The sequence below is a fragment of the Gossypium raimondii genome, chromosome 11, assembly GCF_025698545.1.
Source record: "Gossypium raimondii isolate GPD5lz chromosome 11, ASM2569854v1, whole genome shotgun sequence".
Taxonomy (NCBI): Eukaryota; Viridiplantae; Streptophyta; class Magnoliopsida; order Malvales; family Malvaceae; genus Gossypium; species Gossypium raimondii.
Genome location: NC_068575.1, coordinates 19,189,577 through 19,261,665, shown reverse-complemented (window position 1 = coordinate 19,261,665; position 72,089 = coordinate 19,189,577). Strand labels below are relative to the sequence as shown.

The 72,089-nt window shown below is 35.3% G+C and overlaps 2 protein-coding genes across 3 annotated transcripts; one reads left to right on the top strand and one right to left on the bottom strand.

Annotated features, from left to right (window-relative positions):
• Nucleotides 1-43,174: 43,174 nt before the first annotated feature.
• LOC105804373 (protein DETOXIFICATION 24) lies at nt 43,175-51,364 on the top strand. 2 transcript variants are annotated; one of them, XM_012636964.2, is made up of 7 exons: nt 43,175-43,560; nt 43,676-44,214; nt 44,297-44,383; nt 44,453-44,509; nt 44,615-44,853; nt 50,512-50,630; nt 50,941-51,364. In XM_012636964.2, exons 1-7 carry the CDS (start codon nt 43,312-43,314, stop codon nt 51,139-51,141), a joined length of 1,491 nt encoding a protein of 496 aa, XP_012492418.1. In that variant the 5' UTR covers nt 43,175-43,311; the 3' UTR covers nt 51,142-51,364. The 2 variants fall into 2 exon arrangements, with proteins under 2 accessions (XP_012492418.1, XP_052480456.1); XM_052624496.1 differs by having other exon boundaries at nt 43,414-43,560; nt 43,658-44,214.
• A 14,776-nt stretch (nt 51,365-66,140) lies between these two features.
• LOC105784855 (uncharacterized) lies at nt 66,141-66,973 on the bottom strand. The gene is made up of 2 exons (XM_012610776.1): nt 66,683-66,973; nt 66,141-66,554 (listed from the first exon to the last, which is right to left on the bottom strand). The coding sequence occupies exons 1-2, from the start codon at nt 66,971-66,973 to the stop codon at nt 66,141-66,143; spliced, it is 705 nt and encodes a 234-aa protein (XP_012466230.1).
• Between the last annotated feature and the right edge of the window lie 5,116 nt (nt 66,974-72,089).

Below are 72,089 nucleotides of genomic sequence, written 5' to 3'. Positions count from 1 at the left end.
ACTACCTACATTTTCCTAATTATTTATTGCTTTTTTTTACACTCTAACATTTTCTAGCAACAATCAATAACATATACCAACAAAGCAAACAATAACTAAAGCAAACACTTTCTACACCACAAGCTTTAGGGACCTCAGTGACACTTCGAAAAGGTCACACATATAACAACAAAAATGATTACAATAAAATTCACCAACTGAATTGCAAGAAGACAAAATAGTGTATATACTGCCTTTACTCTTTCAACACCCTACAAACAATACCTTTTAAATTCTAAGCAATATATTATATAAATACTAACTCAATTCAATTCAAAATGACTAAATTTATTTATCAATCTCTAAATATATGCACTTTACCATATTTTCTAGTCAACATATATATATTACTTAGTAAACTCAAAATTTAAGGAAAAAATAATTATCTAATTATTAGTCTCACTCAATATTATATAAAGAACATAGAACCTTTAACTTGTACATTTTTTCACAATTAATTTGCACAAACCCTAAACAATAAATTATAAAAATACTAGAATATAAGCCTTAAACCTATTTGAATATTTGAAACACTAATTAGTGGAATATACCAAGCTCAAACAACATTTTTAATACCACTTTTTAACAAAAAATCAAGTTTTGTTAGAGTATATCAAGAAGTAAATTAATTAGGTAGTTCAGTTGTTAGTAGGTTGTTAACATTTAGTTAGTAGTAGTTGAGTCTCTATAGCTGAGTATAAATATGTGTAAATATGTGTAAATATTTATACTCAGCTATAGAGACTCAACTGTTACTAACTAAATGTTAACAACTTACTAACAATCTAAACTACCTAATTAATTTATGACTTATTGATATACTCTAACAAGTTCAAACAGCAAACCCAGTCACATTCATCAAATTTTTAATGTAAACTCATCAAAATTTAATCTGAAATCCAAAATATAGAGATAAAAATCTTAAAACCAAGCGTAATCAACCGTACATCAAGATCAATGAAATAAAGTAGACAATATTATCTGTCAATGGACTACGACCCCTTAAATTCCAAAGGTATTCAACCATTCAGCAAACACCTAAAGATCATCACATTGACTGAAAGATAGAATGGCATATTTCTATTTTATTTTATTTTATTTCTAAAGGAGACGTTTGGAATTGGAAAAAGTAAAACATAAGGAAAAAATTTACCCATCTCGCTCAACTCAATTCAGGTAATATTTGACACACGAGTTTTGTACGTGACTAAGCTAGTATTAACTTTGTTTTGTAACAAAACCATTTCTTATTTTGAACTCATGTTTTAAATTCTATGTTAATATTATAACTCAACCAAAGTGTAACTACGATATTTTAGGGTAAATTCTTAAAATAGTCACTTTTGTTTTTTTAAGTTATATTTTAGTTTTTTATATTTGAAATGTTACATTTTAGTCACTTACATTAACGTATTGTAACATTTTAGTCATTGAGCTGTTAATTGTCGTTATTGGTGTAACGGTAATTTGACGTAGCACATTAAATCATCATCCAAACAAAAATTCTAGGTTAAATTATACAATTTGTCCCCATATTTTTTCGTTTTGAGTAATTTAACTTTTTTCTTTTATGTTCTTTTAACTTTCTTTTTTTTTCCCTTTATTTTACATTCTCTTTTGCTTCTCCCTCTATTTTCCTCCATTCTCAATCTCTTTTAATGTAAAAGAAAAAAATTAAATTGCTCAAAACGAAAAAAATATAGGGACCAATTGAATAATTTGACCTAAGATTTTCGTTTAAAATGATGATTTAACGTGCTAAATTAGCTTACTGTTATACCGTTAAAGACAATTAACACTCATTAACTAAAATATTACAACACGATAACGTAATTGACTAAAACGTAACATTTTAAACATAAAATGGGATATAAAATTTACCCATTATTTTATTTTTATTGTCGTGAAATTTTTATTGTAGTTTTTAAGTTGACAGTAGAGGTGATCATGGGTTGAGCGGCTCGGCTCGGCCTGACGGCCCACCCGAAATATGGGAGGGTTTGGGTAAAAATATAAGTCCGAAATATGAGTTTGGGTAAAAAAAATGAGGCCCATTTAAAAAACGGGCTGGGCCTCAGACAAAACTTTTTAGCCTAGACCCGGCCTAGCCCGGCCCGAATATATAATAAATATATTTTTTATTTTTAAAATACATTTCTCATTTCCCCATTTCCCATTAGACATTTAGTATTTATATAATAAATATATAATAAATATATATTTTTTATTTTTTAAACTTTTTCTGCTCATTTATATAAAGTGTAACTATCTTAAATGTTTAGCAGTTTGGAAGGGATCGTTGTCATCTTAAAATGTACTTACTAGTTACTAGCCTATTTTGAACCAACATTTCCTTATACAGTAATACTTCAAATTACAGCCACAAGCGACAAGATTATAGAGTCTACCGGTCGCAATCGCATCTTAAATTGATAAATATTTAATTTATACATTTTATAATTTATAAAATTTTAAATTAATAATAATAAAATTATATTTTCATTCTCTAAAAATGATAAAATTTAATTTAACTCTTTAAAAATTATAAATAAACTATTAAAATGATGAAATTATATTTTTACTACTGTAAAAATATACGATTTAAATCATTCCCTCCAAAATTTTTTTTTTTAACTTCACCACTAAAGTGTAGGTTTACATGCATAGTCAATGTTGTCTAGAGGAATGGTTAGAATTTCTCAAAGGAAATTGAATGCTATAACACTTTTTTTTTTCCATATCTGCGAATCCCCCCATGTTTAAACAAGCTGCCAGTCAACTACTCACTCAAGGCATACACAAAGAAAAGAAAAATATATATACGTTGAACTTTTTGGTTGGTTAGTTGGCTTGAGTGTTTTTTGGTTTGGCTGGAGAGTATGAAATAATACAGTGGTCGTGTTTTACTTGAAATCATTTCGGGGTTTCGCTAAAAGATTCAGTCCTAAAAAAAATATTTAATCTCCTTTCTAAATTCAAATTTTAGATTTTGATTCATGTGAGAACTCTATTTTCTAGATTTTTTTTATTTAAAGTTTAAAGATAAAAAAAAATTTGCCTAGTATCCATTCCTTTACGGAGTTTTCGAACATGGATTCAAAACAAAGCCAACTTTATCTTTTTTTAATCATTTTCAATTTTAATTTTCAAAATAATATAAGAAGAAAATAATAAAAATATTAAATTCAGTTGTGCATGTCAACAGTAAAGGGCAAAGCCGAACAATTTTTAGAAGGGCTGAATGAAATTTTAATTTTTATAGTCTATATCTTTATAATTTTTAAAGGATTAAATTGAATTTTTATAATTTTAGGGAAGCCCAAAGTACAATTTTACCTTTTCTAATTTAAAATTTTAAAAAAATTTAAAAGGCCTAAATGACAATTTTTCATTTTAGGCAAGCCGGGTCCTTTAGCCCCCTAGAATCTCCTCTATCAACAGTTACCCTTAGACCACGTAATATAATATATATTTGATACATTATATTCGTTTAAAAAATATTTGTTAATGCACTATAAATTAATACCAAATTTATTTTTTATTAATACATGTACAAATCAATTTAATATAATGAGATTAGTAGTATATTATATATATGTATATTATATATTATTAAAAAGCATGAGTTGTACAAATATATGTTGAGTGTTTATTTTTCTGTGTACTTCTTAGAGCGATTCATCGACATATATATATGTTACGGTCCATTGTTGTGATGTGCTAGGGGTAGGTAGGCTACATGCATGGCAACACGTTATTCTCCCTAGGGGTGGCACGTGTCCTAGCAAAGGGCTCGCCAAACTATATATCTTTATAATTTTTAAAGGATTAGATCGAATTTTTATAATTTTAGGGAAGCCCAAAGTACAATTTTACCTTTACGAATTTAAAATTTTAAAAAAATTTAAAAGGCCTAAATGACAATTTTTCATTTTAGGCAAGCCAGGTCCTTCAGCCCCCTAGAATCTCCTCTATCAATAGTTACCCTTAGACCACGTAATATAATATATATTTGATACATTATTTTCGTTTAAAAAATATTTGTTAATGCACTATAAATTAATACCAAATTTATTTTTTATTAATACATGTACAAATCGATTTAATATAATGAGATTAGTAGTATATTATATATATGTATATTATATATTATTAAAAAGCATGAGTTGTATAAATATATGTTGAGTGTTTATTTTTCTGTGTACTTCTTAGAGCGATTCATCGACATATATATATGTTACGGTCCATTGTTGTGATGTGCTAGGGGTAGGTAGGCTACATGCATGGCAACACGTTATTCTCCCTAGGGGTGGCACGTGTCCTAGCAAAGGGCTCGCCAAACTATATATCTTTATAATTTTTAAAGGATTAGATCGAACTTTTATTATTTTAGGGGGTCGAAGTGTAATTTTACCTTTACTAATTTAAAAATTTTAAAAAAATTTAAGGGTCTAATAGCAATTTTACATTTTAGGGGGGCCAGGGCCCCTGCCAGCCCCTCTTAAATTTGACTCTACATGGACGAGCTATTGGGAAGCTAGCCAGCCTTGCCAACTAGGACGAGTAGTGAACACCAACTAGAATGGTTTTTTGAGGACATGTGTCGGGCAAACATGGTTTACGTGGCGTGCTCTGTTTTATTTGCATAACAATTTGTCCCCACTTTGTCAAAAGAGAGTCATAAAGTAACTCTTCTGAGACACACTTGGATGAATGATCCTTGCAATTGAAACTTGTTGCATATGCTTGAATTTAAAGCTTATCACATACCCTTTGTTAACGGTAGTAGAATAAAGTTGTGTGTAGTCTTAAATGGTTTATTTTTTGGAAAAACACAAACCATTTTCTTAAGCTTTTTTTCTTTAAAATGATGATTGCTTAACCCTAAACTGCTCACTAGTTATTTCAACTTAGAAAGTTCACGAGATACCGCCAACGGGAAGAGAAGTTGTCGTTTATAGGCAAAAATCTTTGGACTTTCAACTCCTATTTTCGTTATCTTCTACCATGGTTAGGGTTAGAAATGGTTTTGGTGGTTGGGGTGGTGACTATTCTGGTCGTGGCAACTGGGGCCTTGGGTCCGGGTTCATAGATGAGGGCATTAGTCGTCGTGAGCAATGTGAGGTTTCTACACTTGTGGAAGTAGCATATTATCAATGTAAAACTAAACCGGAGGAGATGATTCGTCATCTCGTCGTGTGGGGTATGCAATTGCCAAATTTTACATATGATTTTATGATCGTGGAAGGCTCAGAGATTAAGTGAGGCGGCAAGAGGTTTTCTGTTGGCTCTGCACCTTTTGGAGGCTGGTTTTCACCTTCCCCTCCACATTTTCTTTTGCACTATTTTGGGTGAGTATGGTACTACTTTGGGATAGTTGGCTGGTTTTTCATGGTGGATCTTGATTGCTTACTTTGTTGGCTATTGCCTTCAAAATGAGCCTCTATTGTTGTAAGTCTTTTAAAATAATTATCAATTGAAGTCTTCTAATTGCGAGAGTGGGCTAGGGTTTGTGTATTTCACTACTTGAAAGGGATTCAAAACTATAATTGACGATCATTATTCAAACCTTTTCTTGAATCGGCACAAATATGTGCTCGTCAGGAAAAAGTTTGGGGGTGGCTTTAGATTTCCAACATAGTAGTCAATGCCTAGTAGGGTTGTGTGTATGCAGCGTGAACCCATCACTACCACAATTGGTAAGGAACAATTTAAGAGGCTAAGGAAGGGTCGCGTGCTGAAGCTTGAGGAGTTGTTAACTGTAAGGACTGTTTTTAAGTTTTGCCTTCTAGAAAATAGTCCCAATGGCTGGTGACCCATTGATAAAGCGAATGGTGTGAACACTACCAATGTATTGCTAGTGAAGTTTTCCTAGATTCATGGAGCTACCGATGAGTTGGGTTCGATCTTGTTAGAAAAAAGAAAAGAACACGTTAATTTTTTGTACTCTTACTATGTGATGCCCCAAACTTGACTGGGACGATCTAATCCAAATTCTGAACATCACATTAGCCATTGAGGTGACTCTCCATTTAAAAATTACAAACCACACCAACCAACCGTACACACCATACATTTGCAGAATATTTCATATAGAAAATTAGTCCTGAGTGCATGTTTTTTAAATTACTTATTTCTTTCACACAATCAGAAGGTATAAGGTGTACCTTAATACTCGACGGTCTCCCTTAGATGCCAAAATTTGTTAGTTCATTTATTTATAATCACATTAAACAAGTAATTAAAACCATCTAGATAAGCAATCAAGTAAGTAATTATAACGTTAAAAAATCCCAAAGTTAAATAGTTGGAATTGTCCATTTACAACCCGTTGAAAATTTTATTTAAAAAGTCTAAGTGTAATTCCAATACTAAACCCTTGAAACGACCCACATTGCCTTCATTTTTGAGTTTAAAAGCTCAACACGCATACTATAAAAGAATGCCTTGTGATGGATCACCGATTTGCCACCCTCCTCGCTAACCCACAAACTATTTATTTACAAGGTAAAGTAAGGAGTGTAAGCTTGGTACAGCTTAGTGAGTACACAAGCATATAACACAAGTAAACACACCAAACATGTTAGGATTTAAACATACTTATACAATTCACATATAACACAATTTTCACACTCAACACAATGATTTATTAGCAATTTGTGAATATGAAACATAGTCAAGTTATATGCTCATTGGATAAATGGATTTCCAAAACACTCCTCATGAATCATAAAATCATACAATATCTCCATTTAAGTGTAGCATGTATGCTTACACTCTCCAAACACACTATGCTATCTACGGTGAATGGAGCTATACTAAACATTCCCTTATCTCTTTAACACTATCTTTGGGCCACAATGCCCTAACACATAATAAAAAGGGTGAGTACTCACAATCCTATGACATGCCAATGATATCCAACGGTTTCAAGTGTTCACATTACCAACATATCTATTTAATCACATTTTATTACACAATATAACTGGCTCACATTACTATTGTGTAACACCCCAAAATAGGGCCAAGGAGTTTTAGGGGTATTTTAGGAATTTTGGCCTAGACGAGCTTAGAATTTCGTAAGGTTAGTACTTGATAATGTTTTCAACTTTGACATCTTAACTGTTAAATGAATTTTTGAAAAAGTGTTCTAGAAACCCTTAATTTTAGAAGAAGGACTAATAATCTTTAACAAAGTCAAAATAATAGGCATTTATGTTACAGTTTTACCATTTTGTAAAATTGAACCTATTTCTTCCCCATCAACATTTTTTCACAATTGTTTCTTTTCCCTTCATTGTGCTTACCGCCCCTTGCCATATCCCTTACTATTCCATTGATTGCCGCCCCTATGTTCTTTTCCCTTCATTGTGCTTGCCGCCCCTATGTTCTATGCTTGAATGAGTATGCATGTGTAAAGAAAATAAACTACTAGATGATGCATGATTTAACATTATAAGACGTTAGACTTAAAAATAATGTAACTGTGAGTAAATGATTGGCCGTGTTGTGTGGTGACATGTTTGCGTATAGAAATTCTTTGCATTCACTGAGCTCGTTAAAGCGCACCCACCTATTTCAACATATGCAAATTAGTGATGACACGGTGTGGGCAGTGTGGTTTCCAAGTGAGTGATCCAAGGAAGTCTGTTCATTTATCGTAGGTGCTTTATTACTTATATTCATATTAGGGAATTAGACAATGTGGTAGAATTATTTTGGGTTATTGATCTTTAAACATTTTAATTTGCCTATAAGAATTTTATGTTGTTTTTATGTTAGGAATTTTAAGTATTGACGTTGGCATGACGATTATTGTTTGGATAATTTGACGTTTTGGACGATTAAATTTAGTCGTTGAATGATGAAATAATTAAAGTACCTGATGCATGTTACTTAGAAACTACTTAAGATGAACTATATGTTTTTCTATGTTGTATTTTTAACTCCAGTAACAGAGGTATTGATTGATATTGGGCTTTGAAAATCAACATTTCTATGAATTTAAACGTACAGGAAACATAATAGAGATTTGGTATTGATACCTTTTCTCGAGTATTGATACTCAGGGAAGGAATATCGATACTTTGTTCAGTGGTATCAATATTTTTCGATAGTTGGATTTTTGGTTGAGAAATAGTAATCTAATTTGTTATCCGAGTGGTATCAATACCACCTATCGATACCTTAAACATCAGTATTGATACCTAAGGAAATTTTTCTGAATTTTTGCTAAATGGCCCTTATGCATGTTTCTAATTGTATGTAAGACTGGTTAATGAATGGTTTGCATGTAACAATGTTAGTTAACTATTTTGGACGACTTAAAAATTATCCAGTTTAACAAAAGATCAGTTTTCTTGAATGTAGTTCCTATTTGATATATATATGAGACGAGACGGTGGTGTGACATCCCGTATTTGGGCTTGGCGATTAGGCAGGGTATAGGGTGTTACATTTGGCGTATCAAAGCCTAGGTTCAATAACATTCGAACCTAGGTGGTTGTTGTGTGATTGGAGTTTCAAAATTCATGAGTCTAAATCTTTTTGTTTTCTTGATAATTGTGATGTAACTCTGATTGAATGGCATGGAATTGTTTTAAATGTTCTTACTGAATTGCATCTGGTGTAAGAATGAGAACACATTGCCTTTAACCCTAAAGTTTATTATCGGAACGAGACTTGGATCATTCCTGCCACTCACACCATTTATTTATTTGTTTGTATACTAGATTATTAGATATACCTCCTAGACGTGTTAACGTGAGAGCTAGTGCTCAAGAGGATGGTACATCCTCTACACCTCCTGTGCCGCAGCGTAGAGTGAACATATCTGATGAAGGTGTAGGCTATTTGGTGGAAGCCATGTTAGGAGTGTTTCAGTGGATTGTAGGTGCTAACCCTACTCTTGCACCTGCCAATCCTGTACCGGTTAATCGAGGTTTGCCCTTGAATGTCTTAGGGTGTTAGGTGGTAAACAGTTTTCTAGTGTGAAAGGTACTGATCCAACCATAACTGACTACTGGTTGGAGGGAGTTGAAAGGATCCTCGAGCAGATGTCCTGTTTTGACAAGGAGAAGTTGGGTTGTGCTGTGTCCTTACTCGACGGTGAGAATCATCGTTGGTGGAGTATAGTTAGGAAAGGTACTATTGTTAATAGGTTGACTTGGAGCTACTTTCACGAGGCTTTTAAGAGGAAGTATATGGGCGAGCAGAATATAGAGGCTCACAAGCGTGAATTTTTAGACCTAATTCAAGGTGATTTGTCTGTCATTGATTATGAGGCCGAGTTTGTGCGACTTAATCAGTACGCACTTGAGATGATTCTTTTGGAGAGGGACTCTTGTAAGAGGTACTATTTTGGGTTAAACCACGAGATTTGAGTTTATTTGGTAGCTCAGCCTATAGAGATTTTTGATGAGTTAGTTGAGAGAGCTAAGGTTGTAGAGGAGACCTTAGCTGAGCCTCCTCATTCATTGGTTACTGATTCTGGCAAGGAGTTTCTGATAGTGCATCGGGTTGATCATCTAAGAAAGGGCATAATAGTCATGTTTCTGGTAGAGGTGCGAGGCGTGAGACTCGATTGAGTCAACCTAAGTAGAGTAGTACTGTGGTTAGTGATAGTGGTTCAGCAGGTAGTTCTGGATGGCTGCTTTGCTATACTTGGAGCGTAGGCATTCTAGAGAGTGTCAAAAGTTGACAGGTGGATGTTTCAAATGTGGTTTGAAAGAACATTTTCTAAGGGATTGTCCATTTAGGGTTGAGGCTTCGTACACTTAGAGTTCGACACCCGTTACTAGGCCTGCTAGAGGCCGTGGTCATGGCAGAGGTACTGGAAGACCGAGTGGGCAATGGATTGTTGCTCATACTATTCCTACACAAGTTGAGTCAGGAGGTCCAGCTCGAGTTTATGCTGTTAGGGAGCCGGAGGATCAAGATCCAACTGATGTTATCGTAGGTACTTTTACTTTGTAGTCTACTCCATTATTTTCTTTAGTTGATTCTGGGTCGATGCATTCATATATCTTGAGTGAATTGGCATCTAAGTTAAAGATTCATGTTGAGACTATTGGTTTGGGCATGACTGTCATTGGTTCCTTTGGTGATAGTGTAGTAGTGAATAGAGTTTATCGTAGATGTCCTCTTATGATTCAAGAACATGTCTTCTCTGTTGATCTTATGGAATTTCTGTTTTATGGATTTGATGTGATACTTGGTATGGATTGGTTAACTGAACATAAGGCTAGGGTAGATTTTGAGACTAAGCGGATTACTTTAAGGAATGGTGATGGAATGAAATAGTTGTGGTGGGTGAAAGATCGGCTTTCATGTCTAATGTGGTTTCGACTATGAAGGCTGAATGAAAATTCAAATTAAAAACACCTGATAAAAATTGAATACATAAGAAAATATTAGATTTACCTTTAATCCACAAATTTTCACCAATTGAGCAAAAATGAGCTAAGTTTAGGTGAGAAATTTGAGAAGAAAGAGTGATTTTCTTGAAGAAGTGAAGAAGTAGAGGGTGTTTGGATGCCAAGAAAATATAAAAGATGTAAAAAATTTTGAGAGAAAATTTTCCAATCTAGACCTAACAAATTTTTAAAATGAAGATGCATGGGGGAAATTGGGACGGCAAGTGGCTTTTATAGCTAACTAATTTTTTTTAAATTGGTCTATTTGCCCTCTAAGTCCTCTCCTATTTCTCCTTTATTCTAATAGCTCCATTTTTAACTACTAGTCTTAATTTACACATTTAACCTCTACTTTATCCACTATTCCAGATTAATCCATATTAAAATTTTTTACTAAGGTCCCGACTATTAATACCATTATTATCTAATTTAATTATTATTTTTAGTATTATTAACTAATTAATTATTTTATCCTATTTCCACTTCTACGACACAAAACCCAGTTTTCTCTTGAGCCCACAATCTAATACCCAATTCTACTAACCCATTGGGATGTGACATATTGTAAGTTGGGATCGCGTAATTGGTCTTATGCGCTCTCGAGTGAGCATGAAGGTTGTGCTAGCTCTTGTGCACTCATTAATGTTGCTGATGATGAACTTGTTGATGATGTAGGCATTCTTGGTGTTCAATCAAAAGGATCCACCAACTCCTCTGAAGATCTTGAAGATGGAACGGGTATTGGATTTCTATTGCAAAATGTTCTTTAGGAAAATGTTAGTTCCCCTGCTAGCGAGGGGAGTGGCAGTGCTCGCAAGCAACTGAGGTTACTGAATGAGGTTGTTTGCACTGAGTCTCAAAGTGAAGGGAAGGAAAAAGAACTTGAATCCTTAAGGGAAGCTCATCGAAAGAAAGGAAAAGATCTAGCTGTTCATAATGAAGGTATTAACATGGTTCCATCATCAGTTACTTTACCTACTATTCTTGTATCAAAAGCAGTGTTCGCAGGAAGAAGCTTTGGTACAATTCAAAGTAATGCAAGTACTCCTTCCAATGGGTTGCTGTAGCAAGTATCTTTTAATGGGGAGTAGAACATTCTTTTTCCTTGGCATGACTAGCTCGACAGGAAAGAATATCTAATCTGCCACAAATTAATGTGTCAAATTGAGCCCCGTTTGCGCTTAACGAGCTTATTTTTGAGCAATTTATATATTTATATTATGGTTTTACTTAGTTTTCATTTCTAGTTTTAATAAATGAAATATTGTGTTTTTAACAATTTTGAGACCAAAAATGGCAAATTATGTCATCGAGGACCTAAAGGTTGATTGAGTGTTATAGAAAGTCATCGGAGGCCGGAATGTGAGTGAAAGCATCACCAAAGGCAAGGGTATCGCGACACCGAAGCATGAAATTTGCAACACCTACGACAGGCCCGAATTGAAGAAGAAAAGGGACCATCTACAGTGATATCGTGATACCCAACCTTGGGCATCGCGACAACCACTTGAAATACCCAATTTTGTAAACTGTCGACATATCGCAATATCCTACCTTGGGTATCGCGATATCCCTATCGTGTGGGGACAAAAAATGACATCAGGGGTAGAGTTTGTCCACCCAAAGCACCAATCAAAAGCCAGCATTTAAGGGCACTTAGGCAACATTTTTGGGTTAGAAATAAGCTATTTAAAGCCACTGTTGGTTGAGAAAAGAGGAGGATATAGTTTTAGGTTAGAAAGCTCTCTAGTTTTAGGGTTTCTTTCATCTTTTAGCTTAGGAGCAGGGTAGTTTTCTTCTCTATAGTTTTAGGTTTTTAGTTTATGTTTCTTTCTGGTTTTATTTAGTTTCATAGTTGTTAGTTAAGTTAGTTTTTGCTATAGCTTAGTTTTATTTACATGTTAAAAACTTTAAACTTAGTTGTAATCACGCTTTAATCTTTGAGTTAATGCTATTTGAGTTTTCTTTATTTTTATTTGTTAAAGCTTTCATCTTTAGTGTTCTTATTTCTTACTTTTGTGTTAGTTGCTTTTCATTTAAGTTTATCAAGTTAAAAATCAAAGCTTTCATCTTTTTGTTCAGATTTATGTTAATGAATATCTTAGTTGTTTATTTCATGTTTGTTAGCTTTAATATGGTAATGGGTAGCTAAACCTTAAGGGGTTTGTTGATGGAGATGTGGGTAAGCTGATTTTTGGACAAAGGACTAAATCGTAATAAATTAGACCAAATCGAAGAGAACTAAGAACTTAGGTAGTGATGCCCCTAAGGGAATATCAAGATAAAGTGAGACTAGAAGGTAATTTTGTCGCGCACTCGTTCATTAGTCCTGGATTAACGGTGAGATCAAAAGATAAACCGGAGCTAATTCGTCTAAGTCGATAAAATTGAGATCGGAAGATAAAATGGAGCCAGTTAGTAATTTAAGCGATTTAAGTCCCTTGTTCGAGAATCGGTGAACCACATCAAAGTCAACCAACCACCATTTCTTAGTTTTGAGCTTTTTACAATTTAGTCCTTAGGATAGTTAATTTAGATATTAATTTTTAAAATCTCTGTTTATGCTTTGTCGTACTATAGCAATTATTGAGTAGCTAGTTAGACTTCTTTCTTGCATGTATTTTTGAATATAAATCATTAAATCGCCGACTTTTTTGTGTTGGATCCTTGGAATACTTCGGTATTCCATTGGAACACTATAAATACTACAACTGACTTGTATGCTTGCAGTAAAAATGAGCTTTAAAATTTGTTGTATAAATTCATTGTTTTAACGTGCACTCGCGCAGCCGGTCAATATCCTTATTCTCAAGATGATATAACCAGATAGTTGGAGAAAGGTATACCGAGGAAAGGTAAGGAGTGTGTGGTGCCTTCTGAATCATCGGCTTGCCCTAACAATCTTTCTATGAAGGATTTAATATTATCCCTTCAAGTGTACACCGTTGAAAGTGAGATTTTAAGCCGATGTCTCAGGCGAGCTTACGAGAGGGAAGAGAGCAAAAAAAGGAGCTTATAAAGGCTCATGAGGTAATCAAACTAACACTAAATAGGGCTCGCGAGATCCATAGGGCAGTGGAGAAGAAGAAGGAGAAGGAGAAGGGCATGGAATGAGAAATCGACCTCCTTAAATTGGAGAAACTAGCCCTAGAAGAAAAACATAAAAATGAGATGGAGGAATTGAAGAAGCAGCAAAAGGAAGCACCGTAGAATTATAAAGCTAAAATAGAGAAAAATCTTCGGGAGTGTTTGCCTAAGCTGAAATCCAATATCTTATTGCACGTTCAAGTTGCTGTCAGACCCCTCGATGTTCGATATGTGAACTTTGATTCCATGTGTCATCTGATGGTTGCAAAACTAGACTTCGATGTCCTATACCCCTTTAGAGTCGCGTGGAATGAATTTTCCGAAGAATGGAAGACATCTGGTGGAACTTTCCTGGTGAGTGATCCTGTTGAAACAAGTGTTGGTATTAAGGATGCTGAGTCCGAGGAAAAAGGTAGTGAGCAAGAAGAACCTACTAGTGAAAACAGTTAAATTTTATATTTTGTATTTATTTTACAATTATCCTTGTTATTGTAAGGACCTAATTTTTGAAAGGTTTTATGGATAATTTCATCTGTCTTCTTTGTTTGCCATTGTTAAAGCTATCATTTTTCATACGCTTAATATTACTTCGCTAAAGCTGTCTTTTATTCTATGAAGACCTGCTAATCGAGGGAACTGCATTCCTATAAGTGAAGTTTATGAATCAAATCAAATTTTTGTGCAAATATACACAAGTAAAAGATATAATTTTTATATAATTTGTTATAGATGTAGTTGTAATCTGTTTCTCTTTATATAATTTTTAGGTAAAACATGATGTCTTGTATTACATTTCTCACAATTTCAATGATGGTGATATAATAAATTGATTATATTTGAGCATACACGAAGAATAGTGTCTATGTACAAATCAAGAAAATATGAAAGATAATGCAATCAACCATACATCAAATAGAGTAGACAATAATGTCTATCAATGGACTACCACTCTTTAAATTCCAAATGGATTCAAACATTCCGCACAGACCAAAAGATCATAACAGTGAACAAAAGATAGAATGGTATATTTGTATTTTATTTATTTTTGAAGAAGGAAAATTTTTCCTATCTCTCTCAACTCAACTGAGTTAATATTTAACACGCGAGTTTTGTACGTGACTGAGCTAGTATTAAGTGAGGTATTAATTTTGTTTTGTAACCAAATCCTTGTTTATTTTAAAGTCAATGTTAATATTATAATACTTCAACCAAAGAATAACTACTTTATTTTATTTCTATTACCTTTTTTAAGTTGACAATTATCAACTTTTTCTATTCATTTATATAAAGTTGTATACTAATAATTTAAACTATCTTAAATGTTGTGCAGTTTGGAAGGGATCGAAGTCGGCTAATGTGCTTATAATACATTCTTGTTTATAGTTCAAGATTATAAAGTCTAGGTTTGATATGGATGTTAATGTTAGCATTAATAACGATTTATAATATAGTTTAACGGAAAAGATAGAATGTAAATACTTTCAGTTATTGCCTAAATCAAATGCCAAAATTCAAATGCCGTAGCACCACTGTCGAGCACGTCAAACCACTAAGGACATTGAATTTAGCCGTATGAAAAACTAAAAACCGCCAAAGTCTTTTAACCACTCGAAAACCTCACTAGATGAAAAAAAAATTTGTTTCTTTTTTATGCTTAAGAACCTTATGCTAGTTGGTATTTCTAATGGTGGTTCCTCTTAAAAAAACTACCAACTACGCATCCCACTATCTTACATACAAAGATGTGGAAGTTGAGGGCAGCAGAACGTGGGGATTATTCCCATGAACCAATAACGGTTACAACATTCTTCCAATTGGCTCGTATTGCCCATGAATACTTAAATTTAAAACATAATTCATGAATCATGGTGATATTTTCTCTTAGAATTTGAGTAATATCTTTCATGTATCACAATATATCATGTCTCAACACTTTAACCCAAATTTCTTAATGAATAAACCCAATGTTTATTCCAGGTCCAAACTTTGGTGACATTTCTCAAAATAATCAAATTAATGAGCGCACAAAATATAAGAAACATGAAACTTAACAGAGTTTCTTTATAATCGTTCTTACAACGAAGGTGGGAACAAGTCCCATAAAGGCAACATGATCCTTAAATTTGTGTGGTGGCATGCCTTTAGTTAAATGATCAACTAAAATTTGCTCAATGTTAATGTGCTCAATGATCACTTTCTTTTATTTAACAAATTTCCTTATGGCTAAATACTTAATGTCGATATGTTTACTTTGACTTTCACCTTTTTTGTTCTTAGCCATAAAGAAAATAGTTGAATTGTCACAATATATCATCGACCTAGAAATCGAATCCACAAGTCTAAGTAGAAATGAAACTCTTCAACCATACTCCATGTGAGGTAGCCTCAAAACATGAAACAAACTCAAACTCCATAGTGGAAGTAGCTATTAAGGTATGCTTGACACTCCTCCAAGATATAGTTCCGCCATCAAACATAAATATGTAACCTAATGTTGATTTACATGAATCAACACAACTGTTAATGTCTGAATCAGAGTAGCCAATTACCTCCAAAATGTCTGATCGTTTGTATGTAAGCATGTAGTCCTTTGTCCCTTTAAGATATCTCAAGACTTTCTTTGCATCTCTCTAGTGGATTACTCTGAATCTTTCCAACATTTTAATTGCAAATGCAATGTCAAGTCTTGTACAGACTTGAAAATACACCAGGCTTCCAACAACAGAAGCATATAGAATGTTTTTCTTTTACTCCCTCTCAAATTCATTCTTCGGGCACTGGTTCAAATTTAACTTTGTTGATATAGGTTTCTTGAAATGCACCTAATATACCGTGGTGTCTTTCATAATAAATCTTAATGCCAATGACATAAAACGCATCACCCATATCTTTCATATCAAATTTTTTAGAAGAAATTATTTCTCCTCAGTTAACATACCCCTATCAATTGTTGCAAGTAAAATGTCGCCCACATAAAGAATAAGGAAACAAATTTTATTCCCATTGACCTTCTGGCATATGCATTGATCCATGATATTCTCAACAAAACCAAACGAAGGGATAACTTCATGAAATTTTAAATACCATTATTGGGAGGATTGTTTTAATCTATATGTGGACTTCTTTAGCTTGCATACGAAATGTTCACCATCACTAGAGGAGAATCCTTCATGTTGTCTTATGTATACCTCTTCCTCTAGGTCACTATTGAGAAAAGTGATTTTCACATCCATTTGTTGCAACTCAAGGTCAAAATGAGCTACTAATGCTAACACAATATGCAAGGAATCTTTCTTAGATACAGGACAAAAAGTCTCAGTATAATCGATTCCTTTTCACTGAGTAAATCCTTTCGCAATGAGTCTAGATTTATGTCTATGTTACCCATTGTTTTTGTTTTGAAGACCCATTTACATCCAATGACTTTTACGCCTTTAGGAAACAACAAGATATCTTAAACATCATTACTTTTCATGGAATTCATCTCTTCTTTCATAGCATTGTACCACAATTTTGACACTTTGCAACTCATGGCTTGTGAAAATGACTCAAGATCATTCTCAACTCGAATATTATAGTTAGAGTCTTACAGATAGACAACATAGTCACTAAAAATTGCTGATTTTTTTCTCTAGTAGATCTCCTCAATGTTGAACCAATATTTTCTTGTGAATCATGTTGTTAAACTGGTTGTTCAATAATTGTTGGGTTTTCTTAAACAACGTGATGTACTGAAGAGTTTTCAGCAACTTGTGGATTTTCATTGATTGGTTGTTCAACACCCGATTGAGCTTAAGGGGTGTTAAGTATGATAACTAATCTCTCACCTGAAATGGAAGATTGACCTATGGGAATTGTGTCCCAAGACAAATCACTCCCATTGATTGAGTCATTCTCAAGAAATTTTGCATTTATCGATTCCACAATTATAGTGTTATGAGATGGACAATAGAATCTATATCTTTTGGACGAAAATAAATCATTTTACAAGCCCTTTTTCTCACCCATCTGGGTATGTACCTACAACAAAAAATGCACATATATACAAGACATATCAGGGCACCAAAATCATGAATAATGAAGCTATACACATATGATATAATCACATACAACCAATATGTCCAAAGGCACCTCAATTGAAAACATTAAAACATGTAAAGCAATGTATTCAATTTAGCCAAAATAATCAATTAACTTCCAACAATATTTGTATCAATACATACCATAAAATTTACTTACCAAAACACAAACCATTTGGTACCAAAATCTCATTCTATCACTAGTATCAAATGACCATATAAATCATAAAAAATAAGATACCAATTCACCATATTTCCAACAAGTTACAAGTCATTCAATATGCATATTCAAACCATAATTTCATCTTCCATAATTCAAGCATATCAAGCCAAACATAATCCATATTAAGGCTAATATTTACATGCCTAAACAAAATTCATTTAAACACCAAAATACCAAACTCAAGCCAAACAAATGCTCATTTCAACAACCAAACATATAGGCCAACATTAGCCAAAATACCTATACATGCCATTATAACCAAAATAAAAAAACCGAAAGTACCAAAAGAGCCGATGGATTGTGTGATATAGCTCTGACAAGCTTCAACCCCGAACGAGCTTCCAATGCACTATAATACACGAAAAATGACACAGAGTAAGCATATCAGCTTAGTAAGTTCGTATAACATAAAACATAACTTACCATTTCAATACATAATAGGTAAGATAACATGGCATAATCCAACTACACTTGGCCAAAGCCTAAACATGTACACCAAACATGTTAGCCATTTGATCATATAACATAGGGTATGTAACCAAGAATGAACACAACACATAATTATATCTCATATAAATGTATCACGCATTTCAATTCTCAAAATGCCATGTAGTACTAATTCAATGTAATTCACATATGTCCTTGTTTTAGTTCGTACCGAGCTCTCAACATTCTGTATCAGAGTAATGCCCATTTAACCATTTAGAATACCGTGGGATACCCGGGATAGCTCACACATAGTGTGCTAACTCATATAATTGTAATCCGTCAAATCTAGTATATGTATGCTCACACGAGCTGTGAATCGGTATGCTCACACAAGTTATGAAAATGGGCCTGCTCACACGAGCTGTGAGTAGGAACGTAGCTACACAATGCTACTCACACGAGCTGTGGAGTATCCGCAACACATGCCAGACCTCAGCCATCGGTAGGATGTTTAGGACCAGCACCCGAATCATGTAAACCTTAATTACATGTCATTTGTATACTACGGATTCTTAAGGTTCGAACGGGACCCAGTAATCATCGTATGTCATTGGATATGCAACTGGTATATATGTATGACATTTCACAACACATGTATAATTCAATTAAAAACATATAAACTAGATTTAATTACACAAACTTACCTCGACGAGTAAATATAGATACAGAGGCGACTAATCCGAGACTTTGTCTTTGCCTCGATCTAAAGCCGTACGAGGTCTGTTTTGATCTATATGGATAAATTTAGCTCAATTCAATATGTATTTTATTCAATTTAACCCAAAATCATATTTTAGAAAATTTATTATTTTGCCCCTATACTTTTAATTTCTTAAAATTTAGTCACTAGCTCATAAAAAGGGAAATTCATGAAATTTCATCACAACCCACTATGGCTGAATATCAACTAGGTCCCTAGCACGCATTATATTTTATTTATTTCACAATTTCACCATGTATAATTTTCTATTTTTCAATTTAATCCTTATTTGACAATTTCACCAAAAATCACTTAACAAAAGTTATTTATCTAACAACAATTATCCATTTTCTTTCATAAATAATCAAAAATCATGTACATTCATTAATGGCAAAGCCCTAATAGTTTAACAGTTCACAAATTAGTCCCCGAGCTAGTTAGATTAAGTTACAACGATCCTGAAAATATAGAAATCAATAAAAATGGGACAAAAATCACATACTTTTAGGCAAAATAGGGTTGGCCGAATGTTAAGTTTCCATGGTTCTTTTTGTCTTTGAAATTTCGATTGAACATAGGTTAAAGATGATAGCTTTATCTTTTGTTTTATTTAATATTAACTTTATTTACTAATTACATAATTAACCTTAAAAATTAATCAAAATTTCAATAATGCCAAACCATGCTCACCCACTAACATATTTTTGGTCTAATTACCATATAAGAACTCAAACTTTAAAGTTCTATAGCTATTTAATCCCTTTAGCTACTAGAACTCAATTTTTGCTCTTTACGTGATTTAGTCCTTTTTATCAAATTGAGCATGTAAACGGTAAATTTTTTAACAAAATTTTTATACGGTACTACTATCATGCTGTAGGAAATAAAATATTTATAAAATAAATTTTTTGACTTTGAATTTGTGATCCCGAAACCACTGTTCTGATTTCACTAAAAACGGACTGTTATAACTCTCCCATAAATGGATTTTCGTCCCTAAAAATATTACCAGAAAAGAGGTTTGAATATTGTTTTCTCATAGCTTCCTCAATTTCCTAGGTGGCTTCTTCTATTTCATGTCATTTCCAGAGAACTTTTACAAAATCTATGCTCTTGTTTCTCAATTTTTTCACCCTCGTGCCAGAATTCTGATCAGTTCCTTACTGTATGACATATTAGGTTGAATCTCGACATCCATCAGGGAGATAACATGTGAAGGGTCAGATCGGTACCGTCGTAACAAAGAAATGTGAAAGACATTATGAATATTTTTTAATTTTGACGGTAAAGCTAATCGATACGCAATAGGTCTGACTCTTTCAGTAATCTCATACGGCCCGGTAAATCGCGGACTTAGTTTCGTTTACGACTGAATTGAAGAACTTTCTTCCAGGGCGATACTTTCAGAAACACTCTATCGCCAACTTAAAACTCAATATCTTTACGTTTAAGATCCACATATGATTTCTATCGATCTGAAGCTGCTTTCAAACTATCTCAAATCACTTTTACTTTTTCTTCAGTCTCATAAATCAAATCAACCCCGTGTATCTTTTTTTCACTGAGCTCTGTCCAGTATAATGGAGTTCGGCATTTACGACCATACAAAGCTTCATATGGTGCCGTCTTTATGCTCAATTGAAAACTATTGTTATATGTGAATTTAACCCATGATAAATATTTCTCACAGTTGCCTTCAAACTCTAATACACAGCAACGAAGCATATCTCGAGAATCTGAATTACTCGCTCAGACTGACCATTGGTCTGAAGATGATATGTAGTGCTAAAATGCAACCGCGTACCTAGAGCTTCTTGTAACTTTCTCCAAAATCGTGATATAAATCGCTGATCTCTATCCGAGATAATGGAAATTGGCACTCCGTGTAATCTGACAATCTCTGATACATATAACTCAACTAATTTGTCAAGGAAGAAATCTGTACGTACCGAAAAAAAATGTGCTAACTTCGTCAAACGATCAACGACAACCCAAATGGCATCTTTCTTTCTCGGAGATAGGGGTAAACCCGATATGAAGTCTATAGTAACTCAATCCCATTTCCACTTCGGTATCATCACTGGTTGCAATAATTCTGAAGGTACCTGGTGTTCATCTTTTACTTGCTGACATACTAAACATCTAGTTACAAAGTCAAACATCTTGCGTTTCATTCTCGACCAGCAATACATTTATTTCAAATCATTGTACATCTTATTACTTCCTAGATGAACAATCAAACTACCACTATGAGCTTTGTGCAAGATTCTCTTAATGAGCTATAGATTCTTTAGAACACAAATTCTACCTCTGAAAAATAAGCAATCATCGGGTTCTATCTGAAATTCTAAATTAGAAGTTGACTCACTCTGTGCCTGTTTAGTTAGCAACTCAACATCACATTTCTAAGCTTCGCAGATCTGCTGTAAAAACATCATTCTAGCTTTCAACTCAGCTAAGATTGAACCATCATTAGATAATGTCATATGCGTATTCATCGCTCGCAGAGCAAATAAAGACTTTCTAGTTAGAGCATCAGCAACTACATTCGCTTTTCCTAGATGATAATCAATGATAAACTCATAATCTTTTAACAGTTCGAGCCACCTGTGTTGTCTTAAATTTAAATCTTTTTACGACATTAAATACTTCAAACAATTGTGATCGGTAAATATGTGACATTTTTCACAGAACAAATGGTGTCGCCAAATTTTCAACACAAACACAATAGCTACAAACTCTAGGTCATGCATCGAGTAATTCTTTTTGTGCAGCTTTAATTGTCTGGAAGCATAATGTAACACTTTACCTTCCTGCATCAAAACACAGCCTAAACCATTTAAAGATGCATCGCTAAAAATTACAAATTATTTACTCGATTTAGGCTAAACCAAAACTGGTGCCTCGATCAACAGTGCTTTCAACTGATTAAAACTTTGCTGAGACTTCTCGGACCATTCAAATTTCACATCTTTCTGTAATAATCACGTCATGTAGCTATCGTCGAGAACCCTTTGACGAAACTTCAGTAATAACAAACTAATCCCAGAAACTTCTAAACTCGGATACATTTTTCGATGGTTTCCAGTCAACAACTACTGAAATCTTACTCGGATCAACTCTGATGCCTTTAGTTGATACTATGTGTCCTAGAAAATTGACTTCTCGGAGTCAAAACTCATATTTACTAAATTTTGCAAACAGTTGTTTATCTCGTAGGGTTTACAACATAATTATCAAAGGTTCAGCATGCTCGGACTCATCTCGTGAATATATCAGAATGTCGTCAATAAAACCATGATAAATTTGTCTAAATACAGTTTGAAGATTCTGTTCATCAAATCCATAAATACTGTAGGTGCATTAGTTAAGCCAAACAACATCACAAGAAATTTATAGTGTCCGTACCTGGTTCTGAATGCAGTTTTCAGCACATCTGAATCTTTAACTCATAGCTGATAGTAGCCAGAACAAAGATCAATATTTGAGAATACTGTTGCACCTTTCAACTGATCAAACAGATCGTCAATTCGAGGAAGTGATACTTATTCTTGATTATAACCATGTTGAGTTAATGTTAATCAATACACAATCTCATCGATCCATCCTTTTTCTTAACGAACAGAACCGGTGCACCCTAAGGTGAGAAACTGATTCGAGCAAAACCCTTATCTGTCAATTCTTGTAGCTGCTCTTTCAACTCTTTCAACTCTGTAAGAGTCATTCTGTAAGGTTCTATCGATATCGGTGATGTCCCCAGTACTAGTTCAATAGCAAACTCAACCTCTCTGATCGACAATAATCCAAGTAACTCCTCTGGAAACACATTAGGATACTCACAAAATATAGGTACTGATTAAAGCTTCGATTCAGATACTTTAGAACCTAGTACATATGCAAGATATGCTTTGCAACATTTTCTCACATATTTCTACACTAACATAGCTGATATAACAATAGGCAACGCACTCAGACTATTTGATTCAATACGAATCGTCTCACTGTTCTAACATTTCAATACAATAAGCTTTCATTTACAGTTTACAACAGCATCATGTAGAGTTAGCCAATCCATGCCCAAAATCACGTCAAACTCATCAAACGATAATAACATCAAATCAACCAGAAAACTGTAACCCCGAGTCATCAAAGGGAAATTCTTGCAAACTTTATCTACTAGCACATACCGACCTAGGGGGTTCGATACTTTAACCTCGAATTTAGTGGACCCAATAGGTAAATTCTTACTAGATACTAAATTCGTGCAAACATACAAATGGGTTGATCCCAGATCAATCAAAGTAGTAACATCAGTATCAAAAATAGAGAAAGTACCGGTAATAACATCTGGCGCAGAAGTATCCTCTCGTACGCGAATAGCATAAGCCCTAGCTGGTGCTCGAGCCTCGGATCTCATGATAGAATATTTTGTTACACCACAGCTACCACTCACATTTTCAGGATTACGAGGTGGTCTACCTCTCGTAGTAGTGTTGCTCGGCCTTGTGGTCTGAGCTTTCTCTTTCTCAGATTTCTCTAGGCAATCTTTAAGATAGTGATCGAAGGAACCGCACCTAAAACATGCTCCGTTCTTCAGTCGAAACTCACCATAATGTGGTCTTTTATAATGCTTTCACTCGGGTCTAACATCTTTGACACTACCCATACTTGCTACAGATGTAGCCTGAGGTTTAGGACTCGAACATTCAATTACCTCTGTCTCTACTAGAGTGCCCCACTGAAGCTATAGAACAGTTGTGATGCTCTTTTGATCTCTTTGATGTCGACCGATATGACTTCCCAGTCGATCTCTTTCTCGAGTCTCTAGCTTTAAAATCAACATGTCTTTTCCCTTTACTTAGTTCATCAGCTTTGTGTGCTCGGTCAACCAATACAACAAATTCTTTTAGCTCAACAATTCCAACTAGAAGTTTTATGTCTTCATTTAACCCTTCTACGAATCTCTTACACATGGCAGTCTTGGTCGGAATACACTCCTAGGCTATTTGCTCAGTCTGACAAATTCTGCTCGTACTCTAGCATAGACATACGACCCTATTTGAGCTCAAAAACTTCTTAAAGTTTCTGATCCAGAAATCTCTGACTAATATGTTTCTTTCTGAACTCCGTTTGGAAGAATTCCCAGGTGATCCGCTCTCTCGGCACTACGAAAATTAGTGTATTTCACCACTGGTAAGTCGAATCTTTCAACAAAGGTATTGCACACTTAACATATTCAGCCGGTGAACAGGACAATTCGTCAAAAAACTTGATTGTATTCTCTAACAAGAATTTTGCTCTCTTAGGATCATCTTCAGCAGTAGCTCTAAATTCTTCAGCCTCGTACTTACGAATCTTATCAATTGGTGGCTTACTAACTCGTATAGGTTCCAAACCATCAGGAATAACGTGGACCGGTTGGGGAGCAGGAAGGGGTGGAGGTTGTTGAGCAGCCGGGTTCGTCCGTACGAACTCGGTAAACCATTTATTCATCATTTGGAAGAAGGCTTCCTTAGCCTTTCCTTCCCAACCCTTAGATACGGGTCTTGTACCACTTGATGCTACTCCATGAACGAAGGCTTGAGCGTTACTTTTTACTTCAACGGAGTCAGCTTGGTTGGATGTCATTGCTATATAAAAACATGTTTTAAAACGGTCAAGAGTAATCACACTATCACAACTTATATAATGGTATGTATAGCTAGACTTACACACACTAGGTTCAATCCAAGAATCGACTAAACCGTAGCTCTGATACCAATAAATGTAACACCCCTGACCCGTATCTCTCGCTAGAACAGGGTTACAGAGCATTACCAAAAAATTATCTTCAAACGAAAACAATTTATAAACATTTCAAATCATATTGATAAATTATATTAAAACCAATCTAAATCATATATACTATCCTTTATATGAGCCTTCGAGGTCCTAAAAACACATTAGAAACAAGTCGAGGCTAAATCAGAAACTCAGAGAATTTTTTAGAAAATAGTGAATATTTTCAACACTATAGGGGTCACACAGCCGTGTGGCCAGGCCGTGTGGGATTCGAAGTAGCGACACATGGTTGTATCCTAGCCCATTTTCGTACCATCTAACTCACTGACTTGGGTAACACGGCCAAGCCACATGCCCGTGTGCTAGGCCGTGTACCCTTCGAAATAACCTCACACGCCCGTGTGCCAAGCAGTGTCCTAGGCTATGTAACAACCTGATTTGTAGCCCTTTGAAAAATACAGGAGACATATGACCGTGTCGCTTGGCCATGTGTCACACACGACTGAGACACACGCCCGTGTCTCTACCCGTGTGGACGAAAATAAGTCATTTTACAAGCCATTTTTCTCACCCATCTTAGTATGTACCTACAACAAAAAATGCACATAAATACAAGTCATAACAGGGCACCAAAATCATGCATAATCAAGCTATATGCATATGATATAATCACATACAACTAATATGCCCAAAGGCACCTCAATTGACAACATTAAAACATGTAAAGCCATGTATTCAATTTAGCCAAAATAATCAATTAACTTCCAACAATATTTGTATCAATACATACCATAAAATTTACTTACCAAAACACAAACCATTTGGTACCAAAATCTCATTCTATCACTAGTATCAAATGACCATATAAATCATAAAAAATAAGATACCAATTAACCATATTTCCAACAAGTTACAAGCCATCTAATATGTATATTCAAACCATAATTTCATCTTCCATAATTCAAGCATATCAAGCCAAACAAAATCCATATTAAAGCTAATATTTACATGACAAAAACAAATTCATTTGAACACCAAAATACCAAAATCAAGCTAAACCAAATTGTCATTCCAACAACCAAACATATAGGCCAACATTAGCCAAAATACCTATACATGCCATTATAACCAAAATCAAAACAACCGAAAGTACCAAAAGAGTCGATGGATAGTGTGATATAACTCCGACAAGCTTCCAACCCAAACGAGCTTTCGATACACTATAATACAGAGAAAATGACATAGAGTAAGCATATAAGCTTAGTAAGTTCGTATAACATAAAACATAACTTACCATTTCAATATATAATAGGTAAGATAACATGGCATAATCCAACTATACTTGATCAAAGCCTAAACATGTACACCAAACATGTTAGCCATTTGATCATATAACATAGGCTATGTAATCAAGAGTAAACATAACATATATTTATATCTCATATACATGTATCACACATTTCAGTTCTCAATATGCCATGTAGTACTAATTGAACTACAATTCGCATATGTCCCTGTATTAGTTTGTACAGAACTTTCACCATTATGTATTAGAGTAATGCCCCTTGAACCGTTTAAAAACCGTGGAATACTTGGGATGGCTAACACATTGTGTGCTAACTCATATAACTGTAATCTATCAAATCTTGTACATGTATGCTCACACGAGCTATGAATCGGTATGCTCACACGAGCTATGAAAATAGGCCTGCTCACACGAGTTGTGGGTCAGAACGTAGCTACACGATACTGTTTACACGAGCTGTGGAGTATCTGCAACACATGTTGGACCTCAGGCATCGTTAGGACGTTCAGGACCAGCACCTGAATCATGTAAACCTTAATGACACGTCATTTGTATCCTACGAATTCCTAAGGTTTGAACGGGACTCGATAATCGTCGTGCGTCATTGGATATGAAATCGGTATATATGTATGATATTTCACAACACATGTATAATTCAATTAAAAACATATAAGCTCGATTTAATTACACTAACTTACCTCGACGAGCAAATATAGAAATGAAGGCTACTAATCCGAGACTTTATCTTTGCCTCGATCTAAAGTCGTACGAGGTCTATCTTGATCTATACGGATAAATTTAGCTCAATTCAATATGTATTCTAGTCAATTTAACCCAAAATCATATTTTGAAATAATTACCATTTTGCCCTTATACTTTTAATTTCTTGTAATTTAGTCCCTAACTCTTAAAAATGAAAATTCAAGAAATTTCACCACAACCCACTATGGTTGAATAGAAACTAGGTCCCTAGCAAGCCTTATATTTCATTTATTTCACAATTTCAGCATGTATAATTTTCTACTTTTCAATTTAATCATTGTAATGGCCCAATATTGCCCGGCCCAAATCAGAAATAAATAAACAAAAATATAAAAAATAAAATAAACCAAACCAAAATCTAAAAGTCCACAGTCCAAACACGTGGGCCCAATGTGGCCCAAATCATTTTAACCCACTAGCCTAGCCCAATAACCCCAAATCATTTAACCTAAACTACCCAAACTGTTAGCCCAATACAAGCCCAAAACAGTTTCAAAGAAACCCTAGCGAAGAATAACTTCTAGTGTCAAGCATTTCAAGGCCATCCTCCGCGCGTGCCGAGCCACTCTCCACACATGCAGTGCCTCCACGCACCTCCAGCTGGCCTCCGTACGTCGTACCTGCGTAGCAAACAAACAAACAACCAGCAACGAAAAGAAAAGAAAAAAAAGAGCAAAAAGAAAAAAAAGAACAGAGAGGAGAAGGGGTTTTTGTTTTTTTATTATGTATTTTCTTTTCTTTTGGCTTTGGCTATAAAAAGCCAATTCATTTTTTGTAACAGGGGCTTCTTCTTCCCTTTTTTACACGGAGATTGAATACAAAAACAAAAAAATATATATTCAAAAAAAGAAAACAGAGTTTCATAAGGAAATTTTTGAATTTTTTTTCACTTTTCTTTGTTCTTTTTTTACTCAGTTCATAAATAACATGAAATAAAAGAGAAAAGCGCAGAAGAATCTTACCTTTGCGCGCCATTAGAGCCACCCTCTACTCTGTTTGAAATTAAATGAGAGAGAGGAGAGTTCTGGCTTTCAAGGCAGCGGAGAAGAAAGGGGCGTCGTTTTGGGTTTATTTTTTTTTTTTTCATTTATGCCTGAATGAACCTTGTTTAGGGTTTATTTTTAGATTTATATTGATATCAAAATGACACCGTTTTGTTGGCTATCGACCCGCGCACTGACCCGATCCGGTCCCAGACTCGCGTGTTTTATAGCGCAGGGAAATTTGCGCAACGAGCCCCTCTATGTTTTGTGTTGTTTCAATTTGATTTTCATTAAATTTTTTTAATTTGCATCGCACATTTGGTCTCGATTCCAAATGGATCCATGTTCAAACGATGCCGTTTTCCCTGCTTGATTTTGAATATCCGGATTTATGTGTTTATTTGCTGTTGAGGTCCCTCAGTTTTTAAGTCGAGTACAAATTTAGTCTTTCTTTGATTTCCATTTATGTTATTTACCTATTTAATTTTGTTTTAATTTAAATTTAATTTCATTCCTCTAGTTTATTTTGTTTTTGTTTTTTTCTTTTGATCGTGTTTCAATTTTAACTAAACTTTTATTGGTTTAATTTTAAATCGAATTAGTTCTTATTTTGACAAATTTAGTTTGTATTTCTAATATTATTTCTAATATTTCAAATTAATATGTTTTAAAGTTATCATACATTGTTTTTTTAGAGTCTATTATATACTTTTATTTTCAAACTTGACATGATATTATTTGGTTCATTATTTATTAATATATATATTTTGTTGGAATTTGATATAATATGTATATATTTTAATGTTTTGTTTTAGATTATATCTTAAAATTTGTTTTTGTATAACTATATGCTATTATTTTATTTCAAGTCTATTTTGAGTTCATGTATGTAATTTATTTTAAAATGCCTATACGTAGAACATATTGATTTTTATTTTATTTATTTATTTTTATCTTGGTGTATCTTTTAAAATTGATGCTAGAGTTATTTAGTTTAGAATATTGATGTTGATATTTGCATAATATGATTAAAATCATTTTGCTATTCTTGTTTGTATTTATCTGTTGCTCATGCGATTATCTTTTACGTCATACATAGCCATTCAATCATACTGCGTATGTTTTAAAAACTTATGATTCATTAAAGCATTAAAATCATTTTATTTCACAAATTTTCAAAAACAAGCTCTGTGTTCGCGATTCTCGAGGTAATTGTGCCTAACTTACTGGGCTTCGAATCTTCTCGTAGAATTCAAATAGCTAAGTGTTTATTTTTTTAAACCATACAACTTCTAAACAAAACTCTTCGGAATTTCAAAATGTTGGACCCTAACTTACTGGATCTGATGTTTTGCTACCTCGAATCAAGGATTTTTAAAATAAAGACAATATTCGATATTTAGAAATTTTGTGAAATCGAACCCTAACTTACTGGGTTTTGATTTTCTCATTTGACCCAAACAATCAGATATCCTTCTCAAAATGCATAGGTTTTAAATGTCAAAAGATAAACTCAATTTTGAGGATTTAAAATGTTGCACTCTAACTTACTGAATGTGACAATTTATTTCTCTGAAATAAGTGAGCCTTATCACCCAATTCATTTTATTCACGATAAAAGGATCGTATTTTAAAATCTTTTCAAAATTTCGACATTAAGACATTAAACAATCGTTTCGGTACCAATTTTGGGCGTTATGAGGGTGCTAATAGTTCCTCGTGCGTAACTGACTCCCGAACCTGTTTTCTCAAATCTCGTAGACCGAAATCGTTTAAGGTGAGCCGATCACACCCTAATAAAGGATCGGTGGCGACTCTAATTTTCATTTTTAATAAGTCGATAACTAAATTTTTGTTTTCAAAAAAAGTGGTTTCGACAGCTTGGGGACTCTACTGGGGAACATTTAGAGAGTCAAGCTGCAAAATTGATTGTTTTTTGTCTTAGTGTTGAAAATTGAAAATTTGATTTGAAAAGTTACGATCCTCTTTTTTGCACTTGTTTGTATGATTGCTGTAAATCGAGTTTTATATCTTGGCATCATATTGCATAAAGACTGTTTGGTCTTACCCTTTTAAGTGGGAGTGAGAAGCTACTCCTTCGTGAGGTTTTCACCTCCGTGTAGGATAGTGGATCGCTTTCAGGATACATCCGTACCTATGTCTTCGTGAGATTTTCATCTCTGTGCAGCCATAGGGAAATGTATTCCTCCGAACTGAACTCGGTCTGTATGAGCCTATAATGGGTGAGGATCAAGAAATCTGCTGGTTCGGGTACCTTGTCTTTAGAACCAAACTGCATATAGAAGACCTTAGGAATCCATCCTAGGTAGAGCCCTTCCAAACCCCTAGTGGTTACCCGACTAGGTACTTTTGTTTTCCTTGTTTGCTTCTGTTTTGTACTAACCCATCTTGTTTTGTTTGGATTATGATTGCATTGCATTTGCATCTTAGAATAGAGATATTGACTCAAGTCCGTTTACTAAATTAGAAAGCTTGTCAGGGAATACAGATTCCTTGATAAAGTGTAAAATAATAAGGCTGCCTGAATATATTCTGAGAAACACAAGAGTGATGGAAGAATTCATGACTTTACTTCGTAGCCTAAGGATTCAAGATGATTGTCCAAGGGCCTTCGACGTTTCAACTCCCTTAAAAAAGCTGACGAGCCTTATGAAGATGGGCAGATGATGGATCGTGACCAAGATCAGGAAAATGAGCTAGCAGTGGCATCTATTGGAAATTGGTGAGATTATCCCAAGCATACAGATGAAGGAAGGGATCGATGTTGTCTCTTGGAATATAAGGGCGAGGTCGTACATGCATATACTTTATGTAAAGGAATTTACTTTCTAGTAAAGTTTCCTAAATGTAATTGAATCAGAATCAACGTCTCTTTAGGCATTCATTTCATGCATTGGCATTACATGACATCATATGCATTCAAGATTATTAATAAAAGGTTTTAATTGGTTAAAATTGTGCTTCGGTTGATCTGGAAACTAGCAAAAACTCATCAACTAAGCACCGTTACGGTACCCGTGCTAAGTCAAAAATTATGGACCAAAGGTTGGAAAAGCTAGAGCGACTTCAAAAGGAAATGCAGGAGCAGCTACAGAAGCAAATGAAAGAGCAATTTGAAAAAAATTCAACAAGACATGACAGAAAAGATACTAGAGTCTCAAAAGGACATGATGACTAAATTGACACAATTGTTGACTAAGGAAGCAAATAAAGGGAAAGGTCCTATGGTTAATGAGGAAGAAGAAGGCAAAGAGGAACCCCTATATCCTCCAGGTTTTACACCTCCGCATGCGCAAGTTCAGACTGAGGTGCATCTGCACTGATCCTCTGTTTCAATTAGGCCTCAGCAGGTTCAAGCTGGTGTTTCAACGCCAATAAACTTCTAGGCTGGTTCAGGCTCTAATCCTGGATGTAACCCGATGAATCTTGCTATTCCTGATCTCGATGAAGTAGCTAAGAAAGATGAAGAATTGCCAAAATAGTTTGAGAAAAGGTGGAAATGGATTGAAGAGAAATTCAGGGCAATGGAGAGTACTGAAAGTTATCGTGGAATGGACGCTAGGGATCTAAGTTTGGTCCTAGATTTGGTACTTCCTCATAAGTTCAAGATGCTAGAATTAGAAAAATATAGTGGGACCAGTTGCCCTGAAACCCATATCACTATATTCTGTAGGAGAATGATTGGGTATATTAACTATGATCAGCTATTAATACATTGTTTTCAAGATAGCCTCACTGGAGCGACATCTAGGTGGTATAATCAACTGAGCCGAAACCAAAATAGTTCTTGGAGGGACTTGGCGCAGGCTTTTATGAGGCAATACAGACATGTATCAGAGATAATGCCTGACAGAATCACCTTGCAAAATTTGGAAAAGAAATCAAATGAAAGTTTTAGACAGTATGTGCAGAGGTGAAGAGAGATCGCGGTTCAGGTTCAGCCCCCACTCCAAGAGAAAGAAATGACGATGCTCTTTATCAACACACTGAAAGCCCCTTTCATCATGCATATGTTGGGAAGCACTTCAAAGAGTTTCTCGGATATAATCATGAATGGCGAAATGATTGAAAATGCCATCAGAAGTGGAAGGATAGGTGGTGAAGAAAGTAACAAAAATTCAATCTCAAGAAGAAAAGAAGATGAGATGAATAACATAGGTTGCTCAAGATCAGTTACTGTAAGTTATCCAGGTAAAGGAGTTGCTAGTCAACAAGGCTCATTGAGACAAGAATCTGGAGTGAAACCAGGTACTGAGAAACTCCAGTTCACACCAAATCCGATGTTATATAAAGAGCTGTATCAAAGCTTGTTCGATGCGCATGTTGTTGCTCCTAATTACTTAAAACCTCCACAACCTCCGTATCCCAAATGGTATGATGCGAACGCACAATGTGATTATCATGCAGGAATTACAGGGCATTCAATAGAGAATTGCATTACCTTTAAAAAGCTTGCTCAAAGGCTCATCAACATGGGTGTTGTCAAGTTTGATAACTCTAGTGCAAAAATTCCTCTACCCAACCATGATTGATGCGATGTTGGGAAGCGTTCACATCAATGACGTGTATGAAGACACAATTGAAGAAGGGACCTTGTTAGATGTCCGCCCTTATAAATTTAGGAGTGTTCTAAGCAATTGGGCTGCGGAAGAAATCCCTGTAGTTTTAGAACTTATTTAGAGTAATGTTCAGAATATCTTTGTTGTTTTTAGCCTAAAAATGATAGAAAGTCCTTTGTGAAATAGGCTCATGTCTGAACGTCATAATTCTAATAAAATACATCTTTGCATTCATTTTTGAGCCAATATTCTTTCATTCTTTTTGAATAATTATTCTTTCATTCTTTTGAACTTTCTTCCACATCATTTTTTCATTCATAATTATATTGTACAAATAATTATTCATAAATTCACACATTCTTTTGTATATTCTTTTGTACTTACTATGGGGCCCCCAGATTCAATGACATGAGTGACACCGCTGCAGACTTAGAATCTCCTTTTGAGCGAGATATGTTTTTAGAGGGATCTCATGACTTTGAAAATGACATAGATTGTGGCTTATCTCTGAACTTGTTGAGGATGGTTGAACAGGAGGATAAACAGATCCTACCTCTCAAGGAATCATTAGAAATTGTTAGCTTGGTGAAGATTGTAATTGACCTGACCGCAAAGATGAAGCAACACATTGTTGAGTTACTTCTAGAGTTCAAAGATGTCTTTGTATGATCATACCAGGATATGCCTAGGTTAACCGCTTATAATGAAATCTGTGCAACAACATGATTTTAGAAATTTGCAGTATGAATGATGCAATTCTTTGCCGCCTTTCTCATTGAGTCAGCATAGCTTTGCCCATTTGAAGTCGAGTTTCCATCCCTTCAAGATGTTGTTGGATTTTATCCTGATTAAAGAGGAATATCTAAAGTTTTCTGTCGTACTTGCGCCCAAAAAAAAGCTCTATGAAAGAACTCTGATACCAAAGAAGGTTTTTCACATACAAGATGAAAGTGGAAGATCTTAGGTGGAGGACTTTATCTATAAAAACATTGATTCTGATCGAAAGGTGATAACAAGGACTTGCCTAATCCTATGAATTCAGATTCAATAAAAAAAATCAAAATCAAAATAAAAATCAAAAACAAAAAATAAGAAAAAAAAAGAAAAATCAAAGTCAAAGTCAAAAGCAAAAAGGAAAAATCAAAATAAAAATGAAAATAAAAAAGGAGAGGCTAAGGCGAAAACCCGCAAAGGGTGCTTTGTGACCAAAGGTGGTTTTGAGTTGAAAACCTGAAAAGGGCAACTTAAATTTTGAGCAAAATAGGGCATGGACATCACCATTATCGAAGACTTCTAATGGGCATTCCTTCATTTTTGAGATCATTAGAGGCTGCTTCATACGCCAATGTCATCATATGCTTATTCCAGAGAAGATGGTATTGGAAAATGCATTGAATTTGAACAATAGCACGATAGCTGAGGTCTGAAATCAATTCAGAAGAAGACACCATGATTCGTCACTGAATTTCCTAGAGATGAACATCAAGAAAATTGAAGAAAAATGACTGAGATTTGCAATGACTGGCATAGGAAATTACCATTTGCCCCCATTGCTTGTCGAACATCTGTATTGGGGCAACACCTCTCTTTTTAGTTTACAGGATTGAGGTAGTTTTACCTATTGAAATCCCCTCTCTTCGGGTATTAGTTGAGCTAGAGTTGGAGGGATCCAATCGCGATGTGGTCAGTTGGACCTGGAAAAAGGGTTAAAAGCTATTCATTAGGGACGGATGTACCAGAAACAAATGATATGAGCCCATAATAAATAGGTCGTCTAAGAGAATTCCACGAGAGGGCTGGATGTTAAAAAAGATCCTTCCTCAATAAAAAGATTCTAAAGGGAAATGAATGCCAAACCGGGAATGTCCCTATGTTGTAAAGAAGACCTTTTTCAGAGGACCACTGATCCTGAGTGAGATTGCTAATCCTATAAACTCGAATCCGGTCAAGAAATACTTCGTTTAAAGAAGAAGAAAGGACCAACGTGAACACCCGCAAAGGGCACTTTGAGTCTAAAAAATAAAAATAAATCAAAAACAAAAAAAAAAGAAAATGAAAAGGCTAAGGTGAAAACCCGCAAAGAGCGCTTTGAGACCAAAGGGGATTTGAGTTGAAAACCCAAAAAGGGCGGGTCAAATATTGATCAGAATGGGGCATGAGGTGATCAGAGCAACTTGAATTTTGATCAGATTGGGGCATATGATGATCTTGCTATACTTGAACCAATAGGAAAGGGTAGGCGACATCTTGGGGCATCAAAAAAGTACTGTAGATCTCCTAAACACATGTCAAACTCAGAATGGTCTTCAGAAAGTTTTTACAGAGAAGTTCAAGCTGCGATATCTGAGGCACCCAATTTGCTTACTATTTATATTGAATTTGTTGTTCTTGGAATACTTCATTCTTTTTCAAGATACACATTTCCAATCAATTTCTTTGTTATTCTTCTTTACTGTTTTTGATAATTTATTTCTTTCGAGCTATGCTCAGAGCCAACTATATTCTTATCCATTGATATGACTCTTTTTGCAAGCATGTTGCATTGGAATAATGATTAATGGACTAATAAAACTTTCACAAAGAAAGTTTTACATATTACTCTGAAAAGTTTCTAAATAATACAGAAACTTGAAACAGGACTATTGTTTAGAATGCACCAAATTTAAAGGTTGGAAATTTGAGAAGGAATAGTCTAAATTTGGACATTCTCTTTGGATTTTGTTGTCAAAAACATTGATTGAACAAAATGACAAAATGTTGTGTTGACGACAAATCTTGAATAAACAAGCAAGAAATGATCACTAGGCAACAGGAAGAGGTTTCCTCAGAGAAGAAAGCCTTCATTTGTGCATGGGCCTTGGGTACGACACCCTGGGAATGGTGTAAGGGACCAGAAAGATTTAGATCTATTATCCTTGAATTCTGATAGGAAAGGATTGAGGAAAATGCATATATTTCTACCCTCGGGTTGCAGTGGGAGAATAATGGTACAGATTTTGCGCCCCAACGGATTGAACTTTAAGGTTTACAGTGGGGGCAACCTGACTAAATGTTTCTTCGGAAAATGCTAGCCGAGAAGGGATGTGTTATAGCACGTCAGCCACAAAGCCTTAATAAACTTAAAGTAATGACAACCTAAGCGGGATCATTCTCGGAAAAATAAAATTCTGCATTCATGCAAACACCATTCACACATGTCTAGTTAGGAGCATTTGATTCATTTTGATCATGCCATCCTAATCATTAGGCATAATTAGGTTCATTATACAGGTCATGTTCCCCAAAGAATAGATCAGTGAAGATAGCAAATCTTGCCTTCCTGCATCGACAACTAAGCAGATCGAAAATAAATTCTTACCTCCCTCGGTTGCAGTGGAGCAGGTTAAAGATAGCAGATCTTGCCTTCCTATATTGATAGCGAAGCAGATCGAAGATACCAACCTTGCCTCCCTCGGTTGCAGTGGAGCAGGTTGATGGCAGATTTTACCTCCCTGTGGTTATAGTGGAGTACATTAAAGCTAGTAATTCTATCTCCCTGGTTGGCAGTGGAATAGATTGAAGATTACAAATCTTATCTCCCTAAGCAGTAGTAGAGCAGATCGAAGATGACAGATTTTACCTCCCTGTGGTTACAGTGGAGTACATTGAAGCTAGTAATTCTATCTCCCTGGTTGGCAGTGGAATAGATTGAAGATTACAGATCTTATCTCCCTAAGCAATAGTGGAGCAGATCGAAGATGGCGAATTCTACCTCCCTGAGGTTACGGTGGAGTACATTGAAGCCAGTAATTCTATCTCCCTGGTCAGCAGTGGAATAGGTTGGAAATTACAGATCTCATCTCCCTAAGCAGTAGTGGAGCAGATCGAAGACGGCGAATCTTACCTTCCCCAGGAGTAGGGAAGCAAATTTAAGCCACAAGTCCTATCTCCCTGGTCAGCAGTGGAGTAAATTGGAAATTACATATCTCATCTCCCTAAGCAGTAGTGGAGCAGATCGAAGACGGCGAATCTTATCTTCCCCAGGAGTAGGGAAGCAGATTTAAGCCACAAGTTCATTTCCCTGAGCAGCAGTGGAGTAGGTTGGAAAAATTACAGATCTTGTCTTCCTGTGTTGGCAGCGAAGTAGATCGAAAACCCTCAGCCTTGTCTCCCTAAGCAGTAGTGGAGTAGGTTGAATATTACTTTCCAGGCAGTGTAGTGGAACAGATTAAAGCCACAACGGCGAATCTTGCTTCCCCAACATTGCAGTTAAAAAGACTAAAGCCACAATGGTGAGTCTTACTTCCCAGACGGTGCAGTGGAACAGATTGAAGCCACAACGATGAATCTTGCTTCCCCGACATCATAGTAAAGCAGATTAATGTTACGAGTTACGAATCCTATCTCCCCGACATGGTGGTAGAGTGGATCAAAGCAATTCCTATACCTCTGAAGATGCAGTAGGATGGAATGAGGCTACTTGAAGAAAAACACCAAGGTTCAAGCTTGACCGGGCAAAATTGGCCATTTTTTAGTTTTTGCTTCATTCCCGTAACACGACAATGAGCAAAGAGGGGCAGCTGTAATGACCCAATATTGCCCGACCCAAATAAAAAATAAATAAACAAAAAATATAAAAAAATAAAATAAACCAAACCAAAATCTAAAAGTCCACAGTCCAAATACATAGGCCCAACGTGGCCCAAATCATTTTAACCCACTAGCCTAGCCCAATAACCCCAAATCATTTAACCTAAACTACCCAAACCGTTAGCCCAATACAAGCCCAAAATAGTTTCAAAGAAACCCTAGCACCAAGGCCATCCTCCGCGTGTGCCGAGCCACTCTCCACGCATGCAGTGCCTCCACGCGCCTCCAGCTGGCCTCCATACGTTGAACCTGCGCAGGAAACAAACAAACAACCAGCAACAAAAAGAAAACAAAAAAAAGAGCAAAAAGAAAAAAAGAACAGAGAGGAGAAGGGATTTTTGTTTTTTTTATTATGTATTTTTCTTATCTTTTGGCTTTGGCTATAAAAAGCTGATTCATTTTTTGTAACAGGGGCTTCTTCTTCCCTTTTTTACACGGAGATTGAATACAAAAAAAATTCAAAAAAGAAAACAGAGTTTCGTAAGGTAATTTTTGAATTTTTTTCACTTTTCTTTATTCTTTTTTTACTCAGTTCATAAATAACATGAAATAAAAGAGAAAAGAGAAGAAGAATCTTACCTTTGCGCGCCATTGGAGCATCCTCTACTCTGTCCGAATCGAAATGAGAGAGAGGAGAGTTCTGGCTTTCAAGGCGGCGGAGAAGAAAGGGGCGCCGTTTAGGGTTTATTTTCTTTCTTTCTTTTTTCATTTATGCCTGAATGAACCTTGTTTAGGGTTTATTTTTAGATTTATATTTATATCAAAAAGGCACCGTTTTGTTGGCTATCGACCGCCAAGATCGACCGACACGGTCCTGCACTGCGTGTTTTATATAGCACAGGGAAATTTGTGCAACGAGCCCCTCTACGTTTTGTGTTTTTCAATTTGATTTTCATTAATTTTTTTAATTTACATCGCACATTTGGTCTCGATTCCAAATGGATCCATGTTCAAACGATGTCGTTTTCCATGCTTGATTTTGAATATCCGGATTTATGTGTTTATTTGCTGTTGAGGTCCCTCAGTTTTTAAATCGAGTAGAAATTTAGTCTTTCTTTTATTTTCATTTATGTTATTTACCTATTTAATTTTTTTAATTTCAATTTAATTTTCATTCCTCAAGTTTATTTTATTTTTGTTTTTCTTTTGATCGTGTTTCAATTTTAACTAAACTTTTATTAGTTTAATTTTAAATCGAATTAGTTCTTATTTTGACAAATTTAGTTTGTATTTCTAATATTATTTTAATATTTCAAATTAATATGTTTTAAAGTTATCATACATTGTTTTTTAGAGTCTATTATATACTTTTATTTTCAAACTTGACATGATATTATTTGGTTCATTATTTATTAATATATATATATTTTGTAAGAATTTGATATAATATGTATATATTTTAATGTTTTGTTTTAGATTATATCTTAAAATTCGCTTTTGTATATCTATATGCTATTATTTTATTTCAAGTCTATTTTGAGTTCATGTATGTAATTTATTTTAAAATGCCTATCGTAGAAAATATTGATTTTTATTTTATTTATTTATTTTTATCTTGGTCGTATCTTTTAAAATTGATGCTAGAGTTATTTAGTTTAGAATATTGATGTTGATATTTGCATAATATGATTAAAATCATTGTTGCTATTCTTGTTTGTATTTATCTATTGCTCATGCGATTATCTTTTACGTCATACATAGCCATTCAATCATACTGCGTATGTTTTAAAAACTTATGATTCATTAAAGCATTAAAATCATTTTATTTCACAAATTTTCAAAAAAAAAAAGCTCTGTGTTCGAGATTCTCGAGATAATTGTGCCCTAACTTACTGGGCTTCGATTCTTCTCGTAGAATTCAAATAACTAAATGTTTATTTTTTTAAACCATACAACTTCTAAACAATGCTCTTCGGGATTTCAAAATGTTGGATCCTAACTTACTGGATCTGATGTTTTGCTACCTCGAATCAAGGATTTTTAAAATAAAGGCAATATTCGATCTTTAGGAATTTTGTGAAATCGAACCCTAACTTACTGGGTTTTGATTTTTTCATTTGACCCAAATAATCAGATATCCTTCTCAAAATGCATAGGTTTTAAATGTCAAAAGATAAACTTAATTTTGAGGATTTAAAAAGTTGCACTCTAACTTACTGAATGTGACAATTTATTTCTTTGAAATAAGTGAGCGTTATCACCCCATTCATTTTATTCACGATAAAAGGATCGTATTTTAAAATCTTTTCAAAATTTTGACATTAAGACATTCAACAATCGTTTCGGTACCAATTTTGGGCGTTACGAGGGTGCTAATACTTCCTCGTGCGTAACCGACTGCCGAACCTATTTTCTCCAATCTCGTAGACCGAAATCATTTTAAGGTGAGCCGATCACACCCAATAAAGGATTGGTGGTGACTCCAATTTTCATTTTTAATAAGTCGATAACTAAAAGTGGTTTCGACAATCATTATTTGACAATTTCACCAAAAATCACTTAACAAAAGTTGTTTATCTAACAACAACTATACATTTTCTTCCATAACTCATCAGAAATCATGCACATTCATTAATGGAAAATCCCTAATAGTTTATCAGTTTCACAAATTAGTCCCCGAGCTAGCTAGATTAAGCTACAAAAATCCCGAAAACATAGAAATCAATAAAAACGAGACAAAAACCGCTTACCTATAGGAAAAATAGGGTTGGTCGAATGTTAAGCTTCCACGGTTCTTTTTCTCTTTGAAATTTCGATTGAACATAGGTTAAAAGATAATAACTTTATCTTTTGTTTTCTTTAATATTAACTTTATTTTCTAATTACTTAATTAACCTTAAAAATTAAGTAAAATTTCAATAATACCAAACCATGCTCATCCACTAACACATTTTTGGTCTAATTACCATATAAGGACTTAAACTTTAAAATTCTATAGCTATTTAATATCTTTAGCTACTAGAACTCAACTTTTGCACTTTACGCGATTTAGTCATTTTTATCAAATTGAACATGTAAACGGTAAAATTTCTTAATGAAATTTTTATACGGTACTACTATCATGCTATAGGAAATAAAAAAAAATAAATTTTTTGACTTTAAATTTGTGGTCCCGAAACCACTATTCAAATTTTACTGAAAACAGGTTGTTACATCTACTATAATATTCACCACCTCTATCGGTTCTCACAATTTCAATTTTCTTACCGCATTGTTTCTCTACTTTAGCCTTGAAAACTTTAAAGGTTTTCAATGCTTCACTTTTGTGATGAAGCATGTAGAGATACATGTATTGTGAGTAATCATCTATGAAAGTGATGAAGTATTTCTAGTCTTGTACATCCATATCTGGGCAACATATATTAGAATGGATGATTTTTAATATGGTATAACTCCTCTTGGCATCTTTTCTTGACTTGTTAGTCTGCTTGCCCTTAATGAAGTATATACAAGTATTGAAATTAGTAAAATATGAAGTATTGAGTACTCCATCATTTACTAATCTCTCAATCCTTTCAATGGAGATGTGTCCTAATCTCTAGTGCCATAAAATAGATGAGTCTTCATTTATAACACAACGTTTAGTACTTATTTGAACATGCATAACATTATGAGTAAAATTATTTTGCAAATTTAAAAAATAAATACCATTAGATAAAACACCATTCGATAAAATAAATTGAAATCAGAGTTTTTTAAAAAGTAAAATAATACCCAAATGGTGTAAGTCTTGAAATAGAAACTAAATTTCTAGAAAAATTGGGAATATAAAAAGTCTTTTCTAAAATTAAAACAAAGCCACTCCTAAGCACTAATTCGCATGTTCCAATTGCTTCCACATGCGATTGTATCTTATTTCCCGAATAGATGTGACACTCAGCTCCCACTGGTTCCCTCAGTTTTCTTAATCCTCGTAAGGAATTTGAGATATGGGTTGTAGAACCAGAATCAATCCACCATATGTTATAACTAACATAAACCATATTGGACTAAAAGAAAACAAGTGAGATTGATTTACCTTTCTTTTGAAGTCAGCTCTTAAACTTGATACAACCCTTCTTTAAGTGTCCTTTCTTTTTACAAAAGAAACACTTGGACTTTTTTTTATGCCAACTTGGAATTGCATTTTAACCTTCCATTTTTGCTTGACTAGGACCATCTTCTTTCCTTGAGTAACTGTCAGTTCACTCTCTCTCATCTCTAGTATGAGTCTAGCCTCTTCCTGATCACATATAGTCAAAAGCTTATTGATAGACCACTTATCCTTGTGTGTTATAGGAGATCTTAAATGAGCCATACTGAGGTGGAAGAGTGTTCAATATAAAGTGCACCTAGAAAGATTCAGGCATTTCAACCTTAAGTGCTCTCAATCGAGATGCTAAATCTTTCATCTTGTTGATGTGATCACGTACACCTTTCATGATAATGAGCTTCATTGATGTGAACTTCATGATTAGGGTGCTAGCTAATGACTTTTAAGAAGTTTTGAACTGTTTTTCAATAGTTGTTAATAATTCTTGGACATTCTCATAATGCTCAATTGAGCCATAAACATCAACAAGAACCCGACTCTTTACAAACATGATACTTAAGCAATTAGATCACTCCCAATTTTCATACAGAACAAGATCAACCTGAATGCTGGTTTTAGTAATATGTGGCTCAAATTTCCTTATGGCATAGTCAATATCCAAGCACCTCAAAGTTCTCACTAGTTAATTTAGGGAAATCTACTCCATTATCAGACATATTCACAGGTTGTAAAATTGCAAAATAAATGAACATGCATGCTTAATAAAAATTTGAGGCAAACATAAATTATAATTTACCAATGCAAATTATGTAAATAATGAATCTAGTGACATAAAAATATCCTGTGGGCTGAATTTTTAATTCATAGATCCATTTTATGATAGAATTATTTACTATCATTTTTCTATAAAAATTATTAGATTCATTTTCATAACTCCTCCGGGAAATTAAAAAATCATCTAATAATTTTATCTTAATAAATTATGCAATGGAATTTAATACCTATGCTTTTTTATGTGATTTTAACTTTAATAATTTTATTTAACTAAAGATGTTGTGGCTAGCCTTTAACTAAGTAAAATTATGAAAATCACTTAACTAGATTGTTGCTAAGTCATTATGCAACATATACTATCTATAAACCTTATGAGATCCTTACTACAATAAATAATTTCACTTAATTAAAGTTGTCGTAACTAATTCTCTAATTAAATAAAATTATTTGGATCTCCGTACATATATTCTAAAGTTTTATTAATAAACACCTTATGCAATAAGTCTAAAATTTTATACACCTAAAACTATAAACAATAAATTTCTAAAATTTTTCACTAAATTATTTATAACATCATTAATTTTAGAAATTTCATTTAAAAAATCCAATGATTTTACACAAAAGTTTGCAATAAAAATTCTCAAAAAAAAATGTATAAAAATAATTAAAAAAACATGACATTATTATTTTGAAAAATTTACAAACTTTTAAAATCAGATAAAGTAAGGATAAGCCATGCTCGGATACCAAATGTTACCATAAATAATGGTTTACAATATAGTGTAGCGAAAAAGATCGAACAACAATACCTACAGCCATTGCTTGAACCAAATGTCAAAATCTAAATATTGTAACACCATTGTCGAGCACATCAAACCATCGACGAGGACATCTAATTTAGTTGTACGAAAAATTTAAAACCGCCAAAATCTTCAAAGCACTCGAAAATTTCACTTGATGAAATTTTTTTTTTTTTTGTTTGTTTGTCTAGTTGATGTTTGTAATGGTGGTTACCCAACAAAAAAAAACCACCAACTATACATTTCATTTTCTCTCATAGAAAGATGTAGAAGTTGAGTACAACAAAAGTGGGAATGAGCAGCAAAACGTGAAGGTGATTCCCACGAGCCAATAACGGTCACTGGTGTCCTGGTAAATGATTATAACTGCCTATAAACTTTTTTGTCATATCTACGGACCCCCCCATAGTGGAACAAGCTACCAGTCAACTACTCACTTTGTTTTCCACATTTTCATGTCGGAGATGGAGCTGTATAAGATTGTGGCCATATTTGTTTTCGTAATCAAAAGCTTAACAAGTCCTAGCTAGGTTTACTGGTAAGTACAGAAAAAGTCCCCATTATTTTTGAACCAAGCAAGTACATTTAGTCTCAATATTAGCTTACCTTATCTCTTGAGAGCTAATTAGCCATGGATGAGAATTTAGAGCTGAGGCTTATTGCAGAACGAGAAGAAGAAGAGAAAAGTGATCTGAAGAGAAGAGTTTGGGTTGAAACAAAGAAAATATGGAGTATTGCTTTTCCAACAATGTTGACTAGAGTCACTTCCTATGGAATGATTGTTGTCACACAATCATTTCTTGGTCACATTGGAGAAGTCCAGCTTGCCACTTTTGCACTCATTCAAAGCATTTACGTACGGTTTATCAATGGTATTCTGGTTAGTAATAATTTATAGATCTAATTAGTTAACTTCACATTCTGGGTTTTTTTTTTCTTTTTGGATCAATGTATTTGATTGAATGCTCTCTCATTAGTTTCATGTAATTTGAAAGATTGGAATGTCGAGTGCGACTGAAACACTATGCGGGCAAGCATTTGGAGCAGGACAATACCACATGATGGGGATATACCTGCAACGATCCTGGATTGTGGATGGCCTTACGGCGACGGTATCAGTCCCGCTATTGGTTTTCGCTTCACCCATCTTCAAACTACTCGGGCAGGAAGAGGAGATTGCGGAAGCAGCTGGGAATATATCTCTGTGGTTTATCCCAATGCTTTACCAGATGGTGTTTCAACTAACCATGCAAATGTTCCTCCAAGCTCAGCTCAAAAACTTTATTGTTGGATGGCTAAGTGCTTTTTCATTTGCTCTTCACTTGTTATTGTCATGGATCCTGGTTTACAAGCTAAACTGGGGTGTTGCTGGGGCAATGGGTTCCTTGAATATATGTTGTTGGATTATGGTTGTAGGGGAGTTTGTGTTCATCTTAGGTTGGTGCCCCAATACATGGAAAGGATTCTCCAAGGCTGCCTTGTATGATTTATGGCCTACAATAAAGCTGTCCATGGCCTCTGGCCTCATGATTTGGTAACTTATTATGATGCGATTTCACTTTGTTACTGCTTTGACATGATATGATATCAGTAGGTGATTGTTTTGGAATTAACAGCTTAGAGTTGTGGTACTATGCCGTTCTTGTGCTGCTGGCTGGATATATGAAAAATGCAACCATTGCCATCGATGCATTCTCCATCTGGTAACTTCATTTTTTACTTTACGTTTTCCCTGCTCCAATATTTTACCAAGTAATCAAATTGATCTGCAGCCTCAATGTCAATGCATGTGAATTCATGATCTGCCTAGGCTTAACTGGTGCAGCAATGTAATCTCTTTCTTTCTCTATATATTGTAATTCATTCTTAACCCTTTATACTAAATTCCTTTATTCCATCATTATATATGATATAAATTGTGTTGGTTTTTTCAGAGTTCGGGTAGCCAACGAACTAGGAAGAGGAAATGCAAAAGCATTGAAATTTGCAATAAAAACAATAATGAGTGAATCAATATGCATTGGAATGTTATTCTTTGTATTGTGTTTAGGGTGCGGGCGTCAAATTTCCTACTTGTTTACAAGTGATGAACAAGTTGCACAAGTTATATCATCTCTCTCAGATCTTCTCGCCATCTCAGTCTTGTTCAATAGCATTCAAGCAGTATTAAGCGGTAAGAACTAAATCTTGTCCCCTTCTATATATATTTTGCTTTTATTTATATTTTCTTTTTCGGGTTTTTTTTTTCCCGAGAATTAACCTTTCTTGTGTTGTGCTTATGTTAACATTTGTTTTTTATATCAATGTTGATGTTGATAAAAATATGTTTGTGCAATTTCAGTATTAAATCTATGGCTATTGGTATTATTCATAGATGAATCTACTACTAAAATATAAGAATGTTTTAAGTCTAACCAAAATTCTCAATTGTTGGAACCTCACAACTATACTTTTTATGAGTTAATGCACAATTTGCCCCTCAAAGTTGCACTCAATTATTACTTTGGTACCTAAAGAATTTATTTATCAGTTTGCTACCTAAAATTTCTAAGCCGTTGTCAGTTTGCCTTAGCCGTTAACAACATTAAAAAACAAGATGACGTGACACGCAACCACGTCACCTAAATCCTACTTTATAAATATAAATTAAAATATGGGAAAATTAAAAAATAAAAAACTCTCAATTTTTTTAAAAAATAGAACAAAATATAGAATTATATAAAATTTCCACAAATTAAAAAATAATTATTTTATTTTTAAAATACATAAAACTCAAAATATATATTTTCCAGAAATTTAAAAATATAAATTTAAAAATATTTTCTTTTTAAAAATACATAAATTAAAAAAGAGTGAAAATATAAAAAAATTGTCAAAAATTGTAATTTAAAAAACAAGAAAAATATGGAAAACTTTTAAAATATGAACATCACGGCAGTCAGTGGAATGTAAAATTTTAAAAATTGTGATTTTGGTTGTTTTTTTTTTCTTTATTTTATATGGGAAGAAATTGTTAAAATAAAGAAAATCAAAATCATTTTTTTAAGTTTTATATTTTCATTCACCACCAATCTTCATATTTTAAATCGTTTCATATTTTTCTGAGTTATTAAATTATTTTTAAAATTTTCTGAATTTTGGCAATTTTTTTGCAATTTTATTTTTTAATTTATTTATTTTTAAATAAAAATGCTTTTAATTTTTGGAAATTTTATATAACTTTCCATATTTTTATGATTTGTTAATATTTTTTTGAGATTTTTCTAAATTTGGTTGACTGTTTTTTGTATTTTCTCTTTTGTGTTTTATGTACTTTTTAAAAATAAAATAATTATTTTTAATTTCAGAGAATATCATATAATTATATATATTTTGAGAATTTTCTAATTTTTTTTTATTTTTCTCGTTCTTTCCAATTTTTTTTGAATTCTTTTTAAGAAAATAAATTTTGGGAGAGCGTGCTACGTCACCCTTTTTTAGCGTCGTTAACGATTGGGGCAAACTAATAATGGATTTGAAACTTTAAGTACCAAACTGATACAAAAAAAATCTTTAGGTACCAAAGTGATAATTGGGTGCAACTTTGAGGGGCAAATGGTATATTAACCCTACTTTTATTATAAGCTTTCTTCCTCAAATAGTTTCACCTTAGAAAATTGTCATTAACAGTTACCCGTAATACAATAAAACATGTGTTTTTTTCACTAACAAAGTATTCCTTGATGATACTGAGTACCAACAATGAGGAAGGAAAAAGGTAAGCTTCAGGTCACTTGCGTAAGCTGGGGAGCTGTAATGAGAAGGAGGAAGGAGAATGAAGGAGCAGATAGTGGCTTGGCGAGGATCCTTGTTCTCCCATGTACTTGGACTTATATAAGGGGTTTCCTTTGTCTCATAGTGCCATGTGGCTAGTCGTATGGTTGTACAGATGAACCAATGCCATGTGTCAAATGGGCACTGCTATTGCAGGTTGACTGTTGTTATGGCATGTGTTGTGATGTCCTACCTATGTCATAGGTTGCCTTATTCTGGCATCGTCATCTCTTCAAGCATCAAACGACAAGTCGAACCCCTAATCCTTGGACGAGGAGTAATCGATAAATAGGTTTAGGTGAGGGGAGTCTTGCGAGGGATCGTTCAGAGGGGTTCTATATGGACCATTTGTGGGCTCTACCACAGGTCTCCCGTTGGCGGGGTATAACAATTGTCCCCTCGGTCGAAGGGAAGGTTATAAAATAACCTACCTTGAGACCTTCTTGAGGATTAAAGGATGTGCGAGGTGGGAGAGTTGAATTTACACTCACAATGGCTCGTGGAGGGGCTCTTGTGAAGTTTGGTGTTCTGATTGTCAGAAAGATGTTGTAAAGTTGAAAAGGCAACTTCTTGTACATGAGAGTAACGTTGAGAGGAGAAGGTATCACATGTTAATTGTTTCAGACACACACATTGATTGCCATGCCTTACATTGCATCATTGAGAAATGATGCTAATGATTATCTTTGCAGTTGTATCTTTTTAGATGTCATGTGTTGAAAGAGGAATTGTCCATGAAGCATTGTGTCTGCAGCCATTTTGAGTATGCCATTTGATCGAGGGGCTTTAAATACCCCTCAAAATTGAGCCATAATTCTTACTTTCTATTTTCAAAAATTCTCTAAGTTTCCACACTTCTTGACTTTTCAAATACTTCTTTTTGTTGTCATTTCTTGTTCTTTTTCGTTCATTTCCATTGCCTCTTCACCAGTTGGAAGTTTGTTTAAGCGCTAATGGTGTGATAGAAAAGGGTAAGTGATGATTTCGTGTTTCATTTAAATTTCATTCATGGTACTGTAAATGACCAATGGTAATCGAGGAGAAGAGGCTAGTAGTAGCATTGGTGGCGAGGGTGGTCGAAGGGGAAAGAAGGTGTCGCATTTGGAGAGTGAGATAGTTGATTGTGTTTCATTTGAGTGCACGAATGAAATTAATGAGATGTGAAAATTGTTGCTCTATCATGGGATTCAATCGGATAATTATCAGTACAAATTTAGAATCCCTTGTGGTGAGTATCTGTTAAGTCCGGTGAGTAGGCCAAGTCACGGCAGAGGAAAGTACAACCTTACCTAGTTGAGTCATGTTTAGCACCCCAAGAAACTTATGAATAACCTCGCAAGACACCCCTTGGCTAAACTTATTTACCTATGACCCCTCACTCAAGGACAAAGGGGCCCACCTGTCATTTGATGCTCTAAGGCACGACGAAGTCAAAACAAGACAACCTATGACTTAGGCAAGACCACGCAACACCTACCATAATCGACAACTGACCTGTAATAACAATGCTTGTTTCGCCCTAAACTCTAACTTATTCACACAACCATCTAGCTCGTCATGTGGCATTATGAGATAAATGAATGATGCCATATCTAAGCCTAAGCACATGTGAGAAAAAGGATCCTTGCCAAGTCACTCTTTCCTTCTCTTTCATTCTTCTTCCTCTTTCTCATTGTCAACTCTCCACCCTATGCAAGTGAACCGGACCTTACTTCCTCTATCTCCTCCTCTCTTTTGGTACTTAGCATCAATAATTGGTGTAATGAGTGTAGATTGAACATGCGACCATAACTCACTCAAGTATTATCATCCTTGAGAATATTGAAGAAATAACCTAATAACCCCAACCAACCCGGAATCAACCTTAGCAAGCTCAAAAAAAAGAAAGAAAAAAAGCTATGCACCTCCAAACTCATCTTAACTCCAAGATAATGCCAAAAAAAAATCCACCCACTTGCACTAGACCTATCCCCATAACCCCTAGATATATCGTGGAACCTATCCTCACTATTATCGATACCCCCTACCATGGTACTACTCCTATTTCCACAGGGCAACACTAGTGCCCCACCAGTCGACCAAACATCCTAAACACCTATAATCTAGTTACCAATAATTTACCAAGATGTAAGAGCGAATTAAAATGTTAGAAGAAAAACTCAAAAAATAGCAAAGATTGTAGCAGAAGGAAAAATAAGGCAAGCATCAGTTGGGCTAGAAGAATGAAAGAAAGAGCAACAAGAATGCCAACACTAGTTGGACCAAAAGAATGAAAGAAATGAGTAAATTATTAAAGAACTTACAGCAGGTAAAGATCCCTTGTGACATGAGTACCAAGCCCATGAGGAAGAGATAGCTTAATCCTTTTTTGATGGACAACAAAACTTTATACATAAATATGGTCTTTTGAACCAACCTCTGGAGTGAAATAACCTAGTAATTCAACCCTTAAACCAAAACTGTCAAGGATAGGGTGCTCCATTAGAGAGAAAATGTAGGCATTAAGATGGGAAATCTAAGAAATTTTTAGTGCTAGACTAGATATTGTTTCATGGAGTTATTAAAATGAACCCCTAGCCATAAAAATATTGGCTTACAACCTCCTCTCCACATTCAAATTCTCTAAGGTGATGTTTAGAGGATAAGGCAACCGACAGGATCATTTGACTCATTATAATAATCACATGAACATCTAGAAGGTGTCAGATACAATAAAGTGTCGAGAATTCTCAATGACCTTCAAGGATACTGCTCAAGCACTGTACTTGTCATTACCAAAACGTTTTGTTCACACCATTGATGAGTTGGCGAATCTATTCATAAATAGATTCCTAGCCAACAAAAACCCTACAAAAATCCCCAACATACCTTATTTCCATTAAGAAATAGGGTAATAAGTTGTTCAAAGAGTCCATACGCCGATTCAATGTTGTTATTTTAACACAAAGGGGGTATCTGATGACCTAGCCATCCAAGTATTTATAGCAAGAAAGAGCCACCAATTTCTCAAATACAACCTAGTTAGTAATCCCTTGATAGACTCTTTGTACCGTATAAGGTAGTTATAGTTTTGCAGAAAGTGAAGAGATATAAAGAAATAATAATGGGTAGAAATGAAGCAAAACCAGGATTTCATGCGTCGCATATCTCATCCTCCTCACAAGTTTTTAACAACTCGCATAGAGGTCGACCCCCACTTAGTGATCATTGAGGTTAAAATCCAACTAGGGGTTTACCAAGGGGAAAATATTTTTTTCTCCCATTAGTTCACCCACCACTCAAGATTTGTAAGAGAAGATAGACAACGCCAACAACAACACACTAGAGCACCCTACAATAGATTTAGGTTTTACCTTGACCTAACAAGTTTGTTTCCTTAGCCAGGTAGAACATCAAGGAATCCTAGAAATGCCCCTACCAATGCAACCAAATCAACATAAAAGTAATTCTAATTTGCAGTGTCAGTATCAATATTCTTAAACTTGAACAATAACATACTCACAATGCTTTATGTATTTATTAAAGAATAGACTTTCTATTTATAAGCATAATGCATGTAGCTTCACTTAATTGATTGCTTAAGTTTCTTTGAAATACGACAAGCTTTTTGCTTTATCTTTAACTAGAACCATTCTTTAAATGTAGCTTTGATAATCTCTTCATATAGAAGCCTTCTCAATATGTTGGACTCTCATTATTTAGTTTATTTTTAAAGATAATTGTCACATTATTTCGATACATTATATACATTATAAACTTGAGTAAAATATTACCAATATTGAAAATGCTGAAAATAACTTGTTGATCAAAACTTATTTTCCGCCATATTGCAATAGAAAGTGATGCAACAATTCCTTACACATCTCCATGTATATGTAAAATTTAAGACATTAATAATTCATGTTAAAATTAACCTGACATTTTCGTGTTGTATTCATATCCTACATATATATGTATTCATGTAGTTTGTTTGAAAAGAAAAAGGTTTAATATCTAAAGTCTTAAATTGATGTTTCAGGTGTAGTAATTGGAACTGGATTCCAGAGCACAATAGCAATAGTGAACTTGGGATGCTTTTATATTGTAGGAGTACCTGTTGGAGTTGTGTTGGGTTATGTTTTGAACCTTCAAGTTACAGTAAGAATAATATTTTTTATATAGATTTATTATTTTTATTATTTTTAATATTTTATAGTTAAAACAATGCACTGGCATTATTTTACGTAAAAGAAACAACATTTTGTGATTAAAATCATAAAATTATCAAATTTGACAAAAATATATAATAAATGTTATTTTTAGATTTGGAAGCTAGATTTTTAGGTGAAAATAATTCTATTATCTTTAACAGAGAATTTATATTATTGAAATTTTACATGTTCTAAAAAGTAAAAAAAATATGATTATTTATTTTAAATTTTGGAGAATTTTATTGATGTTTTAATAGGGACTATGGATTGGATTGCTTAGTGGGGTGGCATTACAAATCATCATTCTTGTATTCATAGTTTGGAGAATAGATTGGGATGAACAAGTTGAAAATACTTCTCAACGTCTCAACCATTGGCTTTTAGAAGAAGAAGAAGAAGAAGAAGAAGAAGACGAAGAAGAAGAAGAAGAAGAAAATCAAATTCAAAGCCTACCTTGAGCTTAATTATAACTAAGAATTTTCATCTAGGTTTTTAGTTGCTTCATCTACAACTTTTTTTTTCTTTTAACTATGCTTTGGATGATTAGGTTGTTCGAAAAATAATCACTTCAAGTCGGATTGAAAAAAAAAGATGTTGAACAATTAAAAGAGTCCGACTATAATATTCTAAAATTTATTTTAATTCCATCATGATATAAAAAAGTTAATGTACTAAAAATAACCTTGATATGCTTTGTTGAACGAAACATTATTTTTTTAAAATTAAATAATATATATTTAATTTTATTCATAAAATCACTTGATATTAACTAAAATTATAAATACTTTTGGAAAAACCAAAATACCTAAGTGACCTGAGATATTAAATTGTCAATATCAATTTCAATATTTTCTTTTAAATCTTTGATATTTTTTTCTTTTTAACCAAAAATTTTTTGATAGGTTAAAATGGTTTTAATCATATATTTAGAAATTTAAATTAAATATAACCAGTGAAATTCTAACATATGTCAAGCTAAAATAAAAAGTCAAATTCTATTATTAGTCTTTATATTATATGATAGTTGCATATTTAGTCTCTATATACTAATTTTGTCAATTGTAGTCCTACTTTTCAAATTTCGAAATTTCAGGATGTAGAAAGTAGCCGTTAAATTTGTCGGGTCAAGTTATGCTATTAGTCCCATACTATATGTAAGTTGTGGATTTAGTCTCTATTTTCTAATTTAATCATCTTTAGTCCTTATAATTTAAGAATTTGAAATTTGAAGCATGACTCAAACATAGTTGTTGAATACATTAACTAAAGTTATGTTACTATTTTTAGTATTTTGTGCAAACAAAAAAATAGCATTTTTTTTATAACAAACTAACAATTTAAAGATGGCAATCAAGTGGGTTTCCATTGAGTTTTTTTTTTTGAGTCTTCTAGAGGTAATTACTACCACACCACGACAAATTAGTGATTTGGCAACAAATTTCGATGACACTTTTAGTGAAATATGCCGCAACACTTTTTTGGTATTCTTCATTTCCGTTTTACAGTCCATGATAGCAGTTTCTGGCTGCCCCTCCTAACAATGTCGTTCCCTAAGATCAAACTTACATTTTCTTCTTAGAAGTACAACAACATTTTACATATAATGGCATTTATAAGTAGAAACGATGCCATATAATTATTTCCAGAATGCGAGGAGTTATTCTGCTTGAAAATCTGTTGGCACGAGTTTGAACATTAGTTATAGCGATGATTATTGTAAGAACCAAAGTTACACAAATTGGTGGCAATTTATGGACCAATCGCTACAGGTTGAGAAAAATGTTAACTTTCACAAATGTATTTTTTATGTATACTTATAGCGGTGTTTTATGTACAAAATGTCATCATATGTTGCAAAAATTGGTGGTAGTTATTTATCCAAGTGTCGTAGAATGAAGAAAATATATCATATTTTTTAATCAAATTATTTTGTTACTTATAACAACATGTGACTAGTAAATCGGTAGTAAGCTTAAAGATTTTATGGCATTTTTATGGAAAATGTCACAAGTGTTAAATAGTGACGATGGTTATGATTTAAACATTGCAAAATGGTCAGTAATCAATTAATCAAATGTTGTTGTTTTGGCTTGTAGCGACATTTCTTATATAAGCATCACAACATTTTCTTTTCTCCGTATCTCCCCTCCTTTCCATTCGTCCATCCCTTTTTATTGATCTCTTTATCGCAAACCAACCAACCATTCGTAATAGAAAAATTTGTTTATATATCTATAAAGCAAAACCCTTTTTTTTTTCCAAACTTATTTCTTTCTATTACATTCTTCAACATCTAGTCTATTACTAGATAACATAATGAAGCTTTAAAATAGTTGCTGAGAAGGAGTGACAAGAGAGTGGGCACTCCTTCAAGAACTGCACTACAAATAGTAAACAAATAGAAGACACAAGAGTTGTGTGCGCAATTCAGTTTCTTACATCTGTAGAGCCTAGCTTAGCGAGAAATATTCACTATCTTTAACACTTACAACAAGTGATCCTAATCTATCACACACCCGTGATAATTTTCTAACTTTTTCACCTTGAAAGAATGATACTCTCACCATTAAATTCACCCCTGTGAATTTAGCAAGTAAAACCACAACAGATAAGGTCTTACTATTAAAATACATTATCTAATGACTTGATTTTAACTGGTGTTGTAAAATACGATTTTGAAACCCAATACTATGAACTAAGTTCGTGAAATATGAATAAAAGGATTTACGTATTTAATATCAAAATATATTAATGGTCGGTAAAGGAATTAAATCAAGAAAAATAAATTAATTATGGTTCAGGGACTAAATTGTAAAAATGCAATTGCTATTGAGTTTTAATTTAGAAAATATTGAAGGACCCATTAGCAATTATGTGAAGGACCTCATGGTTTTTTAACCATTATTAATGCATGAGAAAATGGGTGGGACCAAACTAATCCATCAATTTCCATTTAGATTATGAACATTAAACCTAAGTTAATTAAGTTTAATTGTCTATAATTAAGGGTATAAAAAATTAGTGGGAAAGAGAGTAAGATGATCATCTTCCCCTTTAGAATGTGTTGTCCATACCCTAAGAAGAAGAAAAAGAAGAAGAAGAAAACCTTCCAAGCTTCCTAACAAAATTGATCCAAATTAGCTAAGGTAAGAGAGTTTTTCTTTGATGATTTTTATAGAATTTTAATCATCTAAGCATAACAAGTCATGCCCATGTATTAGATTCTCCAATTTATAAGTTTTCATTTAGTCATCATTAGTGAATAATGATGAAATTAAGTTTGAAATTGATGGATATTCAATTAGAATTTGCTAAGATTTTATTAGAAGATAGTAAATTTATGTAACACCCTCTTACCTAACCCAGTCGCCAAGTCCGAGTAACATAATGTCACATTCATTTTTGGAGCAACTACTGTCAAATACGTCGTAAACCAAACCATCATCAAGCCATACAAAAACATATCCAAATCATGTCTAATTTATACCTAAACATGCTAAAAATCATTTTCATATCAAAACTAATTAATGAGATACACCTTCATATTCAATCTTAACAATTCAATCATCTTTTAGCATATTTTTTACCTATCCAAAATTATCAATCAAACATTAACTACATATTAGCATATTCATATCAACCCATATACCTAAGTACCTAAACACATACCTATATAACTTTCAAATAATCATCAAAACATGCCAACATTGTCACACTCGATTTTCATTAAAGTCCCAAAATTAAGAGATAATTGGGAGCTAATTGAATAAAATGGTAACTCGACGGGCTCCACTAGAAAACTTGGAAATCTTGGTGGCTGATTGGTAATTAGTTTAGTTTTAATTCTAGTTCAATTAAGATGGAACCGACTGGTTCCTTTGTAGGAGACAAAATGATTACTGATGTATGGCTTATTTGGGGCTTTGGTGATCATGTGAGAAAGGTTATATATATGTGAGGAGCTTTATTCAGCAGAGAAAATTCTTCTTAATTCTGTTTATGCTTCTTTCTTATCTACATTGTCTTCTTCGATTGTTTCGAAGAAGAGAAAGTTAGGAAGAGTCCTGTATGGAGCGGTGATCGTAAGGTTTAAGACTGGAATGTATTGAATTAGGTAAACTGGTAAGCCTTTCTATCTTTTTGTATTCGTGAAATTGAGAAAAGAGAAGTAAGAATTTCTAAAATCTTTGAAAGAGCTCCTGTATGATATTGGATTCTAGGTTTCTAAGTTAAATACCTTTGGTTTAATTGGTCTATGGGTTGTCATGCTTAGCTGCCAATACAAAGGAGGCTTTGGCATTTGGGCATGCTAAGCTAATGAGGACGAAGGATTTAAGATGAGTTTTTGTACTCTACTTATAAGTGATTGATGGATGTTGTGTTGATTGTATGATCTGCAACTATGTCTATTCTAAGTTCTATTTGAATCCTATGGTTGCATGTGATTCTGGTGAATGAGAAAGCTATGCATGCAAGAAGTTGTGTGTTATACATGAAAGGTTGCAAGTATGCTCTGTGTATTAGAATTGTCTATTGTTGTATTGACATATGGCAAACTCCTTGTTATAGTGGTATGTGTAACGTTATGCATGCTATGTATGTTTATAAAATGTAGAGTACGAACGAAGTTACTTTGATGGGTTAGATGAAGATAGAACAAGTTGGCATGATGGAGGAATGTACAGACTGATAGGGGATTTAAGGGATTTTGGCGACATCATAGAATGGTTATCTACTGGTCCTTCGAGGTGACACCGTGTAAATGGTATAAAGCTCCTTCAAGGCGACTGTAACGCTCGAGTTTGTGCAAGTGTACACAGTCGTTATCAAGTAATAAGTAAATATCGAGTTATCGTCTATATAGGGATTGTATTTGTGCTAAGTCACTTAATTTGTAAAATTATATTAACAATTTGGTAAATAAAAACAAAATATAGTTGAGAAGTGGTGATTATAATATATTAAACTAAATGCAATGATCCCTAATGCAAATTGTTGACACCATTTTTTTTGGTAAAACGGGGTCGACTTGGGTTTTGAAAAATGAAAACGGGAATCGCCACCAATCCTTTTTATCTAGATGTGATTGGATCACCTCATCATTTTAATAAAAGTTTAAATTTACTAAAACGACAAATTTTTTTGGTCTACAAAATCCAGAAAATGGGTTCGGGAGTCGGTTACGCACGAGGAAGGATTAGCACCCTCGATACGCCCAAAATTGGTACCTAGTTGATTACTTAATGTCTTGGTGTCCAAAATTAAAAACTCGAAAAGAATTTAAAAATACGACCCCTCTTTATATTATGTTATTTTAAAATTACTCGAACAATTCGAAATGGAAAATACCTCCTCATCTCGAAGTAACAAGATGTCACATCCAGTAAGTTAGGACACGACACCTCGTATTTTGAGGGTAAGTTTGCATTTCACTTTTTAAACCTTATTTATTTCAATTTTAAAAGGATATTCAATTATTTAGAATCAACGAGAAAAATCGAAGCTCAGTAAGTTAGGGCACGATTTCTCGAATTTTCTAATTATAGAACATTACCTTTATTTTGAAATTTTATGCGTTTGGGGATTTAAAAGGATATTTTGCTCTTTAGGTTTAACGAGAAAATTGAGACCCAGTAAATTAGGGTACAATTTCTCAAATTTCTAAAATGCGAAACATTGCCTTATTTTGAAATTGGTTACGAATTTGAGTGGAATAATAGTGAAATAAAACGTTTAATTCATTATGCCTTTAATAGAATCATTTGACACACAAAAGGAATCATACATGGCTATACAACATGCATTTAAAGAACCGTGGCATGATGTGCATAAAAATACAAATATTTGGTATATAAAAGTTTTAATGTCAACATGCATGAATAAATTATATAAGCAACAATATAAAGATAACAATAATATAATAACAAATAAATGTAATACAAAGGAATCCAAATATGAAAAGTATCTTGATAATACAAATAAATAAAATTGCAATGATAATAGAAATAAAATAAAAAACCAAATTTTAAAAGAAAAAATCATGAATAAATAAATAAAAATAATAATGTAATTTTGACCGAAGATTGAAAATAAATAAATAAATAAACTTGAAGAAAACATTCAATAACTGATTTTTGTTAAAAAGAACATAAAATAAAAAATAAAAAATAAAAAAATAAACAATAAATAAAAAAATAAAAAAATAAAAATTCGGTTAAATAGGCCGAGGATCGAATCGCATCCAGATTCAAATTTTGGGGTCAAAATCGCAAAATACAAAAAAAGAGTTGCAAGGGACTGGACTTGAAATGCGCTTAAAGTTCGAAGGACCTACAGAGCAATATTCCCTAGTCCAGAAACGCAGCGTTTTAACCGAGGGGTCACACATGACCCAAGGACCGAATTGAAATAGAGGCAAAATTTGCAGCCCAATTTCAAAATAAATGAGAAAGGATCAGATTGCGCCATGCTGCGAAGCTGGAAGGACTAAATGCGAAAATATCCCCTCGCATCAGAAAACACGCGGATCCCATGTAGGCGGGTCGGGTCTTTGGGTCCAAAAGCTAAATGATGTCATTTTAGGGCTATGGTGCCAAGCCCTAAACGACTCCGTTTTAGGAGGGGTATAAAACCTCAATTTTTTTAGAAAAAATTCATTCTTTTCCATTCTTCAGAAAAAAAAAACGAATTTCTCTCAATATTCTCCCCCTTTCTTTTCCTCCGGTTCAAGGTTCAGCCATGGTCAACTCAAGAAGGTCACCAGAGATGTGGCGTTGCAAGCAAAGGGAAATTCGGCCCATTTCAAATCTCGCTCAGAGGCCGAGCTTGGTTGGCCTGAATACCGAGAGAAAAAACCTTTTGGCCCCGCCTTTAGAGCCGATTCCGGTTACGGAGAGGGCTCCGACGATGCGGCCAAGGGCGCCCCAGGTATTTCTTTCCTCTTTTCTTTCTTAATCTATATTATTTGTTAGAACCGAAAAGTAAAAGCAATAAAAAAAGGAAAACAGAAAACGAAATGAATATAATCAAATTTCCACCTTTTAAAATCTCAGTTTTGTATTTGATTTTTCTGGTGAGCGTTCGTAAAAAAATACAACGAGCATATCTTGGCTTTTATAGCCCTATTACAACTATTCGTTTTTATTCTTTTGTTTTTTGCTCTTTATTTCTTTGTCTGATTCTGTTGCTTGCATTCTTTCTTCTCTGCAGGTGTCAGATGAGGCCGGCGACGGTGGCAGGGCGCGTGTGAGGGAGGCTGGCAGAGGCTTGCGGTACACCTAGGGCAGTAGGGGCTAGGGTTTGCTGCTGTTGAAAATCTGTTATGGGCCATTAGGTTTGGGCTTAGGGTTTGGGCAATTGGGATTGAATTTGGGTTGGCATAATTGGGTTTATTTTTTATGTAAAATGGACTATGGGTATTTTTTATTTGTTATTGGGCCTGGGCGAAATCTGGGCTTTACAGCTGCCCCTCTTTGCTCATTGTCGTGTAACGAGAATAGAACAAAGACTAAGAAAGGCCAATTTTGCCCGGTCTTGCTGAGTCTTAACTTCTTGGTGCCTTTCTTCTTCAAGTAGCCTCATTCCAGTCCACTGTGCCTCATTGCCTTGATCCACTGTGCTGCAACTCCATGGGGATGAAATTTGTGGTTTTCGTCCGCTCCACTGCAACTTCAGGGAGATAGGATTGGTTTTTTTTTGTCTGCTCCACTACTGCTTAGGGAGATAAGACTTGATGCGATCTGCTCCACTACTTCTTAGGGAGATAAGATCTGTGGTTTTAATCCGCTCCACTGCAACTTCAGGGAGATAGGATCTATTTTTCAATCCACTTCCTACCAAAATAGGAAGACAGGACCTACTATCTTCGATCTACTTCATGCCAATACATGAAGACAAGATCTGCTTTCTTCGATCTACTTCACCACCAGTATGGGAAGACAAGATCTGCATCTTCGATCTACTACACGCCAATACATGAAGACAAGATCTGCTTTCTTCGATCTACTTTGCCACCAGTATAGGAAGACAAGATCTGCATCTTCGATCCACTTCCTACCAATATAGGAAGACAGGACCTGCTATCCTCGATCTACTTCACGCCAATACATGAAGACAAGATCTACTTTCTTCGATCTACTTCGCTACCAGTTTGGGAAGACAAGAATTGCACCTTCGATCCACTTCCTACCAATATAGGAAAACAGGATCTGCATTCTTCGATCTACTTCACGCCAATACATGAAGACAAGATCTGCATCTTTTATGACTTCAATCCATCCCACTGCAACTTCAGGGGTATAGGATCTGTTTCTTTGATCTGTTCTCTGGGGAACATGATATGCAAAATCCATTTCATGGACCTATTTATGCCTAGTGTCTAGGATGTCATGATTAAAATGAATCAAATCTTCCTAACTAGATGTGTATGTATGATACTTGTAGAATGTCATGAGAACGATTTAATGCTTTGGTTGTCATTACTCATTGTTAAACAAGGTTCTATCACTGATGCCTTCTTGTTCGACTGGTATCTATGACAGAAAAACCAAAGAAATAGTTGTAATTTAGACTATTCGTCCTCCAATGCTTCTAACCCTTAAGTTGGTTAGTTCTAAACAGTAGCCCTGTTTCGGGTCCTTGTACTATTTAGAAGCTTTCAGAGTAATATGCAGGACTCCTTCTGCTTGAATATTATCGGTCCAGTAATCGTTATTTCAATGAAAAATGCTTGAAAAAGATTATCAAAATGGACAATATGAAATTTTGTCTGAGAGCAAAGCTCTAAACAAACAAATCAATCAAGATAGCAAATTTTGCTGAGCTACGAGATGTATAAGATGAAAAAGATTATCACAATGGATAATATGGAAATTTGTTGAGAGCAAAGCTCTAAATGAACAAATTAATCACAAATTAATCAAGATAGCAAATTTTGCTAGAATACAAAATGAGAATAGATTAATCAAGATGACGTATTTTGTCAAAATACAAAAAATGAATAAAATGGAAATAGGTGCCCCCGATATCGTAGTATGAGCTTCTCTGCTCCAAACTTCTTGAGGACCCTTTTGAACCTGATATGTGCTTAGAAGTCCTAGGAGACTTTGTTGATGCCCCAAGATGTAGCATCTCTCCTTCTTATTAATTCAAAGAGGGCAAGACTACCACATGCCCCGTATTTGATCGAAATTTGAACTACCCATTTCTGGGTTTTCAATTCAAAACCCCTTGGTCTCAAGGCACCCTTTGCAGGTTTTCGCCTTAGCCTCTCCCTTTTTTTAGGCAAAGTACCTCTTCACTGAATCCGAATTCACAGGGTTGGGCAAGCTTTTGCCATCCATCTTAGTTAAAATTAATGCCCCTCCCGAAAAGGCTTTCTTTACGACGTAAGGTCCCTCCCAGTTTGGCATCCACTTTCCTCTAAAGTCTTTTTGTATGGGAAGGATCTTCTTCAATACCAAGTCCCCTTCAAGGAAGTCCCTAGGACGAACTTTCTTATTGTAAGCTCGTATCATTCGCTTTTGGTACATTTGACCATGACGGATAGTTTTCAGCCTCTTTCCTTCAATCAAGTTTAGCTGGTCATATCGGGATTGGACCCATTCTGCTTCGTCTAACTTTAGTTCTGATAAAACTTGAAGAGAGGGAATTTCAACCTCAATTGGTAGCACCGCCTCCATTCCATAAACCAAAGAGTATGGTGTTGCCCCGGTGGAAGTCTTGACAAACGTCCGATAAGCATAGAGGGCGAATGGTAACTTCTCGTGCCAATCTTTATAGGTCTCAGTCATTTTCCCCACAATCTTCTTGATATTCTTATTGGCCGCCTCCACCGCGCCATTCATTTTTGGACGAAATGGTGATGAGTTGTGGTGCTTGATCTTGAATTAACTACAGACCTCTGCTATCGTGCTATTCTTCAAGTTCAATGCGTTGTCAGATATAATCCTTTCGGACATTCTATACCGACATATGATTTCCTTCTTTAGAAACTTGCTGACAGCTAGCTTTGTGACATTGGCGTAAGAAGTATCTTCTACCCACTTAGTAAAGTAATCAATCACTACAAAGATGAAACAATGTCCGTTTGAAGCCTTCGGTGATATCGGCCTAATGACGTCCATGCCCCACATGGAGAAAGGCCATGGGGATGTCATGGCGTGAAGAGGTGAGGAAGGCACATGAATCTTGTCTTCGTAAATCTGGCATTTATGGCACTTCTTAGCATACTTGATGCAGTCTCCTTCAATGGTAGACCAATAATATCCGAATCTCATGATTTGTCTGGCCATTGTGAAACCGTTGGCGTGTGCTCCACAAACACCATCATGGACTTCTTCCAAGATTTTCTTGGCCTCCATAGCGTCCACGCATCTTAACAGCACCTGATCCTTTCCTCTTTTGTACAGGATCTCTCCATCTAAGACATAGTCACTAGCCAGCCTCCTCAACGTTCTCTTGTCATTCTCAGTTGCTTGGTTTGGGTATTCATGATTTTTTACGTATCGTAATATGTCCTGATACCAAGGGTTGTCGTCTTTTTCTTCTTCCTCGTCAATGTTACAACAGTGGGCTGGAGCATCATAAATGCTCATTTGGATAGGCTTCACATCCTCTTGTTTATTTACTTTGATCATGGAAGCCAATGTAGCCAAAGCGTCGGCCATCTAATTCTCGTCTCGTGGAAAAAGTGATGTCGTAAAACTCCTCAATCAATTCTAGGACGAGCTTTCGATAACTAATCAACTTGGGGTCTCTTGTTTCCCATTTGCCTTTGAGCTGATAAATTAACAATGTCGAATCCCCATATACCTCAAGTACCTTAATTTTGCGTTCCATAGCCGTACGAATTCCAATGATACATGCTTCATATTCTGCCATGTTATTTGTGCAATCAAAATCTAGTTTACTATTGAATGGATAATGATCACAGTCTGGAGATACCAAGACTGCCCCAATCCCGTTGCTCACAGCATTTGAGGCTCCATCAAAGTTTAATTTCCAATCATTGCTTTCTTGTGTGTTTGCTTCAGTAGTTGCCACATACATCAGATCCTCATTTGGGAAATTGAAGTTTAAAGGCTCATAATCATCCAGGGCTCTGCTAGCTAGAAAATCTACTATCGCGCTCCCTTTTATAGCCTTTTGATTCACATAGGTTATGTCAAATTCAGATAGTAGAATTTGCCATCGGGCCATCCTTCCGTTTAAAGAGGTTGACTCCATCATGTATTTCAGAGGGTCTAACTTTGAGATTAACCAAGTCGTATGGTACAACATGTATTGTCTCAATCTCCGAGTAGTCCAGACCAAGGCGCAGCATAATTTTTCAATTGGCGAGTATCTCGTTTCACATTCCGTGAACTTCTTGCTGAGATAGTAGATTGCTCTTTCTTTTCGTCTTGACTCATCATGTTGGCCGAGCACACACCCCATAGAATTTTCAAACACTGCCAAGTATAGAATCAGTGGCTTGTCAGGGCAAGGTGGCATCAGTACTGGGGCGTTGGACAAGTAATATTTAACTTTTTCAAGAGTTTTCTGGCACTCCTCGTCCCATACACCTGGATTGTGTTTCTTAAGAAGATGGAAGATGGGGTCACATTTCTCGGTTAACTGTGAAATGAATCGAGTGATGTAATTTAATCTTCCTAGAAAACCTCGAACCTCTTTTTGAGCACTCAGCGGAGGTAATTCTTGTATGGCTTTAACTTTGTCTGGATTAATTTCAATTCCCTTTTTGCTGACTAAGAATCTTAGCAATTTTCCTGATCTAGCCCCGAAAGTACACTTGGCTGGGTTAAGTTTTAGCTGGAACTTCCTTAACCTTAGGAACAGTTTTCTCAGAACTTGCACGTGTTCCCCTTCTGTTCTGGACTTTGCGATCATGTCATCGACATAGACTTCTATCTCTTTATGCATCATATCATGGAATAGTGTTACCATGGCTCTCTGATACGTTGCTCCCGCATTTTTTAACCCAAAAGGCATCACTTTGCAGCAAAACGTCCCCCACACTGTTACGAAGGTGGTCTTCTCCATGTCTTCAGAATGCATCTTAATTTGGTTGTACCCAGAAAAACCATCCATGAAAGAGAACAGTGAGTACCCGACCGTACTGTCCACTAAGGTATCGATATGGGGTAATGGGAAATTGTCTTTGGGACTGGCCTTGTTCAAATCCCGGTAGTCCACACACATTCATACCTTCCCATCTTTCTTAGGAACAGGGACTATATTGGCTACCCATTCTGAATACTTAACCACCTGTAAGAAACCAGCTTCAAACTGCTTCTTAACTTCTTCTTTTATTTTTAACAGAACATCAGGCCTCATCCTTCGGAGCTTTTGTTGAACTGGTTTGCATTCTTCCTTTATAGGCAGTCGGTGTACCACGATATCAGTACTTAACCCTGGCATATCTTGGTAGGACCATGCGAAGACATCTTTAAACTCTTGAAGCAACCCAACAAGGTCTTGCCTTGTTTCCTTGGTAATGCAAGCGCCAATTTTTACCTCTCTGCCCTCTTCTAAGCTCACGATTTCTACTGATTCCTTATAAGGTAGGATTTGTTTTTCTTCTTCCTCCACCATTCTTAACAAATCCAGAGATAAAACGCTGCCTTGGTCATCTTCAAAATCCTGAGGATCATCCATACTCATGTCTTGTTCAAATAGGGACTCTGAGTTAGCAACAGTGTCGCTCATCTCATTGATATCTGAAGACCTGTTATTGGGACAAAGGGAGGCCCAAATAAAAAGAATCTAAGAATACTTGTATGCATAGTATGATTATAAATGGAATGAAAAGAATGAAAGAATATTTGCTCAAGGTGCGACTGAATGATAAGTTTTCATTGAAATGAGATTTTGGACATGTGCCTTTTACAAAAGATTCTTATTACCCCCAGGCTTAGGGCAACAAGTGTTCTGAATATTACTCTGAATTAGTTCTAAATGTTACAGGGATCTCCTCTGCAGTCCAGTTGTTCAGAACACTTCAAGGTTCGTAAGGGCGAATGCCCGATAAATTTCTTTCCACCCTTTCCTCTTCAAATATGGCATTGATGTCCAACCTTCTGGTCCTTCCTTCCGTAACTTCATTCTCCCTTCGGGGTAGACAATTCCCCCTGACAGAAATGTCTTAGATATATGGGGAAAGGTCATTGGTTCCCATTTGGTTTCCATCTCGCTCAAACGTGCTCTTCTTTTCTCTCGCTTTTTCTCCAATCCCTTCTTTCTTTCTCTTGCGTCAGGCTTATAAGCCAAACCGCAACTGTCCTGTTTGTTAACCAAGATTGGTACTTCGACCCATCCCTGGAGGTATTTTCCAAGTCCTCTTCCAGGCAACGCTCCCTTTCCCATTGTTAGCTGCAAACCCATTGTCGTAGCTTTGGATATTTTAGGCGCTGGAATTTTACTCCCCTCGATGAAAAATGTTGCATTTACGAATTCCAATGATCAGAATGACCATTCTATCATTTCACTATCGGCCTCTATATATGGCGTGTCATTGGTAATTGATGCAATGATGTCTTCTTCTGCACCTATAGTTACTAATCAGCCCTCTATTACCAATTTCAACTTTTGGTGGAGTGACGACGGTACAGCCCCTGCAAAATGAATCCAAGGCCTCCCCAATAGGCAATTATACGAAGGCTTAATATCCATCACTAGGAAATCCACCTCGTATGTATTTGGGCCAATCAAGAGGGGGATCTCTATTCTTCCTATTACCCTCCTTTTAGAGCCATCAAATGCTCTCACTATATTTTGGCATGACTTAATGTGAGAGCTATCCACAGGCAGCCTGTTTAACGTGGACAGGGGTAAAACATTCAGTGCTGATCCATTGTCAATGAGTACCCCCGGTAGTATGCATCCCTTGCAACGGGTAGTGATGTGCAGGGCCATGGTAGATCCCATACCCCCTGGCGGTATCTCATGATCTTTGAAGAAGATGAAGTTATCGACACTTATATTGTTAACCAGGCGGTCCAACTTATTCACTGAGATATCGTTAGCAACATAAGTCTTATTTAGCACTTTTATCAACGCATTACGATGTGTCTCTGAACTTAGAAGTAACTCGAGCACTGAGATGCAAGCCAGTTGCTTATGCAGTTGTTCCACCATGCTGTACTCGCTATGCTTTAGAAATTTTAAAAATTCTCTAGCCTCATTCTCAGTCACTGGTTTGTTAACTTGCGATTCAATTCTGGTCGTCTCTGCTTCAGTTGCTAAGGCTTTTCCTTTTATGGACCCCACTCTTGCATTTGTTGGATCGTAGCATTTTCCACTACGAGTATAGAAGCCTACATCACTACCCTCTTCTGAAGCGTTTACCAGGTTCTCCTCTCCCAGAATTGTCACGTTGCAATCATAATTCCAAGGGACCCTTTTGCTATCCTTGTAAGGAAAGGGTACCGGTTTTTGGATTACGACCCTTGGCGCCATTTATATTCCAGATCCTGTGCTCCTTGGCCTTGAAATAATCACCACTGGGTGATTTTGGGTCTCTTCCGTAGGTCCTTCCTCCGAGGCATAGACTTCTCCTTCTTCTAGTCCTTTGATCTCTTCATAAAATTCCATCTCTTTGTTGTTCATCAGATTTTGTACCATGACCCTGAATTCAGTGCAGTTTTGAATGTCATGGTCCTCTTTAGCATGAAACTCACAGTACGTCTTCGTTCCTTCGGGCCTTTCCTTTGAATCTTGTTTGATGAGACCTCTCTCTATCATTTGTCTCCAAACCCAACTCAATGGGGTTTTTATCTCTGCAATGTCGGCCTTGATTCTCTTTCTCCCATCTTCGATTATTACATTTACCCCTTTATCAGAATGATTGGGTAATGGATTCGCTGCTACGTTTGGTCCTGATGGGTTGTCAAACTTCACGATCCCCATCTTAATGAACCTTTCCACCGCCTTTTTAAACCCAGTGCAGTTCTCAATTGAGTGCCCTGGTATCCCTACATGGTATTCACATTGGGCATTCATGTCATACCATTTGGGGTATGGAGGTTGCATGGGTTCTAGATAAAATGGAGATACTATGTGTGTATCAAATAGCTTCTGATACAGTTCCCCGTATGTTATTGGAATGGGCGTGAATTGAAGTCTCTCTGTGTTAATCCTTGTGTTGGGCCTTGTGTTGGGTTCTTGCCTTGAGGGGGCCTGGTGACCTTGTGTTGGGCCTGCTTACGTTGTTTACTTCGCCCTCTTTTTTCCTTGGGGCTGGTCTTTTGAAATTTTCCCCTGCGTCTATTTTACCGATTCTTATTGCGTTTTCAATCATTTCACCGGACATTACCATATCCAAGAAGCTCTTAGTAGCATTCCCCAACATGTGGTTGATGAATGGGGCCTTCAAAGTATTGATAAAAAGCATGGTGACCTCTTTTTCTAAAAGGGGTAGCTGGACTTGCGTTGCCACCTCCCTCCATCGTTGGGCGTATTACCTGAAACTCTCGTTTTGTTTCTTTTCCATGTTCTGTAACATAATTCTGTCGGGTGTTATATCTGTCATATGACTGTATTGCTTCATAAAGGCTTGCGCCAAGTCTCTCCATGAACTAACTTTAGCACGACTCAGCTGGTTGTACCACTTGGCTGCAAACCCGATCAAACTGTCCTGGAAGCAATGGATTAACAGTTGATCATTGTTGACATATCCCGTCATTCTTCGACAAAACATAGTTATATGAACTTCAGGACAACTGGTCCCTTTGTACTTTTCAAACTCCGGCATCTTGAATTTAGGAGGGAGCACTAAATCAGGAACCAAACTTAAATCTTTGGCGTCAACTCCACATTGGTAGTCGGCGTTCTCCATGGCTCTAAATTTCTCCTCTAGCCATCTACACTGGTCCTAGAGTTGTTTTGGCAGGTCCATTCTTACTTTTTCCATTTCTGCCATGTCATCGAGATCAGGGACCACAGGGTTGGTAGGGTTGTCCCCGGATTAGAAATTGAGCCTACTTGAAAGTGTATTGGTACCGAGGCGTCGGCCTGATATTGAGGTCCAATAGTCACAGGTGCTCTTTGGGGGCACATCTCTAGCTGTGCCTGAGTGCTTGTCAGGGTAAAACCTGGAGGATAAACAGGGTCCTCCTGATCAACTCTTGAATTAATTGCAGGGCTCTTTCCTTTATCAGCTAATAATTGTGCCAGTTGGCTCATGATTCTTTGGGATTCTAGCGCGTCTTGTTGGATTTTATCCAATTGTTCTTGCATCTTGTCTTGGATATCCTTTTTCATTTGTTCCAGCCTTTCTAACCTCTGATCCATTGCTTTTGTTTGACGTCGAGTACCGTAGTGATATTTGGTTGGATTTTTGTTGGTTTCCAGGGTAACTAGGACAATTTTGATTAATTAGGGCCTTTCTAATGAAACTTAATACGTGTAATGGAATGTAATGCAAATCATGAGTGCAAAGGGAGGCATTGATTCTAATTCAATTTCATTAGAAGAACTCAATTTAGAAAACAAATTTCTTTACATAAAATGGACTACATATACGGCTTTGCCCTTATACTCAAAGCCTTAACACTCCTAAAGAGCCGAGCTAACTCTAGACCTCAGCCTGATTCTGATTCATAGCTTAAACTCAGCACATCAGCTTGAACTGCTAAGGTTTGCAGATGATCGGCTACTTCCCATACTTGGGTAACAGCTTCACCCATAATGTAATCTCTATCTCTAATCTGACTTTGGGCATGATGGAACTGCTCTTGGTACTGTTCGTTACGCCTTTCAAGAAGCTCCACTCGCAGTTTGGAATTATACAATGCGTCCTCAAGCTCCCCTATCTTTTCTTTCAGTTCTTCGATCTTATTTAAGCTCGCTCTTAACTCTATCACAGAGTTGCGAATACGGTGCAAATGAAGCGACTTTTCCAACTCTGCTACCCGGGCTTTTAATCTTGCTTCTTCATTCTGGCATTCTGACAAGTTTTTCTCCAAAGCGCTCTCTCGAACTAGGGCATTTTGAAATTTCTTCTCCCACTGATTAGCTTTGGTCTTTTCTTCTTTGATCTCCTGTCGCCACTGCTCTGACGTTTTACCCAAACCGGCAGTTCTCATCGACAATCGCAGCTTCTTATAATCCGTTTTTAAACTATCTAAATCTTCTTCAGCCTTGTTCTTCCCTTTCCTTAACTTTTCGGCTTCCAACTTGTGAATATCGACATCTAATCCCAAACATATCTTTTTCGCTTCTAGTTACTCAATTCTGTTACCTAGCTTGGAACTTCTCCTTTCAAAGTCTTGTTTAATGATCTCTAGTTCTGCTAAAACCACTTGTAGATGCTCTTCTATCGGGCGAACATCCTCTTGGCTTGACACGGGGATGTTATCGTTGATTCTCTTTCCCCACCACAAACTATACTCGGGAGTTGTCATTGGGTTTATAGCAAGTATCTTCATTCTGTGGATTTGGTTCCAAGCATTTGATATTTCACGAACCTTCTTCTTGTAATTATCTTCTTTGAATGAAAATTCACACTGAGCCAACCCTTGTGTTACCGGTATGAATTGTCTAGATCTGTACTGCCCCGAGACTAGCAAAGGGGTATATCCAATGGCTCCCCAAATTTCGAGCAAAGGAACCTAATCGAACTCTCCACATCGATACAAAATCTCATTAGGGATCATCCACGAGGCTCTCCACTCGACATCCTCCTCTTGAAGATTTTGGAGAATCATGATCCATTTCTCTTCCGTGATATCGTCTCGTCTTGGCATAGCCACTAATTCCTTTAATGGAGAGTAATTTTCAGAAAATACCCGATAGGAGACCTTCTCTACTTTCCAAAAGTGACTATGGAACCACACTAATAACAATTGTGTGCATCCGATGAACCTTGCTTCACCCGCTCTTCGACATGCATTTAGAGATCTGAAGGTTTCAGCCAAAATTGCTGGGACCGGTGTGACCCTCTTGTCAAGCCTGTCAAACAAATCTAAAACTGCTTCGTCTACATGCCCTAACGCCTTGGGGAAAATAACTAAGCCATAAATGCTCAAAGCAAAAATATCGACCCTTTTTCTCACATCTGGATGTGCCAAGATCAGATCTCATAGATTTTTCCAAGGCATGCACTTGTTGTTTCTTTTTTGTTTAATCCAGGCTGCAACCCATTGCTCGCTCATCCCTGTCATACTCATTAATTTCTTCAAGAAGGTCGGGACATATGCCGCTCTCGAATAGGCCCTATCGACTTGGATCCTCGGACATTGTAGCAAGGTCATATATTCTTCTATCATGGGTACCAAATCTACTTTCCCAAACGTGAAACAATTGCAGGCGGGGTTCCAATACTGCACGAGGGCTCGGAACAAGTGTTTGTCTACCTTTACGTCAAGCAGATAAGGTAAATCACCATAGTTACTGTAGAACAGCTGTCTGATCTCATCACTCCACTGATCCCAAATCTCTTTCAATTCTTGTAGGTTGTTTTGAGTTACACTGATTCGAGTGAAGTCCCATAACTCTGACAGGTATCCCTCCATGAGGCTATCACCCTTTTCTTGCTGAATTTTTTTAGCCCGAACTCGAACGGCCGCATTATCTTCCACTTTTCCAAGAAACTCCTTTTCCATGCTGAGCTCTCTATTTAAATACTGAACGCGAATCAACGCCACTTTTATGATGAGAATGCCATGCGATCACAATCAAGGTAAAAGCAAAGCAAGTCAGTATAATGAATTCAAATTCAAAGTATACAAGAGATAATAATTAAAGCTACTATTCAGGTAGCTACTAGGGTTCGAGGTGGTTCTACCTAAGGTAGGCTCCTAGGGCTCATGATATGCGGTTTGGTTCTAAAGTCGAGGTACCCGAACCAGCAGATTCCTCAATCCTCACTCATTATAGGCTCATACGGACCGAGTTCAGTTCAGGGGAATACATTTCCCTATGGCTGCACGGAGATGAAAATCTCACGAAGACATAGGTACGGATGTATCCCAAAAGCGATCTACTATCCTGCACGGAGGTGAAAACCTCACGAAGGACTAGTTTCTCGCTCCCACTTAAAAGGTGTGACCCGCGGCCATGCAATGCAATCCAGAAATATCAAACGGCTTGAATAAAAAGTAGCATATCAAATACCATAAAAACAACGAACAAAATGCAACAAAAGGATCGTACATTTAAACCAAATTTTCAATTTTCGACAAAAAGAAAAAAAATTAATCAACCGTGGCTTGACCCTCTTTTTTAGTCCCTAGTAGAGTCGCCAAGCTGTTGACACCATTTTTTTTTGGTAAAATGGGGTCGACTTGGGTTTTGAAAAATGAAAACGGGAGTCGCCACCAATCCTTTTTATCTAGGTGTGATTGGATCACCTCATCATTTTAATAAAAGTTTAAATTTACTAAATCGACAAATTTTTTTGGTCTACAAAATCCAGAAAATGGGTTCGGGAGTCGGTTACGCACGAGGAAGGATTAGCACCCTCGATACGCCCAAAATTGGTACCTAGTTGATTACTTAATGTCTTGGTGTCCAAAATTAAAAACTCGAAAAGAATTTAAAAATACGATCCCTCTTTATATTATGCTATTTTAAAATTACTCGAACAATTCAAAATGGAAAATACCTCCTCATCTCGAAGTAACAAGATGTCACATCCAGTAAGTTAGGACACGACACCTCGTATTTTGAGGGTAAGTTTGCATTTCACTTTTTAAACCTTATTTATTTCAATTTTAAAAGGATATTCAATTATTTAGAATCAACGAGAAAAATCGAAGCTCAGTAAGTTAGGGCACGATTTCTCGAATTTTCTAATTATAGAACATTACCTTTATTTTGAAATTTTATGCGTTTGGGGATTTAAAAGGATATTTTTCTGTTTAGGTTTAACGAGAAAATTGAGACCCAGTAAGTTAGGGTACAATTTCTCGAATTTTTAAAATGCGAAACATTGCCTTATTTTGAAATTGGTTACGAATTTGAGTGGAATAATAGTGAAATAAAACGTTTAATTCATTATGCCTTTAATAGAATCATTTGACACACAAAAGGAATCATACATGGCTATACAACATGCATTTAAATAACCGTGGCATGATGTGCATAAAATACAAATATTTGGTATATAAAAGTTTTAATGTCAACATGCATGAATAAATTATGTAAGCAACAATATAAAGATAACAATAATATAATAACAAATAAATGTAATACAAAGGAATCCAAATATGAAAAGTATCTTGATAATACAAATAAATAAAATTTCAATGATAATAGAAATAAAATAAACAAGCCAAATTTTAAAAGAAAAAATCATGAATAAATAAATAAAAATAATAATGTAATTTTGACCGAAGATTGAAAATAAATAAATAAATAAACTTGAAGAAAACATTCAATAACTGATTTTTGTTAAAAAGAACATAAAATATAAAATAAAAAATAAAAAAATAAACAATAAATAAAAAAATAAAAATTCGGTTAAATAGGCCGAGGATCGAATCGCAGCCAGATTCAAATTTTGGGGTCAAAATCGCAAAATATAAAAAAAGAGTTGCAAGAGACTTGACTTGAAACGCGCTCAAAGTTCGAAGGACCTACAGAGCAATATTCCCCTAGTCCAAAAATGCAGCGTTTTAACCGAAGGGTCACACATGACCCAAGGACCGAATTGAAACAGAGGCAAAATTTGCGGCCCAATTTCAAAATAAATGAGAAAGGATCAGATTGCGCCATGCTTCGAAGCTGGAAGGATTGCATGCGCAAATATCCCCTCGCATCAAAAAAAGCGCGGATCCCACGTAGGCGGGTCGAGTCTTCGGGTCCAAAAGCTAAACGACGTCGTTTTAGGGTTATGGTGCCAAGCCCTAAATGACGCCGTTTTAGAAGGGGTATAAAACCTCAATTTTTTTTAGCAAAAATTCATTCTTTTCCATTCTTCAGAAAAAAAAAACAAATTTCTCTCAATATTCTCTCCCCTTTCTTTTCCTCCGGTTTAAGGTCCGGCCATGGCCAACCTGCAGCGCTGCCCTAGCCGGTGGCCGGTGCTGCAGAAAGGGGAAATTTCTGGCCCGTTTCAAATCTCGCTCAGAGGCCGAGCTTGCTTGGCCTGAATACCGAGATAAAGAACCTTTTGGCCACACCTTTAGAGTCGATTTCGGCGACGGAGAGGGCTTTGACGACACGGCTAAGGGCGCCCCAGGTATTTCTTTCCTATTTTCTTTCTTAATCTATATTATTTGTTAAAACCGAAAAGTAAAAGCAATAAAAAAAAGGAAAACAGAAAACGAAATGAATATAATCAAATTTCCACCTTTTAAAATCTCAGTTCTGTATTTGATTTTTCTGGTGAGCGTTCGTAAAAAAAATACAACGAGCATATCTTGGCTTTTATAGCCCTATTACAACTGTTCGTTTTTATTCTTTT

Coding starts and splice junctions, on each gene's coding strand:
- LOC105804373 (XM_012636964.2), top strand. CDS start 43,312: ATGGATGAGAATTTAGAGCTGAGGCTTATTGCAGAACGAGAAGAAGAA. Junction 43,561..43,675: donor GGTTTATCAATGGTATTCTG/GTTAGTAATAAT, acceptor GTAATTTGAAAG/ATTGGAATGTCGAGTGCGAC. Junction 50,631..50,940: donor TTTTGAACCTTCAAGTTACA/GTAAGAATAATA, acceptor ATGTTTTAATAG/GGACTATGGATTGGATTGCT.
- LOC105784855 (XM_012610776.1), bottom strand. CDS start 66,973: ATGGATCAGAGGTTAGAAAGGCTGGAACAAATGAAAAAGGATATCCAA. Junction 66,555..66,682: donor AATATCAGGCCGACGCCTCG/GTACCAATACAC, acceptor AAACAACTCTAG/GACCAGTGTAGATGGCTAGA.